At 47.9% G+C, this 63,276-nt stretch overlaps 1 protein-coding gene across 1 annotated transcript; it reads left to right on the top strand.

Moving 5' to 3' along the window:
- Positions 1–3,363: 3,363 nt before the first annotated feature.
- On the top strand, positions 3,364–50,351 carry BLK (BLK proto-oncogene, Src family tyrosine kinase). Its single transcript, XM_054196958.1, has 15 exons — positions 3,364–3,538; positions 3,639–3,842; positions 20,051–20,153; positions 22,233–22,281; positions 28,175–28,268; positions 29,296–29,394; positions 30,677–30,780; positions 39,087–39,236; positions 39,742–39,894; positions 40,793–40,972; positions 41,555–41,631; positions 45,813–45,963; positions 49,096–49,227; positions 49,604–49,808; positions 49,890–50,351. Exons 3-15 carry the CDS (start codon positions 20,052–20,054, stop codon positions 50,101–50,103), a joined length of 1,710 nt encoding a protein of 569 aa, XP_054052933.1. The 5' UTR covers positions 3,364–3,538; positions 3,639–3,842; position 20,051; the 3' UTR covers positions 50,104–50,351.
- Positions 50,352–63,276: the final 12,925 nt, after the last annotated feature.

Genomic DNA, 63,276 nt, shown 5'->3' with positions numbered 1-63,276 from the left:
GTTTCCACTCACTCCCATGGCAAGAGCTGGGTGAAATTTCCTGGATTTGTACCTGACTGTCAGAAAATACAGTTTCACATCAACCCTTCGTGACTTGACAAACTGAATCTCAAGACCTGAAGAACAAAAGGAGAGTCTATGACCTTTGGAAGAGGGGGCAGGTCTCTCATGAAGACTATAAGGATACAGCGAAGCTATGCAGGGAGAAAATTAGGAGAGCCAAAGCGCAGCTAGAGCTCAACCTAGCTACAGCTGTTAAGGGGAACAAAAATTGTTTCTATAAATTCATTAACAACAAAAGGAGGATTAGGGAAAATCTCTCTCCCTTACTGGATGCAGAGGGAAACATAGTCACAAAGGATGAGGAAAAGGCTGAGGTGCTCAATGCCTACTTTGCCTCAGTCTTTAGCAGTGGAACTAGCTGTTCCCTGGGCACCCAGCCTCGTGAGCTAGGATACAGGGAGGGGAAGCTGAAGGAGGTCATCACAATTAAAGAGGAAGTGGTCAGTGACCTGCTGCGCCGCTTGGATGCGCACAAGTCTACGGGACCGGATGGGTTACATCCAAGAGTGCTGAAAGAGTTGGCAGACGTGCTCACCAAGACACTTTCCATGATCTACCTGAAGTCATGGCTAACTGGGGAGGTCCCAGTTAGGACCCAGTTAGGACTGGAGGGTAGCAAATGTAGCGCCCATCTACAAAAAAGGCAGAAAGGAGGATCCGGGAAACTATAGACCTGTCAGTCTGACCTCGGTAGCAGGGAAGGTCATGGAGCAGATCATCTTGAGTGCCATTACAAGTCATATAATGGACAAGCAGGGGATCAGGCCTAGTCAGCATGGGTTTAGGAAAGGCAGATCCTGCCTGACGGACCTGATCTCCTTCTATGACAAGATGACCTGATTATTGGATAAGGGAAAGGCTGTGGACATTGTCTACCTAGACTTTTGAAAAGCATTTGACACTGTCCCCCATAGAATTCTCATGGAAAAACTGGCGGTTCATGGCCTGGATGAGCATACGGTCTGCTGGATCAAGCACTGGCTGGATGGGTGGTCCCAAAGAGTGGTGGTCAATGGAGTTAAATCCAGCTGGCGGCCGGTCACAAGTGGTGTCCCTCAGGGCTTGGTGTTGGGACCATTTCTGTTTAACATCTTTAATGATGACCTTGATAAGGACATAGAGTGTATCATCAGCAAGTTTGCAGATGACATGAAGCTAAGCGGAAGTGTTGATCTGCATGAGGATAGGGAGGCTCTACAGAAGGACTTGGATAGATTGGATCAATGGGCCAATGCTAACGGTATGAGCTTCAACAAGGCCAAGTGCCGGGTCCTGCACTTGGGCCACAACAACCCCATGCATCGCTACAGGCTTGGGGCAGTGTGGCTGGAGAGCTGCCTGGCAGAAAAGGCCCTGGGGGTTCTAATTGACAAGCGGCTGAACATGAGCCAGCAGTGTGCCCAGGTGGCCAAGAAAGCCAATGGCATCCTGGCTTGTATTAGAAATAGTGTGACCAGCAGAAGGAGGGGGGTGATTGTCCCCCTGTACTCAGCACTGGTGAGGCCGCACCTTGAGTATTGTGTCCAGTTCTGGACACCTCAATACGAGAGAGATATCGAGGTGCTGGAGCGAGGGCAGAGGAGGGCAATGAAGCTGGTGAAGGGCCTGGAGAATAAATCTGATGAGGAGCCATTGAAGGAGCTGGGACTGTTTAGTTTGAGGAAGAGGAGGCTGAGGGGAGACCTCATCACTCTCTACAACTACTTGAAAAGCCATTGTAGAGAGGTTGGTGCTGGTCTCTTCTCACAGGTAATTAGCGATAGAACAAGAGGGAATGGGTTCAAGCTGCAGCAGGGTAGGTTTAGGCTGGACATTAGGAAAAATTCTTCCCAGAAAGAGTGGTGAGACACTGGAATAGGCTGCCCAGGGAGGTGGTGGAGTCACCATCCCTGAATGTGTTTAAGACTCGTTTAGATGTGGTGTTAGGGGATATGGTGTAGGGGAGAACTTTGTAGAGTGGGGTTGATGGTTGGACTCGATGATCCCAAGGGTCTTTTCCAACCTAAATGATTCCATGATTCTATGATTCTATGAATCTGGACAATAGCTTCAGCTCAGGGTAAAAAATGAAAGATGAATAATTGGTTTTAACTTTTTTTTTTTTCATCCCAACAGTTTGATTTTTCATGTTCATGAATAAAACTGCCTCCTTTTGGGGGCATTAAAATAAAAGCAACAAGTGAAATGTTGTTACTTGTTAGATTCTTCTGCTTCTTTACATGTTCCTGGACCAAACTGACCCATTTTGGGGGCATTAAAATGAAAGCAAATGAAATGTTGCTTGTTAGGTTCTTCTGCTTTGCTGTTTTTTCAGCCTAGCAAACGAACCATAAAATCAAACATTTGCAACGCTCCCAGTGACCACTATTCCAGAGAGATCCATAGTTGGGAGGTTGTCCCCATCCCCCAGACAGCCATCAGCTGGAGGCTGTTATCTCAGCCGATGATGCTACCTGAAACCGCAGGGCCAAGCCCCAAGGTTCAACCTTCACTTACGTAAAGTTGTCATCCCTCATCTCAAGAGTTGGTAAAATCCCACCACGCAGCCAGGAAGATCCTTCTTGTCCTGTTTGATGGAGCTTTGGCTGACTTGCTTTTCTGCTTGTCTTGACGTGACAAAGGCTCCATCCAAAATCCAGAACGGTGGGTAGGTGACAAACATCAGTTTCCTGGCCTTCAGATGGGTGGGTGGGTCTGAAACCCTGTGGATGAGGGTAAAAATGAGAACGATGGAGCTTCACAGTATTGCATGGTTGGAAAGAAAGCTGTGTCCAAAGACCCTGGAGGACTGCAGGCACCAAAACACCCAAATGTAGTGAGATCTGAGCTGATCCCTGCCCACAACAGCTCCAGGTGGGCGCTGGGTGCTCAGCCCAGGCAAAACTTTTTGCAATACAGCAGGGAGCTAATTGCACAAAATAGAGGGAAGGCAGATCTTACAAGATCTTACATACGAGCGATAAAGAGATATCAGGATGTGCTGTCAGCTGTCTCCTGTACCTCTCTTCCCCCGGTGCCCTAGATGGCATCAGCTGCCTTGTACTCGTTGCCAAAAGGCAGCCACCTCTGTGGGGAAACACGACCACTCTCTTTAGATGAGATTTTAAGCAGAAACAGAACCTCAAATGGAAAGTGAGTAAGATTACAGCACCGTAACCTAGATGATTGCAAAAGGGGAAACTGTTCAGACTAGAACCTGAGTGGAGATAAACTCTCCCAAAGGTTAAGCACACGCAATAAATATCTCCACCCCTGCTATTGGCCCAGACTGCTCTTAGCTGTGAACGGGCCAATCTAGAAAACTCCGGGACCCATATTTCTCCTCCCATCTGCAGACCAGTTTTACACCCTGTGGCTCTAAGGCGATGACTTTCAACTCACACCAGCCTGAATGAGAGAGATTCGGGACATCACTTGTAGCGGGACGGTACTTTTTATAGCCCACCGAGCCTTTGCGGGTAACGGTTCTTCTAAGGTAGACACCGTTCTAACATTAGCGTTAAATGAGCAGTGTGGTTGTACGACCAGCCTTTAATTGCTATAAGTGTAACAAACCAGTTCGATTTGTCATTCAGCTGTTGTCGACAGGAAACCACTAACAGCAGTCAACTGACAGCACCAAGAAGAATTCGGGTTTCTCTTTCTACATGCTCTAAGGATTAAAACTTATCAAGAGGAGCTTATGTTCTTAAGTACGCACCCTGCGAGGGATTTTTTAACTCTGGTGGAAAACTAGGATCGAGCAGGATATGATTTAATCCAAACCTAGGACTTGCCAGGTAAGTGCAAATGATTTTCCATCAGTTTTGCTTCATTCCTGCAGCCTATTTATCACCTAGTTCTCCATTGGGTGCATCCCTTTAGAGGGTTTAAAGATTTGGCCCATCTATGGACCAGTGGTAATTAAGCCTTTAAAGACTGGGAGTGGGATGCTCAATGGGCCACACTGCTGCCGGGGATCGGGGCATGGTGCATCTCTCTCTTTCCTTCTGGCAGGGTCTCATTGCTGAAATCAGGGCACTCTCTGAGGTGGGACTGACGCTTCAAGTTAGACGCTGACCCGGCAGTTTGTCTCTTGGGCACACATCAAATAAAAGTAGCTGAAAGCCCTTTAAATAGCAAGGGGTGAATGAGTTTCTTCCAGCTGAATTCCTTGGAGAGGAGAGAGTGGGGAGAAAGTGAAATCAGGGACCCAGTTCTGAATTCAAGGGGAGAGGGCAGTTTGGATGCTCAGGCTCCAACTAGCAGCCTTTGCTGAGTTGAACCCGTGGGTGCTGTGTACGGTGCAGAGAAGGGCTTTAATTCCTCTTCTGCCGAGAGGCACATCCGGGGCTGAGGATCTTTGCTTTCTTTTGCCACATACATGGGTTGGATGGTCTCCTTGGAGGTAATTTTTTGTTTTCACCAGCTCCTCCATTCAAGCTGGTAAAACCAGTGGCAAGCTAACGCTGGTTGTGGACAAACTATCTGGTGAGTTGGAGATCTCCAACAGAGTTACGGTTAGGATGGATTTATTGCTTCACCTCCTGGCCCGTTGCCATCCCCACACATGCAAAGTCTACCCTAAGTCTGGAACTTTCATTCTTGATTAAAATTTAGGCCAGACTCAAAATTCCACAGCTCTCTTAAGTTGGAGCCTAGATATCTTAGAAGCCTCCTTGTTTGCTGTGCCACGTCTGGGAGGGAAGAGCAGGTGCACTGTTGTGGGGTATTTGCATCTCAAAACTCCTCAGGTGTTTACTCGGGGCTTTGTGGCCAGCGATGCCTGGCAAGGCAACGCTCTTCAAGGTGCTTCAGCTACCCCACTTGGGAAATGGGGGCATTTCTTGCCTTTCTTGCAGGGCTGTTGTGATATTTAATTGATTATGGGTCTTTAAAAGTGCAAAATCAGGACAAAGTGCATACACCGTCAGCAGCAAGGGCTCCTGCTGCACGCAGAGCACGCACACGTGGTCCCTGCTCTGGTACATGCTAGAGAAGAGAAGGCAGATGGAAATAAAGAAGAAAAAAGGACAGCTGCAGGGCAGCAAAGGCACCCTCATTAATATGCCCCATTAGTCATTCTGTCAAGGTTTAAGTCATTTTTATCAGAAGATTTGAGGGCTGCAGAGCTTATGATTTCTTGTCCACATTTTGTTTGTCCTCCCAGACCTCTTGCAGCATTATCGGTACACTGATGCACAAAAATCTGCGAAATAAAACTCCTGGCCCATTCTTCTCTTGTCCTGCCAAAATAGGGCTATCACTGCACCTTGAGGGTTACGGCTAAAAAGCCAAAGGTTGAATTTTCTGATGGAGGAGAAAAAGACTCGAGACATATTTAAGTTAAACTTTTGCAAAGGTGCTACTGATTTTACTTTATCTGCTTTTCTAATGACTTTCTGTGTTCTGCTTCATCAGCGTGGGGTGCTCTGGCATGCATTTGTACCCTGGGCTCTCAGCTGAGATGGTCTCAGCTCCCCAGCCCCTGTTAAATAAGCCCATGATACCCCAGGCTGAGCTTCCCACTTCTGCACAATCTGGGCTGTGCATCCATTTCAGATCAGGATCTCAGCTCTTTTATTTCTACTTTTTTTATTTTCTCCTCTTGACTGACCCGTCAGCCTTTAATCCTCCGTGGCACCTTTACGGGTGCATCAAAATCCAAAAACATCTCGAGGCCGTATTCAGGTGCAGACAAAGCTTTTTGTCGCCTCATTCATGTGTGGAAACAGGTCACCGTGGATTTCACGGGAGTCACAACACTGTGTTGAGCAGAGGAGGAGCACTCGGGCACACTATTACTTCATCATTATTTATCTTCCTTCCCCTCATTCTTTCCATTCTCTCTATGTTAAAAAAAGGAGTTTCCTTGCTGCTTTTCCACGGTTGACAAGACTCTGGAGGCAACCAAGCGTTGACTCCATGTGGGTGAGCTCCCCTCTAGTCAATCATTTCCTCCAGGCCCACGGGGTTCAATCATGGGCAACAATTTTGCAAGATACCGAGGGCTAAATCCTGCTGGAGCCCTCGGCAGCCCCAAAGTTTCCATTCACCACTTCATTTTACGTGGTGCAAGTCAGCTTTCTCGTTAGGTCAGCACCACATTGCAAGATTAGAAGTAGCTGAGGGGATAAAAAAGGATGCAATTGCGCCTTGGCAGTGGTCTTGGCAACAGATTACAGCCTCAGGGTCCTGCCGCTTGTTGTGGAAGAGGTGGCTGCGCCACTGGACATCACTGTGAAGCTCAAAAGAAAGTACATCACCGTACAAAACAGGATATACAGAGTCATGGTTGTTGCTTAAAATAAATGCTAAAGTGCAACATATGCAATACGAACGTAAACCAGACCTCCAGTACGTCATACTGGACAAGCCATGTGCTTCTCACAGGTCATTCTGTTTTCCATATCGGGGTTAAATCCATGTGAATTCATTTCACTGGCCAGCCAAAGAAATCCCTCCCAAAAAAACCCAAAACTCAAAACACAGCAGCTCCTTGTGTTGAAATAAAAAATAGGTTTCTAATTATAATTTTTTCCAAGAAAATGTTGCAACTGAGTGGGAGAACAATGTTTCTGCGGTTTTACGGAGCAATTTTGCCTTTGTCAATGTTGGTCAGTTTTAATTTGGAAAACATTGTGGGCTTGCCTATTCAAACTTCCAAACCCAATTATAAATGCCCGAAGGAGAGGGACACAGTTGAGCAAAGGTGTGGAAAGTGTGATCAATGAGGAATTTTTGCAAGAAGTTATGTTGTTTCATTTGCTGGAGCCACTGCGAAGAAGGAGGGAATAGGCTTCATGTCCACCATGGGCAGGAGAAGCAGTTACAGGTCTTTCGGTGAAGGAAATTAGTGCTGATCGTTAGGAAGTGATTTTAAGGCTACAGGAACTGGAGGACTGGGATAGACTGATGAGTAGCAGTGGGAATTTCCATCATTGAAAAGCTCTGAAGTGCAAGTTAGGTAGTGTCTCAGATGCAATGTAACTCCGCCAGATTAATGACCTTCTAGGGGCCAGTGCTACCTTTCTGCCATCCTGCAAAATATACGTGGCTTCTGAATTGAAATGTGCTTTTCAAAGTCTCTCTCCTGCACTTCCCTCTCTTTATTTATTTATGTATTTATGAAATTATTCTCCGAATTTGATCGAATCTCACTGATCATTTCTGCTCCTCTGGAAACCGTGAAATGCGTTTTTGATCAAAAAGCAGCATGCAGGACCCCTTGGGTACTGAGCGTCGGGCACTTAGGAGACAGAGCAGAAATAGAAAATACATGGGTTACAAAAGAATCCTTTGCTACCTAATGAGGGGAGAAGAGTGAAAAATTATTCAGTTGACCAGGTTGTCTGGTCTGCCTTACGGATGGTTGAATATGCAAGACTATTGGTGGATGAAGTTTGGTTGAGAAAACATTTTGTGCTCCCTATGTAAGGGTACTTATGGCCAAGAGGCAAAAGAGGCGGTCAGGCCTAGTCCCCAGGATCCCATTTTACTACATTATGGTGTACCCTCTTACTAAGAAGGTGACAACCTTCCCTATTCTCAGACCTCTGTGTTTCCCCCGGTTATGGTGGCTAGTGGTGAAGGACTATCAGGTCACACGAGGTGTCCTCATAAGAAGGTACCCCTCTTGTCCATGAAACCCTGGGGTGGGAAAGAAAAACCTTGACAAAATGCCGCGGGCAGAGGAGCTGAAGGACTTCTTTCAGCCCAGCCAGTTGCCTGCCCAACACCCAAGCCATGATGCCATCCACATTTATGTGACTAGCTGCTGACAGTGAATGGCTTGGAACCATGAAAATTTGGGGCAGAACATCTCAAAATAGTTGTATGGGAGGATGATGCTTGAGAAGGGGACTCTGAATAGAGGTTAAATTTGATCTATGGAAAAATCAAGACATCACCTCCAATACGTGAGGGAAGGAGGGAGAATGAAGGTCATACTAGGCAAATGGAGAAAACAATATAAAAGTTTTACGTCTACTTTTATCTCAAGAGTTTTTCCTGGCTGTATCTTACATATTTGGCCTTCACCATTTTAGAAGCACAGGAAGAAGACTGCAGCTGCTTGAGACATTTATATAGCAAACTTGCATGGGAAATTATTCTTTTCCAGTGAAAGATGCCAATATGCATGGTGTTTTAGTGACAGAACGTTTTCAAGGGTGGCAATTTCCCATGGAATACTTTTTTCCCTGGAAATTTCGGTGGAAAAGTAGGAAAAAAGTTCTCTGCAGAAGTGCTGGGTGGGCTGACAATGAAAAACAACAGTGCACAGAAGGGGACTGAGACTGCGGGACTCTTTACAAGAGAGGGAGTAGCCAGGTGGGAAGAAATTCTGGCTGTGTAAACCCAACGCGTGCACAGGCATCAACCTGTCCTGCTGATGCGAGTGAGAGTATAGACACTGAGGAAAAAAAAATAATTGAGGAAATAAGATTTCTTCTGGCTCTGATGCAATAGAATTAGCCCAGATCAAAGATGAGGTAACCTGAGAGCGGATCAGGCCCATCAGTTCTGTGCCGTTAATAACCTCTGCAATAGACTTAGCTGGGAGGTTTGGCTTTGTTCTGCTGCGTCTCTATCTCCTTCAAGCACCATAGAGGAGTTTGAATATCCCTTTAATTGTGAAAGACAAGCTCATCTTCTCATTTTGAATAAGGGATTAAAAAATAGTGTGGTGTTTGTTTTTTTAACTAACATCAAAACAAAAATAATATTGAGGCAGGGTCTTGGCTGCTGCAGGTAGCCAAGAAAAGGGATGGTGTGAGTAGTGTAGAGAAAGCCTGGAAGGGAGGACTGGTGGGGGTAGGAGAGAAGAATCGGCACCGACATGTCCAGCATGGGCAGGCTCTTGGGAGCAAGGACCACACGCTCCTCTGGCAAGGTTTTGTGAGGGCTGATCCTGCCTCGGGGCAGAGGGCTATGCTCGGTGCTTCTCCGGTGACTGTTTTCTGCAAGGGGTTGTACTGATTCTGGAGAGTGGGAATTCACACTTCCATGAGGTCACCAGAAAGTTGTCTGTGTTAAAATGTTTGCATTTCTCCTCGCTAGTTCTCTTATCTGGATGTGAGACGTCGAAAAAGAAAAAAAGTCACTTTCTCCCTCCAAAAAGGCTTTTCCTAAATGCGTCGAGAAAAAAATCTCTTTAGTCACCCCTATTAGTAGAATGTCCCCCAGTTACCATCAGCCAAAGCCACTGCTACATTTTTCATGCCAATCCCTCAAGACAGCCCTGCAATGCCCACGGGACTCGGCAATGAATAACAGCAGTGAAGCAGGAGGGAGCCCGTCACCACCCTGTGCTCAGGGTGGTCTGGTACCTGGGGCTACACAAGGCGCCTGTGTCTGTGTGTCATCCCAAACTCGGTGATGTGTTTAGGACGGTGTATCAGGGGTAAAGGGACAGCCTGTCTCTTTGAAAGCGGAGACACAACAGGCAGGTAGTGCAACCTCGGCAATCAGGCTCGATTTTCCCAAACTCAATCCAGTAGCTAGTACGGGATGGGGACTACGAGGAGTTTGGGTGTAGCCACCTAATTTTAAAGCGTGGGAGAATGAGCCCAGATATTGCCTATTTTACTAGTCAAGATGCTGCCTCAGAGAGCTCCGAAAGTCTAAGTGCTCAAAATGGAGGCTGGTGGGTTGGTTAAATTGCGTCATCATCTTCCAGAAGCATTAAATAAGCTTTTAATCTGCTACAAGAATGGAAACAGGGAGGTTCAGATGGCAAATTATACAACTCATTTTTAACAGGGAAGAGAAAAACATGGCCAGACCATGAAAACATCATCTGGAAGGAATGAGCTGCCCAGCTTTCACAGCAGCAGTACAGGGAAGCAGCCCTGGGGGGCAGTTGGAAGAGGAGAGGTGCCTCCATCCTTCTTGGTGGTTTCAGATCAAAGCCAGAGTCACCTCTGCAGCAGACACCTTAACGGAAAAATTTTTGGTTTGATGTGATCTGGATAAAATGCAGTGGGAGTGGGCACTGCTGCAGAAAGGGTCTATGGAGTGGGCCACCAGTGTAGGTGTCTGGCTGTGGGGTCAATCCAGTGGTCTGTGGGTCATCTGGAGGGAATCCGCCACATTTTCTGGTCCCTCTCCATGTCCTGTGGGGTGGTAGGTCCTAGAGGACTTTCTTAGGGGCAAGCCTAAGAGCCCATGAGCGATTATTGCATGGGCTGGACCTCTGGTCTCCATGCACTTCTTACAGGGGACTGTAAAAGCCGTCCTTGGGATTGCACACTCATGTAGAGGCCTGCAAAGATGCTGGAGAACATCTGGGGGCTGACGTATGAAAACAGGGTGGAAACAATTGCCAGACAGACCCTACTCAGCTGGGTGAGATTATAGCCTGCACTTTCAGGTCGGGGAAGTTGGGGCAGGTGGAACCCATCTGGAGCGACCCGGGAGCTACATAAGAGAGACTTTCTCTCTTTTTATTGCCTTTTTTCACGTGGTTTCTCAGTGGTGTCCCTCCAGCTGCTTTCAAAGGACATCCCTGAGCCGTGGCTTCATGACTTCTGAATAAGTAAATTGCAGAAGGGCACTCCCTGCCTGGCCTTCTTGAATCTGGGGCTCATCTCATGTCCCCGAGATGCCCAGCCTGGAGGAAACGGAGGAGGCACAGGGGTGAAGGCCTGTGCCCCAGGAGACATGCAGGGCCACAGACAGGATATCTTAGACACCAGAAAACCTCCCTGGGATGCAACAAGCAGCCCACACTGTATCTAACCCTTTTTATTTTTACTTCTTGCTTCTGAGCCACTTGAACCGTGGCGGTCGCCGGATGGGTCTTCGCAGAAGCCTGGCTGCAGCTGCTGGGTTTCCCCACGGTCAGCATCAGGAAAAAGTCTCAAATCAGAAGCAGGTTTCTGTCTGGAGCTGCCGTGCTGTCACCCTGTTTCCCAAGATGACTTGGCAGCTACTGGCTTATTTCTAAGGCTTTGCTGCACCTCGTGGCAGCGCCTCCTTCCTACCTCAGCGGTGGGCGACAAGCAGCTTTCTAAAAAAGCAACTTCCCTTTTCATAGGAATAGGAAGTGAAGCTCGCCTAGCAAAGAGCAGTCAGGTACCTCAGACGTGCTCCCCACCAAGGGACGAGCCTCTGCCCTAAAGCTCAAAACTCTCCAGCTAACCCTGAAGCTGTCCTCTCCTTCCCCAGACCCAACCCAACCATCTCCATTCGTCTCCTGTCTTCCCTGCCCTTAGCTGGAGGAGAATTGACATGCCAGCCAGCAAGGGAGAAGTTTGACGAATCTGCAAGGGCTTCCTCATTTCTGTGTCTCCTTGGTATGCAAGCAGCAGACATGATTCTGCAGCACACCTAGGTGAGGGGCGATGGGGTGGGAGTCTGTCCTGGTTGTCTTCAAAGTCCCCCTGTGCTGACGGTCTAGGGTAAGAGGTACGGTGTGACCCCCGAGCACTTGCAGACCCCTGATTATGGCCCAGACAACCTTGCAGCCCTCCACGGGGTTTTCTTCCTTTGTCAGGAGCTCAGAGCCAAGGCTGATTTCTATGCCATGCATTTCAAGGACACTTCACAGCCCCATGAGCAGTGTTGGGCCATCAGGCACATCCATCCTGGAGCAGCTGCTCCCGTCTCACACAGCATCATGTCCTCAAGCCAGCCTCATCTTGTCCTTGGGTCTTCTGGCTGGTCGTCTGCCTTGATCTCAGCTTAGACATGCTCCGCGAAGCCTTTCCTCCTGTAAACAACATCACCAGTGTGTGGGCGACCTTTAGGTTGTGCCTCACGCTCGGCGGACGTCGGCTTGCGTTTGTCCTTCTCAGTGAGAGCAGCTGAAGTGCAAACTACATGAGGTCATTCCAGCCCTGAGGTCGCGGAGACCAAGAGTCCCTTCCCTCCTGCTGCCCCATATCACGTAAAAATGATGCCATGCCATTAGCCACAGAGGTTTACATGGTGGTTTTTATGGGGGTCAACAGCTTAAACAAATACATTCAAAACACCGCAGAGAAGCCAACTCATTATGCACCTTATGGGAAGCCTCAGGAGTCTGTAGAAACAGATCTTGCTTCTTATACAACATTTATCTCCCAGGACAGAGGCGTTTCAGTCTCCCTGTTGAACACGCTGAGGCAGAATGAGAAAGTCACTTCCTCAGAGTCACCCACAAGTCCCTGTCCAGGTCTTCATTCGTTAGACCACGCTGCCTCCCCAGCGCCATGGTTGAGTAGGTTCATAGAGGGTTGGGGCTCATTGGAACAAGATGCATTTCGTCTGAAAAGGTCTTTTTTTTAATCACGGAAAGATCATTGCGATGCCAGTTTGTTCAGCTGTTTCCTAAAATTTGGTGGTTTGCATAGTGGAAACACAACCCACTCGCTGTCATTGTAGCTGTTTTTAATGACAGCTGTTAATAGCCTGTGGGTTTTGCTGGGTTTTTTGTCTGGATTCTCTTTGGGCTTCTCGCCTTCCTCACTGCTATTTTCATTGGCCAGATTGTCTGGGAAGTACAACTCCCACCCCCTCCCAGATGATCATTTTTATGTTCAAAATAGAGCAAGGAATCCTTGGGGGGAAGAAAAGAGCCAGTTTCTGACACAAAGACCTGATTAAAAAAAGAAAGTCCATTAAAAGCATTTGCAAAATCAGGCTGCTCCTGCAACCTGGGGGTGTAACATTCAAAGCAGTCGGTCCCATGGATGGTGTGGATGCGGTGGGAGCCAGAGGTCTCTAACACGGAAATTCTGCACGGGCCTTCAGCCCCATGGAGCATCTGTCATGGGTCGGACCAGCGGTTCGTCCGTCCTCAGATCGCGTCTCCAGGAGCAGCTGCGTAGGAAGCAGGCAAGTAGGGAACATCCCATGCCCGTCCAGATTCCCTCGCGGGTGGGGAGAATCCCAGCAGGTTTTTCTCTATCGTTTTCCTCTCTCCCCTCCCTCCTTCACGTGATGCCCCCCTTGCGCTGCTTCCCTTCCCCAAGATGTGTGGGGTAGAGAGGTGATGGGGACACTACCCAGCGACTGCTAGGATCCATCCCCAAGGGATGGTTTGCAGGGATGCTGTTCCCTGGGTTTACCGCAGAAGGAGAGGGGGAAAACTAAATGTCTTAAGAGGGGACGAGAGGTTTTATGTGTGGGAAAAGCTGTCTGGAGCTAGACACAACTGTGATGAGTAGGGGAGAGGCTCTGCATCCAGTAGCTATCTCTGACACGTCTTTCCAAGCGGTTGGAGGTGTTCAGGTGGGAAACTGGAGATGTACATCTTTCCCTACAGCCCTTTGCTGCATCTGAAGGATGGTGGGAGGGAGCATCATTCCCTCTGAGACCCGACCCAAGGAGGGGGTCTCTGACAGGATGGAGTGCCTGAGCACCAGCCTGCCACCAGCTTCATTGCTCCTGTTGGGACATGACTGACAGTTCCTACAAAATGCTGTCATTCTACTAGGAAAAGGGCCTCCAGAAGGTTCTTTCCCAGGCCAGAAATGTGGGTGGCCACACATAGAGGTGTGGAGGGACACCCTGTCCATCTCCTCATGTCCCCAGGGCTGTGAGGGCCAGGATCTCCCCACATCCCCACAGACCACCCTGATGTACCCACAGAGCACTGTAAAGCAGAGCATCATGGATTTTGGCCGAAGCAAGCATGGACTGTGCCCACCTCCACAGGACTTAGACCTCAGTTAGGGGTGGCCTCTGGACAGGATTTCTCCCTGCTGTGCTCCAGCTTGCCCACAGCCCATTCACAAGCCTGGCCCACACCCGCATTGGGCGGCAGATAGGTTTGAGTTGAAATTTGGTTTGATATTCCAGCCACTGCAGAAATTGCCATCAAGCAATGCAATTTTGTGATAAAACCTCTCATACCCGAAGAACCTCAGAGATGCTCCATGTACCCAAAGGGATATGCCTGCTTATCCTGGCCCCATCCTCCTCCTTCCCTGCTCCAGTGCATCCCACCTCCCTGTGCTGCAGGTCCTGCAGAGCCATCCCCAGCAGACGTCCCACCTGGCTGATGCAAGGCCTGGGGTGAGCTCATGAGGAAAGCATGTTTAAGGGAGGTGGGATAAGCAGTCTGCCCTCTTGCTCTTCCCCTCCCTCCCCCGGGACCCTGAGCCCTGTCTCTGCTCCCTGGCCCACAGCCTCTTCCAGCTCAGCCAAGCTTCTGCCAGGTTCCAGCAGGGCACAAAGCTCAATGTAAGCAGGCATTTTTTCCTCCAGACAGAAGTTTTGATTAGTGAATAACCGCTCTGGCAACAGGCGGCTGTTTTCTACTTGTGGAGAGAGCAAGAAGCTTTTATTATATTTTTTTTTTCCCTTTTCCTGTCAAGAAACTTTTTACATCTGTTTAAACTCAGGATCCTGGAAATCTGTGTGCTCGCACCCACCAGTGTCACACACAGCCTTCTCCCATGGGGTGTGACAGCTCTTCAGAAAGGCCTGAAACAGCCAGATTTTCTGCTTGGTTCGTTTGCTTGGGACAGGTTCACCCACAAAACACGGCCTAAGAAAGACGATAGATTCAGGGCAGTCTTAGGTTGCAATGGAAACAGCAAACTGGTTAGGATTGCAGCAAGGGGTCCCAAAATAAGCCAGTGGGCTCCAGTCTCATTTCTGCAATGTGTACCCCTGATGTTAGCTGGAGACCCAGTGCTGGGTGTACCATAGAATCATAGAATCACAGAATGGTTTAGGTTGGAAGGGACCTTAAAGATCATCCAGTTCCAACCCCCCAGCCCCAGGCAGGGACACCTCCCACCAGACCAGGTTGCTCATCACAGAAGGTCTCTCTGCCCTCTCACGTGCGGTGAGGGGTCTTCAGCAAGACTTTGGCCGCCGTGTCCTAGAGGACGGTGGCTGTTGCCTCCACCTTCTGCCTCTGAGAAAGACCTGCATGGTCAGTGCTGTTTATAGCACAGCACACTTGTTTATAGCGGTCTTCTAACCACCTCCTAGCAACAAAGCCGCCAATAATTTAAAAAAAAAAAGATAAAAAGAACTTGACCAAAACCCAGCAAATGTAGAAAACAGTCACAGTAGAAAACGCTTCAGTAGCAAATCTTCATTCCCATTTAAGTAGCTGAGCTCACCAAGATCTTCAGTAATTCTCCAATTTTGTGTCTTGCAAAGCAATCCAAGGGTGCCAGGTCAGGAAATGTATTGAAGAGGAAAAAGAGAATTTAATGCATCTGGGATGTTCCTAGAACTAGGGGAATTATTTTTTTTCTACTGAACTTTTTAGCTCCTCAATGATGCAAAAATGCAAATCTGGAATACTTAAATTATTGCATCCAAAGAGAGTTGATTTCAGCAATTCTTGCTGGAAGGGGGAGAACTTCCAAAGAGAAATTCAGCATTTAAAACCCTTCATAATTGGCTATATCTGCATTTTCAAAGTATTTTTTTTAGTGTTTTTAATGCCATTTCCATGTGTTTTCTTAAAAAAGACGTTCTGAAGTTTTAAAATTAATTGAAATATCTAATCTTGGTGAACTACGAAAACACTTTGTTGGGTCCGCCCTAGAATCTGAACGGAAAGGGGGCTCATTTTGTGATTTCACTGGGCTTGGAGGGGTTTTTGGAGCTGCCCTCACAGTGAAACACTATTGGCTTGCTTGGGTCTTAACCTATTTTTCCATGGCAGTTTCATGGGGGTGAGGCAAATAATGAGCCGAGACTTCTGCTTTTCTGCTAGATTCTGTCTTTTTTTTTCCCCCGCACCCGCCCCTGCAATCCCAAGGCCGTTTGTCTGTGTCATCCACATCCCTGCTGCAGAAGACGTTGATGCATTCTCATCAGAAACAACTTTTGAGGTCTCTTGCTCTGGTAGCGGAAACCAGCCAACAGCAGTAGATGGTGTGGCCATGGTGCAGGGCTTCTTACCGTAAAGATGAGATGGGCAAATGCTTGCAGTGCCTGGCTTAGTCCAGGTTCCTTCCTTCCCACCCACCCATCTGCTGCAACAAAAGGAAGAAGTGCATCCAGCAGGTCCAATTCGACACTGCCCTGTTTGCTTTAGCCAACCCTGGGCACTTAAAACACGCCCATCGTAGGGGCAAGGCAGGTCTCCAAACCCTGTGGTCAACAAAGACTTATGTCTACCTCTACTGGTCCCCCTTCCAAGTTCAACTTGACAGGTTGCTCCTCTAGGGTATGTTCTCCAACCCTCTTTGAAGACAAGTGAGTGATAGGACATTTAACCACATCCTCTCCTTTCCACCATGAAGATGTTGTCCAAATGCCATCAGAAGCGTTGCTGGAGCAGGAATTTGTGGTGGGATCTTCAGAAGACCTCCCCTTGGCCCACTGCTGCGGGAAGATCTGTACCCGCATCCAGCTCTTGCTAGCAAAAACACCACAACTGCCCCTCTGACAGTTACTAAAATTACTGCCTCTCATCCTGCTATATGGGGCACACTATTCTTGAGGTCCTGTAGAAGCATCCAGCATTCCTGTGACCTGCACATCTGTCCCACATGTGTTCAGAGTTGGATGCTACACAGAGCTCACCGTCCTGGTCTCTATTGACTTCCTTAGCAAAGGCTTGCTTGACTCTCCCAGGAAGAATTATGCATCAAATATTTTTACTCAAAACTTATCAGCAGCTAAGCTAGACTATTTTTTGCTGAAACTTTTCAAGCACATGGAAAAATTTTGCATTGCCTTAATTTTGTTTTTTGTCCCATCTTGATTTCTGGTTGCTTTAAAAAGAACTCGTTTTATAAATCTTCTTTTTTTGAACTTGAGTAAAGTTGAGGAAACGAGTTTCCCCACTCTCAGTTATTAAAAATAAACAAATATTTGTGGATGTGAAAAACTGTACATTCACGAAAGGAAATTTTCATGCTTTTCTCAGTTACTGTTTTCTCCCCAGTGCTCTTTTCCACTGGGAAAAAAATAAATAAAACCAACCACCCAAACCCAATAAAAATGGTTAGGAGTTACTTTTCTCAAGATATTTTTGGGAAACTAATTTTAAAAAACATTAATCAGAAGCAGAAACACTGTGGAACAACGTACATTCAACTCAGCCACCTTTTTTTGGAAAAAAAAAAAAATTTTAAAAAATGAACACTCCACCAGCTGTGGGCTGGGAGTCCACAAGCCGCTCTCCGTATCTGGCAACATTTGTCTGCGGCGCTATTTTGGGATTTTGTATAGCACCTGCTGGGAAGAAGGATGGTTGTCTTGGCTACCGAAGGCTGCAGAGGCGACCTGGAGAGCACAAAGGGTGGATTTCGTAGGGACTGTGAATACCCAGAGCTGTGCTAACGTCTTTTGTGCGTGGGAGGGAGCAAGTGACCTTTGTGGGAGACTTTGCGCCGGTTCCATTTCCCATCCATGCTGGGACATGCTGTTCACTTCTCTGTGCCACTTTGGACGGATGTGTCTCACATGGGTGCGAGGAGAAAGCTCAGCTTGTGCAAGCATGCAGAGAGGTGCCTCCAGTCTCAGGGTGGTGCAGAAAGGGTTGCAATGTGTCCTGGAGACAGGAGCACCGTGGGAAGATGCACAGGTTAGAGCATGGTCCTCACTCCTCTAAAACCCTGTTGGGGGACTTGGGATGACCACAAGGCCCTGATGGGACTTGCCGAGGTTGACCTTCCTTCATGCCTTTTCCCACCCTGCCCCACTAGTGCCCTCACCGAGAACAACTCAAAACCCTGAAATGTGCATCCACCATCTTGCAGATGGTCCATCAATCCTCTCGTAAGATCATCCTGGTGACATAACTGGTGGTTGAAGCATATTGCTGACTCGTGCCATATCTCACGTCCCCTAACGCTGTTGAAAAGAGCAATGGCTACGTCTGTGTCTCCCATTCAGGGGCAAAGCGTGTCAAAGACCCCAAGATGCTCCAGTGAGATAGTAACAAGGACCATAGATAGATGTTCAATGCATAGGTAGACTCTGTGCCTTTCTTGGTTGATAATGAGTGACACCTAAAACTTTTCATCATCCAGCCCTGACTTAAAATGATACCTTGCAGTTCCCTGGGTGAAAAGGGAACTCCAGCTACTCTCACTTACTATCCTGGCAACTAACACTCTCCAGAATCAGAAATTCCAGCCCAAAGTTATCTTCCAGCAATTTGCAAGTGGAAGAGCAGGAAAAGCTGGCTTAGTAAATCATGTGCCATTGCATGACAAGCAGATCTTCTAAGCAAAGCAAACCCTGGTTGCAACCTGGAAGGGAGGCTGCCAAATGAAAATGAACTTGCTGCAGGAAATGCTGTGGCTGATTCAGTGGCTGAAACTTCCCCTCCAACCGTGTTGTCAGTGCCCCGAGCGGTGCTGAGACCTGGTTACAGATGGATGGGTCATCTGTAAAATCAGGTCAGAGAAGAGCTGAGAGAAGTTTGGATGCTGAAAAAGTTTTGATTGGGGGGAAAAATATGTATTGGGCTATCCTGAAATATTTCACCAGTTCCTTCCATTTTGCTCACTTTATTAATGAAAATAAAAATGAGGCAGAAGGGAGAAGATATTTCAAAAAAATAACACCTTAAAATATTGGGATGGCTCTGTTAGAAACCTCATTTCAGAGTCCCAGTTTTTTAAATATTAGAAATGTGCTAGAAAGGAAAATAAAGTTGCTTTTACTGGAATATTTTTTTTCCTGCAAGACTGGTTTACTGGAAGCTTTTTTGAACACACCTGTTGGAGTCTGACTATCACGACCCAGCACCAGACTGACATTTGGGGGGAAGTGACTAACAACATTAGTCCCCAATACTCCAGTCCCTGACTCTCCATGTTCATTGCAGATCTTGAGGTATTTGGGCAAGAGTAGAAGCCAACATATCTTTGCTCAGCTATGAGTATTTAGGGGTTGGGTTTTTCTGGACACCTTTCAATGCCTTTCGTTCAAAGCAGGGGCAGACTTTGGTGCCAGAAGGTGTAGATATCTTACATCCTCATGGCAACAGCACTTCAGTAATGCCGGTTTCAACTTTTTCAGGGCGCTGAGCAGGTTGAGTTTGTCACGGTTTGGCTACCTTGGCTACCCACACCCAGTATTATGCCATAATTATTGAACAGAGCTGAAATTACATTTCTGGGCTGCGAGTTAAACGAACCCTCAAGCACAAGTGTGGAAACCCAAGGGTAGACCAGAGGATAGCCCACGGAAAGGGTTTGATTCATTTATGTCTAGTGATCCTTGAGGTGTTCAGAAGGTCTGAGAAACACACACGGGGCTGGGAAATGTAATCCAGGATGTATGGGAGACCCACAGTTTGTGAGACCCTAGGGCACATCAAAAGGCGCATTGCATATGGACAACAGAGTCAAACCTCAGGCCCACACTTTACAGGTGGGAAGGATGCAAAACCACACCATGTTTGACTCCTCTTGCAGTCCTCCAAAGTGTCCTATCAGGTCCCATGCCTTCGTGGACAAGCTGAGGGTGTGTCTGTGCTCCTTAAGCACAAGGAAAAGCGGGACTGGTATCATGCAGGTAACTACCACGTCTGTGAGCTGCTCTTGCTGCTTGGGAGGGACATGACCTACAGAAGGCACTGAGTAGCATAAGTACGGCTTGGTCTTGGTCTGGGGCCTGTATGACACTCTTGAAGCCCTGGTACATCTGAGCTTCTCATCACAGGGATATTCCCCAGGATCTTTGACCCCCTTTTAGACCCTCCAGTAGTGCCTGCACGCGGCATCACCCAGCTCTGGAGCAAGTCTACTCAATGTTGGCTGGGGATTTCTGCATTGGACAGGGGACATATCCAAACCAATCATCTGTGCTCATTTTTTTCTGGTGGCTTATAGTGTCTGTCTGAGCCCCATCTGCAAAGTGTGAAATACCAGAGTTGTGTGGGAACAGAAACTACGGGGTTCACAAGGTCCAAGGTAGTAGGAGGACTGTAGATGGAATGATTTTAGACTCTTCTCTCCACTGTCCCCTTGTCCTTCATTCTTGTCTTCTCCAACTTGTTCTTCATGAATGAGAAGACTGTTTTGTCCCTCAGTGCCTGCTCCTTTTCCCAAGAGCAGTCTCATTAAAGAGTCGTTTCTGGTCTTCCTTCCAGGATGGGATTGCTCTGGAGCAAAAATCAGCTAGCATCCGACGAGAAACATGCTTCTGGAAGCAACCCAAAAACCAAGAGTAAACCTCCTGCCGCCCCACCCAAGGTAAGCCTGCAGTTTTGTGTCATTTTGGGGTCCTCCACAGCTCAGTCAGTGTCTGGGGTGATGCAGGCAATACTTGTGTGTGCCAGCAGGAACTTGAGTACTTCTGGTTCCTAAAATTGGGTCACCAATTGGGTAATCCTGTTTTAGAGGCAAAAACCAAATGTTTATGCCTGGCTTCCCCCCATGAGATTCTTAATATGGAGTGAACTGTTCAGTCAACACTTTCTTGCTCTAGGGTTTTTCCCTGTCAAAAAGAATGCCATTTTCTCTTTGGGTATAGGTTATGGCCGTGAATTCTCTGAGTGGGCAAGGGATGGTGGTTCTCCTTGTGTTAGTTGCGTGGGCTGGACTGGAGAGTAGGGCAGGAGACAGGGAGAGAAGGTGCAGAGGGCACAAGTCCTCCGAGCTGATCCCCATATTTCTTAGACAGGGCTGCTGCCCTCAGCACTCTGCAGCCCAAGCTGATGTTGCTGACTTGCAAACGGCACAAAGATGGGTCAGATTCAAGCTCAGATTCAAAGCTGCAAACCGCAGTGGAAACTTTACCATCAGGGAGGACAACAGGTTCACTAAAGAGGGTCTACACCTAATCCAAGGCTGAGAATCAGGAACACTGAGCATCTGCTACTCCCTTTGAATTCATACGGCCTTTCCTTACATGGACACAGATCAGTAAGACACCGAGACTGGATTTAGGAGACCTGAAATGACAGACCCGTTGTTTAAACTTGCAGAATCACTTTGTCTATCTGTCTCTTGCTGGAAAGAGGACATGAAGTTATTTTCTCTTTTCCTGCCCTTGTCAGCCCTGCATCCAGCAGCTAGTACAAGAAAAACTCTAGGTGCAACTGTCAATGTGAAAATCATCTTGGGTCTTAAGCTCTCAGAAGCGGGGAGGAATTGCCTATCATTGCTTCTGATGAGAGGTGAAGATGTTTTTCACTCCTTTAGTTTCATTTCTGAGTTCTCCCATGGTTACAAAGTCCAGTTTTCACAACAGCAGATGTCAGATTGACCAAGAGGATGTTCTTTTCTTAAATTTCCTTCTCTCTAGCTCACTGGAGAGGAGCTGTTATCAGTGTAAATATAGTATCATCAATCACCTTCTGACACTCATTTTTTTTTGCCACGGGCACTAAGCTCTCACATATCAGGGGAAGTCTATATTTCCTTCAGCTAAATTAGAAATGGCAGTGGGTGAGCAGCGCTCCCAGCCCACACTGCTGCTAAGTAGAAGTTAAAGGGTGGTGTGGCCAGAAAGCACTAGATGTTTTTAATTTGGGATCTGTTGTTCACTCCTTTTGCAAATGTATAAATAGCCCTGGCAGTGGGTCAAACGCCCACTTTAATCACTAGGCACTGATCCTTGGACTGACAACAGGATTGGCGTTTGAAGTTGGGTAGAGGCCAACAGATCCCACCTGGCCATTTCCGTAGCGTTAAGCTCTCAGTCCACAAAACAAGGCGGTTGCATCCCAGCTGCTGATTAGGAACGGCCTATGGTCAAGTGGCCACTCTCAGGCTCTGGGCCAAACCAAACTAGGGACGACGTCAATGTTTTAAAAGTGTGCCTAGATGAGTTGCAGTGCTTTGCTGCTCTTTAATTTGCTAATATTGTCACTGCCTTCATTATTTGAACATATCCCTGAGCAAAGGATTTTCCGTGAGCCTTGGGACGATTATGGCAAAGAGTATCTTGGGTTTTCTGCTTCAAAATAATATTGCAATTGTCATTTCTCAATGGGACCATTCATGTCTCATCCCCCATTGATCCGAAATCTGGCATCTGTGAACAAGAGTTAGATAGACCGGGGTCTAAATGAGCGGGTAGCAGATTTATGCTTTTATTCAGAGGGGAGCCAAGGATTATTCAAGCTGACTGCCAAGACAGCTATGAACACATCATGGCAAAATGTGCTAAAGCCATGACGACACATACGGAGCCAGATGCAGGGGCTGTTGACTGACTACAGTGGGCTGCAGATCAGACTCCCACTCATGTGTGAATCTGAGACCAGGTCTCTGTGCAAACACAGCAAGTAATGAATGTCTTCGTTTTTCTTTCTATTTCTACCAAAGGGCAGACAATTTATCAACAACCCTCATCTAAACCAAGCCTCTGCACAAGGTAAGATTCTTAGCTCAATTGCTGTTTTCTTTGCCTTCCCGTGGGGGTTTGCATGATGGTGGTCCCCCAACAGCAGGTCTCGAGAACAAGCCGCCATGTCGCAGGCGTGTGGTTTCTGTATCTTTAGCATTGCCAGGCGCGGAGTTTATCAGTGTGTTTCGGAAGATTCAGTTTACATCACTAACTGTTTGTAGCTGCCAGTTTCCCCTGCTCATCAAAGAAATTAAGAGGGAAAAGCACTCCCTCTTCATCGGTTGAGCAAAGTGAGATCTGAGACATCCACTGCACAGGATTTCTCCGTCTGCTGCCTTGTCTGCAGCGTGACAACTTGTGGATGCTCTATCCAGCCAGCTGAAAATTTCAGAGGAAGTAGCAGGCATCAGAGAGCCCAGACACACTACAAAGAGAATGAGAAGAAAGGAAAGAGTATAAAATAAAGACGCACAGAGCCCCTGCTTGGAGACTGTTTGTTGGCTTCATCCACCTCTGCAATTATCCGAGGGTCGCAGATGGCGTTTGGTAGATGACTGCCTTTCAGCAGGAAGCCCTCTGCTACCTCTGCCCAGCCTCTGACAGCAACTTGTGTGTATTTCTGTCAAAGAAGTTTTGCAGATTAAGGACAGAGAGAGAGACAGAGAGAATTAGAAGAGGGCAAAAAACAGAGGAAGCTTGGAAGTAAGCAGTTAGCAACACACAAAAGCTCCTCATGTGGGTGAAAGTGTAGGATTAGGGGACACAGGGCATGAAGAAAGGAAAAAGTGGGATGACAAATAAATAGGATGAGTGGAACAGCAGACCTAGGTCTTCTTAAGTCTTATGGATGACGATGGAGAGTCTCTGCCATGGGGCAGACAAAGGAACACCTGCAACATCAAAATGTTCTTCAAAATTGACATCTTTTATGGAGATCAAATTTGTGGGAGGAGTAGCTCTTCAACCATGTGAATCAGGGTGCATTTCCATGGAAGTACCATTTTCCCAGAAACCATGCTTTCTTTTGCAAAATTTTTTTCATGGCACATTTCCAAGTGGCCGTGCTCTCCTATCTCCACAACCGAGCAGCCACTGCCAGTTTTTCACAGGGTTTTTATCAACATTCTCACTCTGGTAAGAAGCGCAACAGAAGTTACCTTCAGGGAGGCAGCTTTTACTTCTGCTTCATGCCAGAAGGCAGAAGTGGAAAGATGCTAAAAAATGCATTGAGTACCACGTTAGCCATTTTCAGCTCGCAAAAATGTTTTGGTTTGTTAGGTTCAGTTCCAGTTTTGGAGGAATATTCACACTGGCAGTCTGGGGAACTTCTTATTTTTCTCTACCGGTGCCTGAGTTTCCAGAAATGATGCTATGTCTGACTCTGTGGCAAAATCGGCTGACAGGAACCATGCAAGATGTTTGAGATGTCTGAGATATTCTCATGAAAGAAGGCAATTCAAGTGAAATGATAGGGAAAGCACAAAATCCAGGCAATTCAATCATATAAAAAAAATCAAAGAGCTGAACTATATCCTGTGGGAGCACTGCAAGTTCAATCAGGCAAAATTATTGACTGTGCAAGCGTGAAATAATGTAAAATAAAAAACTTTTTTTTTTCCGTTTTTTTGCATTCCTTGCATTTTGAGTTATATTTTTTTTTCTGATCTCAGTGTTGTGCAACTGGTGTCACAGCTTCAAGCTTTCACACCACTGTCTCAGAAATAATTTCTTTATTTATTGTTAACAAAAGCTTAATACCTCCTGACATTTATTTAGCTTAGAAAGTATCACAAAGGCAGGCAAGGAGTATGTACCTCTAGATTCAACTGCGGTGTTGGCAGCATCACCAATCTACTTTTCACTTGGAGCGGGCTCTTCCGCCGTGTGAGTCTCTCATTCATTTTACCCTGGTTCCCTAAGCACTCATGAGGTTTTTAAGGTTGACTCTATGTCTCTGTAGGGTCAAAACTTACCTTTAATTCTGCACCTCTAAAGCTTGGAGCACAGCAAAGTCTTGGCCCATGATGGTGGTTCCCAAGTACAATGGCTCCATTGCTAGAGCTGCTGCTGTTCGCTTGCATGGGATAGAAAAGACACAGCAGATAGGTAGAACAACCCCTGCTCACAGCTGGATTTAAGTACCACTGGTGGAGAGAGCTGGTTGTTTTTGGTGTTTGTCCTCAGGCATTACAACAACCTGCAACTGCACAAAGAATTGGTCTTTCTGAGAGGCCGTTTCCCCTGATTGAGGAACCGCAACTTCTTACAGCTCTTTTCACTCGCTTTTGGCTAACCATGGTATGAATACGACTTGTTTTCAGGGGTGGGAGCTCAGCACGCTCTGGAAATTGAGGTCTTTTGAGGCATCTCAAGATTAGCATCAAAGCCCTTCGTCGTTTTTACTGTTGTTCCCTGAATATGGATTTGAGTTTGAAAGGAACGCTGCCAGAAACATGCTTTTGAGCTTAATTGGAAATAGGAGGGGTTGTTTCTACCAAAAAGGCTGACTTTTCAATGAGAAATTAAAATTTCTCATAAAAAATGGGCATTTCCAATCAAAAGCAAGAGGGGGAAGGAAGGTGAGAAGGAATTGCCCAAAATGTTCAGATTTCCTGATAAAAAAGTTACGAGTTTGGGTCTGATACGATTTTATGAGGAAAGCAGAAATTACCTGCAAACACATCCACTGTGTCAAAACACAAGGCAGGAAGGTATTTGGCAGAAAGCACTCTCGCAGTGCAAGCCTGGATGTCCCAGGAGACATGCCCCGTGCTGTCACGCCTGCGTTTGCTGACCAGCTGGGAGGTGCACCAGTCCCAGCCCGTAGTCTTCTGCATCTCCACCAACGGGATCTAATGGTGTTTCTCCTGCTGACAGCAGCAACGGGGCCGGTGTGCCACCAGCAGCTGTGTGTTTTGAAGCCGGGCTCTTCTAGCACACATTTACCTTTGGTGAACCGGCCCGTGCCATGCTGAAATGGAAAGCTGGACCCATTTTCAGAAGCAGTAACTCACAGCTCAGCGCACCCAGCAGGCCAACGCACGTGCTGCGAGCTGTCATTTACCCCATGACCATCCCAGCACGGCTCTAAACCAGTTGGTGGTCCTCTGGGAGACCCTGGCACAGTCTCAGCCTGGCTCCGTGGCTGTGGGATGGTTGCAAAGACCTTCCATTCACGACAGGGCAGCGGTGGGAAGACTGTTTGCATCATTTCTATTAAGCCATCAAACTGGCACTCAGCCTATGCAAACTGAGCTAGTATCTGACTTCCCTGACAGCAGATCTGAGCCAAGACGTATTTGGCCGGCAATCAAAGTCTCCGGGCTGCTAGCATTATCTGTAACGCAGTCGTTCCTAGCAGCCCCGACGGCTTCTCTGCGCCGGGTGCTGTAGAGTCACTCATGACCTAACTTGATCAAATAGGCCAAGAAAGTATTATCGGCACTGTTTCTCAGTGGCGTGACAGACCCGGCGACGGGAAGAGCCGCTTTCATCATGAGATGGCAGGTCCTGCTGGCTTGAGCAGAGAGAGCTTTTCTTCTGGCTCACTTAAGTGTGCAGCGTTCCTCAACCCGTGTGTTGAGAAGGGGATAAGAGGTGCTCATAATATTTTTTCAGCATATAAAACCTTTTTGTCCTGGCTATATTTGCTCTTTTTCTTTCTCCCTCTCCCTTTTTTTTTTTTTTTTTTCATTTATTTTTACTTATGTCAGTCGCTTCAAGATCAAAACTACATTTTTAATTTTCTTTGCTGGAACATGCAGCCCCTCTGTGCTTGAAGATGTTTACACTTTTGCTTTTCTTTTTCAAAGCGAAAGCCCGACCACTGCATTATTTCACTTCCAAGAGGAGCAGGATGGCACGTGTGGATGAACATATTCATTGCGGACACCTTGCAGTAGGCACATGCCCAGAAGCCTTTCATGACAGTGAAGCTGCGTGTTAACATTATTGTCAAGGAGGCAACACGAGTTTGGGCGCATTGCTAATGCCAAACGCTTTGAGATGCCTCAAGGCGAAGCCCCCAACCGTGCAAGCTATTTTAAGACTTCAAAGCCTTCTCCCTCATTACCGATCATCCTTTTCCCCATACGTAGGAGAGACTGAGGCTCTGCTGAAGCTTCTCGTGGATCTCCAAGTTCCTCCTCGCAAGCCTAAAGGCAACTGCTCTGGGCTTCGGTTTACAAAGCTACATTTTCCACCCACACTGACCCTTTCTCCTCCCTCCTCTCCGATAAATCGCCAGCAGAGCAGCAGCCAGGCCTTGCACAGACACAAAACCCAAGTTGCCCCAGAGACACGTTATCTTGTGATGACAAAGGGCCAGTCTGGCTCTCTTGCTGGTGGCATTCTTTGGAAAGGTCACACAGAGACTGTGGCTTGACAGTCTGTTTTGAAAAATGCTATTTATAGTCTGTCCATCGCTCACAGTGCATTAATTAGGTTTTGTACAAGCTAAAACATTTCTCCAGCAAATGGTCTCCTTTTTTTCTTTTTTCTTTTTCTTTTTTTTCTTTTTTCTTTTCTTTTTTCTTTTTCATTTTTTCTTTCTTTTTCTTTTCTTTTTCTTTTTCTTTTTCTTTTTCTTTTTCTTTTTCTTTTTCTTTTTCTTTTTCTTTTTCTTTTTCTTTTTCTTTTTTTTCTTTTTTTAATTTTAATTTTAATTTTAATTTTAATTTTTATTTTTATTTTTATTTTTATTTTTATTTTTATTTTATTTTAATTATTTTTATTCTTTTTCATTTTTTTCTTTTTCATTTTTTTTCTTTCTCTTTTTTTCACTATTGTGTTTTGGTTTGGTCTTTATGTTTGTGTGCATGTGCTGATCCTCTTTGCAAAGTTTGATCTACCCCAAAATAGCTGCTCATTTCTGCTTCAGTAACTGCGAGCCTGCAGAGCACATGTGAACGGTTGCACAGCCTCTCCGAGAGCAGCAACGGCACAACCCGGCCTTGCAAAGGTAGCGATTCAGCTCCAGCCAGCAGAGATCTGCCCTGGGGAGGGTTAGCAGCCTCGCAGCACATGTACCAGGCGGCAGCTTTGCCACACGCAGCAGGGCTCGCCTGCACCAGAGAAAGTTCACCAAGTGAGAGTTCATTTTGCTGTGACAAATTTCAGGCTTAACCAACATGGCTGGAGTAAAAGCAACGCGGTAGTGCAGGGGATGGGGATGCAGGCTCACTCACAGCCTGGGTCCAGGTGGGTTGCAAGACACAGAGCACCGGGTTTGTGGTCTGGAGCATCTAAAGTGCATCGGGGCCAGGGAGAGGGAAGGGGATCCTGGAGCATCCACCACCCCCTTGGGAATGTCAGCTGAGCGGAGCGGCCAGGCGCTATACAAGTTCTGGGTCAAAAGCAGCAGCGTGACTTAAACGTGCGGTCACATCTGCAAGGAATAGCGCACAAAAGGGATGTCAAGATACAGGCTGAGTCGGGAGCATCCGGAGGGAGAGCTGAATCCTAGCGACGGGCTCAAATAACAGAAACTGCGACAACTTTATACCTTTTTCAATCAAGAAAGCTTCATCTTTTTCAGTCAAATCCCAGGGAAATGTTGCTACAGCAATTTTCATTTACCGCCATGTAAAACTCAGGCCAAACACTGACAGGTTATTTATGACCCTTCTTATTCCACACAAACCCCTTTTTCTTGTTGACACACTGTGTTTTGTGGATAGGGGGGTCTGGAGTGATTTAAAAACACATACACAGGAAACACTTTGGTGAAACAGCGTTAGTCCCCGAGCAGAGGTTGTGGTCGGCAGGAAAACTGCGTTGGTGGAAAGCTTGGCTTTTGGGGGACGGGGGGGTTCACAGCCCCTGTGTGCGTGGGGGTGAAATGCCTCACCATACACCTAGGTACGCATCATCTGCTTGGCAGGGAACCGGCTGGATTCAAAGGTGGTGTTTCTTCTTTCAGATAACTTTATTGTGGTTGCACTGTATGATTTTCCTGCCTCAAGTGACCGTGACCTGCAGCTGGTCAAGGGGGAGAAACTTCAAGTCCTCTCCAAGTAAGTGACCTGCTGCCAGAAGCGATTTGAAGATGAGCATGGTGAGGCTGGGAAAGGGGGGACATTGTGGTCAGGCACCAATTTACAGCTCACCAGAGCTGAGGCTGTGTCGTTTCTTTGCTCCGGAGTGTGACTGTGGGTACCCTCTTCTCTCAGCAAGATGGGGAAGGTGACACTTCCATGGGTTACAGATACTTCTGGGTTAGGTAGTGTCCTTCCCTGGATATACTACTGGGACCTTCTTCACTGCCGGTGTGCGTGGGCGCAGAAGTAGCATAAATAACAACAATCAGCTAGCTCCTCTTTCATATTTTGTGCTGATCGTGCTTTTGCAAAGGATGTGGGTTGGGTGTAGTCAGAGGAAAGGACAGAATCAAGCCAGAGAGGTGCATGGGTTCCTTTCACCTTCTTCTCAAACCCACCAGAGAAGAGGCTGACAGTCCACCTGCCCAGTCCGTTACAGGGCCTGGGTCCCCCGGTCATTTGTCTTTGTAGGGTTCCTCCGTCCTTGACCACTCTGTGAGGTGTCCTCCAGAGGTGACATTTCTCACCCAGATTCTGTGAGCTGTGACCCATGGGGTAAGGGAGACTCCTGGGTGAGGATGGCTTTTGGTCATGGCTGTTGTCCGAGTCCATGGAGGGAGAAAAAAGGGGTGGGGTATCTGATGGACGAAGGAAGGAGCAGAAAGGAGGAGCTCCCATGTTCCTGTGCAAGATGCAAAATAAACCTATGGTGACCCAGATTTCCCTCCTCTCACTTGGTGAGTGTAGCAGAGGTTTGGGTCTGTGGTTACTCTGTGCAACTTCTGCATTCATGGAAAGAGACTGTCACCTCCAGAAGTCCCTGAGAGACAGCCTTCAAACTAGTTGTGGTCCTAGGAAATCGAGAGGGAGCTGTAGAGTAGATTAAGGAGTGCTGGCCTATTTGCAGTGCTCAAAACCCCAGAAACCATGCTGTCCCTGCAGTCTTAGCTTGTAATGAAAGCTCCTCCGAGCACTCATGCTTTCTCTTCTACTTGCTTTGCAGCGAGGGGGACTGGTGGCTGGCAAAATCCCTCAGCAGCGGGAGGAAAGGTTACATCCCTAGTAACTTCGTCGCACAAGTAGACAGTTTGGAAGAGGAAAAGTAAGTGCAAAAGCTTATGAATGGTGAACACTGATGCAGGGCTTTCCTTTCTGAAAGAGCTCAGTCTCTTAACAAGCTACGGGAACCGCTTTACTTGATGGCAGGAAGGTGTCAGTGCTGGGCCGGATGGCAAGAGGTCTTCCATCATCCCCAACAATGCTGCCCAAAAGTTCAGGAGAAGTTTTAAAGACCACGCAGGAGGGGAGAGGGAAGGATGAGATTGCTACAGGGAAAGTAGGCAAAGACTCCTGTCCCACTGATTGCACCCATGGTGGAAAACAAGGATTTGGGCAAAAAGAACATAAACGTTACATTTGCACTGGTAAATTAGCAGTGCCAGGGACCGTCCTCTGGCCCCACTGGGCCAGTCCACCCACACGTATAGCTTCCTCTGCCTCCAAAAGTCCCCAAAGGGGGACTGGGAATCACTTGGGAAGGGTGCATTGATCCAGGTCTCGGGTGTGCCGGGGATCACTCTAACAATTTAATGGCGTAGACAGTGAGTGACAGTGCCCAGACCCACAGCCTGGTGCTGTTTATTTCATTATCCCAGATGCAGCCTTCATGTTTGGGTCCCTGCAAAGAGGATGGTAAGAAAGACTTGAGCCAAAACCGGAAGAAACTGTTTCCATGACTTATTCTCCTCTATGTCGTTCAGCTGTAAATGATCAGCCCGTCTTGCTGCCTCCTCTCGGAGGGACCCGACCATCACTGAATTCACAGAATCACAGAATATTCAGCAAATATTTAATTAATTAAAAAAAAAAAATCAGTAAATATTTAACAGCACACAGAAATATGGTTGAGACATAAATACTCTTTGTATGCGAAGGGTACAATTAAATGGCTATGGGCACCCTACGCTCAGCCTCCAGCCCACGTATCTGCTTTATTCACAGCCTGCCTGGGCACTGCTCAGGGCTCACTCACTCATCAGGTGAGCCGGGGGTCCCTCCGTGCCTCAGGGACTGTGCTCGGGCTAAGCTTTCACTTCTCCCGCGTATGGGGTACAGCACGTACCATCTACTCTGCTCTGGCTGAATTGCTAGGCTGTGAAACAAGCCCAAAGTGACAGGAATCTGGTGTTAATCTACTAAAACCAGTCTATTACCGGCACTTTCCAGTAGATAAAAAACTATTTGCTGATAAAAATAATCTGCGGTTTCAGAGTATAATGGTAAAAAAAAAAATAAAAAATGAACTAACTGGAAAGAATTTGCTTTTTTTTTTTTTAGAGCTTTTGCTTTTCAAACAATGATTTTGCCTTTTCTGTGCCTCCCAGGTGGTATTTTAAAACTCTGAGCAGAAAAGATGCTGAACGGCTGCTATTGTCTTCCGGTAACAAAGTTGGCTCTTTCCTTGTCCGAGAGAGTGAAACCAGCAAAGGTGAGATCCATAGAGCAAGGATACCTCCTCGTTATTGCCTCGGCTTGGAAAACCTTTCAGATATGAGCTTCGAAGTTCAGCTGTGCCAGCGTTTCTTGGATCTGGCTGGGCAAAATAACAGTTGCCAGGCTCAGCAGGGCTGTAGAAGTGAAGTGGGGATTTGGAAGGCAAAGATTCGCTCATGACGTTGCGTAGTTCAGGCTGTGGCAAGGGTGGCTTTTGTGGCAGAGATGCAGGAACACAGATAAGTAGCAAAGACTTTCCAAAACAATGTGTAGGGCATTTCTTTTCCTTTTCTCCCCGAGGAAATATTACTTTTTTGGCAAATGGAGATTCTTCTACACGGTCTTGAAGAAACATTTCTCCTGCTTGCAGCAGAAACTTGGGGAATTTTGGAAAAAGTCTTTTGGTGGAACAGTTTCCCAGAGGAAACCTGTTTTTCCTGATAGTCTGTAGCAAGGGGGGTTGATGCAAACCAGGAATTTTAGAAGGAGACTGGCAAGCAGAAAAGGTGAACTTCATCCAATTTCCTACCCTATGAACAAGCCTGGTTTTTGAAGACATGACCCAATGAGGATGGAAAGGGCAGAGCATTGTGGTCACTTTTCTTGGGCAGCGGATATAGTATTAACTGTGATATTTCACTGTGTAATTGCAATTCCTTTGTTCTGTACTGTTAATTTTTAGACAGTCTGGAAGCTAGTTTAGGTTGTGCAATGGGAATTTCATATAATTTCTTTCCTACTTTTCTGTCCTTGCATCCTCCGGGCCAGCAGATTTGTTTACAGAATGGAGGAAATGATGCTCACAGTGGTCCCATGGTTCTGCTCTGAACCAGCTCTGCATGGTAGTTCATGAAAGTGCTTCAGTCTTGCTGTGCTTTGCTTCCTTTCCTGTGAAATGGGTACAGGAGTCTTTCTTTGCCACATGGGGAAAGGTTGTTTGTGTCTTCCTAATACATCAGTAGAGACTTGGAGCATCCACCTGAAGTAATACAGGGCCTTCTTTTCCTTCACTTGCTTCCCAAATGTTTCTACAAGGCCAGGGCCAAACAGATGGACTGAGAACAAATAAGCTGGATCCTCCATTTTACATCTATTTCTTGCCTACACTAGCTTCCCCTTCTTCCTTTCTCATCTCTGTTTTCCCCATTCACATGGCAGGTCTCCAACAGTCTCTGTCCTTTCCTCCATGGCTACATCATTATCAGTAAATTTAATAGTGACAGAGCCTGGATGTGACAGCTGGGTCATCCACACAATCTCTGTGCAGGTTTTGTCCAGCCGCCAACGAGGCACCATTCCCAACAGTCGATTTGAGAGCAGTCACCCTGTTTCGGAGGCTGAGAGAGCTTCATGGTGTGGATGTGACCCCAGGGCTAGAAAACAGGCTCTGGCATGGTGTAGTTTGCTCACAGATGTATCCCGAGCCCTGGCTGTGTTGCAGACCTGGCCATTTCAGCCACCTCCAACAGCAGGATTTGACAGAGTCAAACTGGAGCGCTGGTCTTGAACTGGTGTGATACTTCATGTGCTAACTGGGGCAGCAAGGTTCTCATCTTCCTGTAGCTCTCTCCCTCAGCCATCAGCAGTGCTGTGTTAGCATTATAGCAGCCTACTGTGACTTTCCCCCCTGGCCCATGCCTGGGCTCACCTCCACGTGTCCCTGCTGAGCTGATGCCAAGCACCGCTTTCCATGCACATTTGCAGTTTTCAGAATTTTTAGGGAACATTCAGGTCAGAAAACATTGAAAAAAAAACCAAACTAACTTGTTTCTAAGCATTTCCCTTTACAAGTAACTTGTTCTGCTTCTGTATTGGTTTCTCTGCTGCCTTTGCGGTGCTTTTGAAATGATCAGGCTTGGACTGGTCACCACATGCCGATCTTAAGTTTATCCCCTTCCCCTGCCATGGATGGGATCAGACCTTTCCCTACACTTGCTCAGGACAATCGCCTCCTACTTCTGCAAACACGGGATAAATTCATTCTTTGCAGTTCTCTGAAGTGTGGGTGGGTCTAGGTCATACAGGGCTTGGACAGAGGCGGCGAAATCCTGAGATTCAAGGAGAAATAACCAGGCTAGGCCTGGTCTTTAATGCCCTGTCTCTGCTGCCTAGAAGCAGCCTTAGCTGGAGGTGTGTGGTATTCTGCATTAGCAGATGTGGTGTGTTCCACTCCATGAAAGTCCCGCCTTAGGCCCAAATGGTCAGAGATGAGCTTCTGCTCTGAGATGTGAGTCTCACCTGTGACTTTTCTGACATTTAGTATTCTGTATTAGAATATGGCTGTTATTCCTTCAGACACCTCATTCTCTGAATCATCCCATGCGATCAGCTTCTACCTGAATACCCTGTGCTTTAGACTGCCTGAATGGCCATGGTGACACCATTTCATATGTCTTAACCACAGCTTCCTCCTCTCTAAAAAGAAGGGGAAAAGAGAAAACCCTGCATCTCCAAATGTGTCGTGAAGCTGACTTCACTAATGTAAAGCACTATGTGACCCACCGCGAGATGTCCAGAGCAATGCTATGGAATTAACCCTGCTCTTCGAACCCTACAGGTTCTTCTTGTTTTCCTCTTCCATGACATATATTTTCATTTACTTTGCACATCATCAGCAACATCACTATGAGGGTGATGAGGCACTGGCCCAGGTTGCCCAGAGAAGCTGTGGCTGCCCCATCCCTGGAGGGGTTCAAGGCCAGGCTGTATGGGGATTGGAGCAACCTGGTCTAGTAGAAGGTGTCCCTGTCTAGGGCAGGGGGGTGGAACTAGATGGTTTTTAAAGGTTCCTTCCAACTCTAACCATTCTATGATTCCATGATTCTATAATTTGACCTTCAGTGCCGAGCACTGAGTCAAGCTAAGGGCAGTATCCCCCTTAGCTGCATGCACTGGAGGGTGGTTGTCTCATATTGGGTTGTCTCAACCACAGCAGGACGCATTCTGCACCCTGCCTAAGAACAGCACCTGTTCACAGCCCACCGTAAGCAGTGTCTCATTTTGCTAATGGTTAAATATACTGAAGATCTGCAAACTGGGGGCTTTGCTTTCACTCAACATCTTGCAGAGGCCATGAAAAGCACGGTCAACATCCCTGGAAGATGGGTCCTTGTCAAGACAGTGTAGGAAGCAGACCAGCAGTGAAATCATCGGTGGAGAGCTAGCCTTGCCGAAGCTGCTGGAAATAAACAAATCTTCCCCCAAAGTAATAACCATTCTGAAACCTGCAGGAATACAGTCACATGGCTGTTCTGAGTCACGAACTCCTGGCTCACAGCAAGACTGCTGTGTCTATGCTCCTGGCAGGAGGGACCTCAGAAGAGCTCAGCTGCCGTATCCAGCTGAGCTCCTGGGCTTCTCATCAGGAAGGAGTTAAGAGCCTGATGAGACCTATAGGAACAGGACATGCCACGTGTGGTGGGGCTCACTGTGAGATGCAGACATCAAAATGTAGACATCACACGTGGCAGTTGCCTGAGCTCCCAATGTAACCAGTGGGGCTTGATTTGGTCACCAAACCCTGGACATCATATAGTCATCTCCATGTGCTCCACCAGAAGGTGTGGTTTTGCACCGTATCTACCAGGCCCATGCAGATGTCCCAGGGCATCTTGAGTGGTACCAGACACTCATGTTTATGCAGCTGAATCAGCCCTAAGTGTAATGTGAAGTTGAATCCCACCCTTTGCACCTTCTATTGCTCTTTCCTATACAAAACTTGTCACCCTTTGAACAGAAAGGACCCTTTTAGGATGGTTTGGGGATCCCAGACCCAGCACAGGAGGGTCTGACACCCATCACTGCCCAGGGCAAGATCTGGTTGTGCTCACACTGCTCTGAGCCAGTGTCGAGGGCAGGCGTGGACCTCTGTGTGTCAGGCCAGGTCTGTGCTGGGATGAGATGCAAGGTTGTAGGACGGGTGAATGTCCCTGTGGTTGAGGAGCAAGAACTCCTTTTGGCCATCCTGGCTATTAGTGGGGGAGATTAAGAGCCCTGACATCTTCCTGGCTCCACTTAATAATTTTCATTTGCTGCTGTCACTGGGAGAAGAGAGAATTGAAGCTTTTCTGCCCTAGTGCTTTGCCTTTACACTGCAGGTCCCAAGGGAACAGTAACCGGCCATGGTGAATGAAGAGGAGAGCTCTCTGACACTCCAGCAAACTAGACTCTGACTTGGAGTGAAATCCAGTCATTAGCTCTAATGACAGGATAAGTTCTGGGCACCTCAATATGAGAGAGATATCGAGGTGCTGGAGCGAGGGCAGAGGAGGGCAACGAAGCTGGTGAAGGGCCTGGAGAATAAATCTGATGAGGAGCCATTGAAGGAGCTGGGACTGTTTAGTTTGAGGAAGAGGAGGCTGAGGGGAGACCTCATCACTCTCTACAACTACTTGAAAGGCCATTGCAGAGAGGTTGGTGCTGGTCTCTTCTCACAGGTAATTAGAGATAGAACAAGAGGGAACGGGTTCAAGCTGCAGCAGGGTAGGTTTAGGCTGGACGTTAGGAAAAAATTCTTCCCAGAAAGAGTGGTGAGACACTGGAATAGGCTGCCCAGGCAGGTGGTGGAGTCACCATCCCTGAATGTGTTTAAGACTCATTTAGATGTGGTGTTGGGGGATATGGTGTAGGGGAGAACTTTGTAGAGTGGGGTTGATGGTTGGACTCGATGATCCCAAGGGTCTTTTCCAACCTAAATGATTCTATGATTCTGATTCTAAGTATTAACGCTGGTACTAGACAGATGATAGATTGGCCTGGAGGGTGCCTGGAGCCTCTGTCACCGCTGCATGCTGCACATCATAGAATCACAGAATGGTTTGGGTTGGAAGGGACCTTAAAGGTCATCTGGTTCCAACCCCCTGCCCTGGGCAGGGACACCTCCCACCACACCAGGCTGCTCCAAGCCCCGTCCAACCTGGCCTTGAACCCCTCCAGGGATGGGGCAGCCACAGCTTCTCTGGGCAACCTGTTCCAGTGCCTCATCATCCTCACAATGAAAAATTTCTTCCTAATCCCTAATCTAAATCGACCTTCTTCCAATTTGAAGCCATTACCCCTTGTCCTATCACCACATGCCCTTGTAAAAAGTCCCTCTCCAGCTTTAATGTAGTCCCCCTTCAGATACTGGAAAGCTACTGTAACGTTTGAAAGATGCAAGAGGGTTTAAAGGGTCAGTGGAGTCTGGAGAAGGGGTCCTGCAGGAGATCAGGCATTCTGGGTGCCATCGGGTCTTCTCTTCTCCACTGACTCTCGGCCCCCAAGCACCCTCTTGCACACGTGTTAGTCATAAATTCCTCCACTCCCTGCCACAATGCCGTCTGTCGTCAGTGCAGCTGGGTTCACACCAGGTTTGGCTCCTTCCTCTGGCAGGCCTTGCGTTGTAAAACATCCCACGCAAACCCTGAGCCACGTCCCAGGCATGCAAAGCACCCTCTTGGGTTTGGGCCATACACTCATGGGCTGCAGCTTGGTCTGCACATTATTTCAATCACTTTGAAATTAAAATAACATAATCATCACCCTCAACAACAATAATAATAACAACAACAAATATTAACACGTGTATATGAATTATGGGGGGTGTTGTTGTTGTTATTATTATTATTATTATTATTATTATTATTATTATTTGCAACTTAGAGCCACATAGGTACGACAGAGGAGCCAGAGGAGGTCTGGTTCCGAGCACTAAGGAATGTGGCTGATCAGCTCTAGTAGGACTTGTGCTGAGCACTGTAGACACAAGCCCTAGCAGCACCTCTCTGCAACCACCAGGGACCAAAGACCACTCCCTGGGAAAGACATCCTCAGCTGCGTAGTCACTTTTGGTCACTGAGACATGGACTACAAAAATGAGCAATTGCTTTGCCCTTACCTTGATTCTTTTGTTACCCCATTGAAGATGCTTCACGGCTGTTTCTCAGATGTTCAGCGGCAGGAGTGATAGAGCCAAAAAGGGCTTCTCTGTCTCTCTTCTGCCTGACACTCATGATGAAGGAAAGAGTATCAGAAGAGCATCCTCTGTTGAGAAGGAGCCCACCATGCCGATGCTGTGTGCTTCCAAACTTGAGGTTCCATGGCTCTGCATTTAAACCAGCAGGTCTTCCATGAACATTATAGAATCATAGAATCATTTAGGTTGGAAAAGACCTTGAAGAGTCCGACCGTTAACCTAGCACTGCCAAGTCCACCACCATGTCCCTATTTAACTGTGCCCTAACTGGGCACTGTCTGGAACAAATAATAATTTCACCTGGGACTTGCTTTTTAGGAAACGTGCTGATCACTGTCCCACAAAGTGCATCCACATAGGAGATGCTACCTCTGGTCACGTTTGCGATGTGGACACCTCCTTAGTATTGCAACCAGGCTGCTTAGCTCCGACTTTGTTGTATGGAAAACAAAGCTCTGGGGTATTTTGTCCCTTTAGGCTATAATTAAAGTTTTACTTTCTGATAATTTTATTTTTTTTCTCCTGTTTCCCACCTCACATTGCTGAGGAGCAGAGCTGGGAGCACTGATCAAACCCCAGGGGATTTCAGCAGTCCCCCAAAGTGTATTGTGAGAGCGTTCAACCATCCTGCTGTTTTATTATGTTTTCTGATTGACTATTTCATACATTCTTAGGTGTCTATGCAGGAAATAAAATGCTGAGGTAGTTGTTAACAAATATTCTTGAACATGCCCGAGGTACTCTGGTGTAACACGGCTCTTGTATCTGACTCCCAAGCTCACCGTAGAAGGAGAAATCTTAAACGTACAGAGGTACCAGTTGCATCAGGCATCAGGAAACAACTCAGAAAGCTTTGTGGTTCCCAAATGAGGAGTTCACAGCCCCATTGGTGGCTGGCTTTGGTGACAGCACCTTGACACAGGCTTAAGAAGCTGCTATCCATCCAACTTTTGCTTCTCTTACTCTCTTGCTCCTATCTTGCTTGATAGGAGATATGCCACCATATCTCATAGTCTGGTCTCTGCAGAAAGCGAGTCCCCCCCAAAACAACTACTAGCACTTAGAAAAATTTTAGACTCTCCTAAATTCTGCTTGTAAAGACTTATAATCACTGCAACAGAGCAGATATGCACAGAGGTGGTTTTCTTTTATTACTTTTTAAAAATGCAAATGGCTTCCAGCCCCAGTGTAGGGAACTGCTGGTGCTGCCATGGAGAAACACCAGCCAGCAAGTGCTACATGTTAGTAGATTCCCCTCGCGTGCAGGATTAGGTTTTCAGAGTCACAGTGGAAGGCCCCACTTCTGCTTATGATCCTACATGCCAGATTCCTACTTTTTAACATACTTAGCTCTGCCTTTTCAAACCCGGGTGACATGTTAGACTTTTCACAGCCCAGCAGGCTTGTAACGACTTACTCCGGAAATATGATCCAGACAAAGGCAAAAAAAACAAAAAAAAAAAACAAAAAAAAAATATTTCTAAGCTGTACTGAGATTTACGCTGACATAGGCTGGAAGTTACTGCTCTGTAGCAACATCTAGTGATGCTTTTGTGTGCAAAAAAACAGCCGCATGGTACAGATTACAAAACCATTATAAGGAGAGAATCGCAGGTCGGAGCAGAAGATCGTTGAGTAGCTCCCTTGAGGTCAAAAGGCACCTGAATCTGGATGTGAATCTAGATGTGGTTTAGCCACAGTCGCAGGTTTATGGCTGAACAAGACAATTCTCCTGAACCCCTCTTCTGTACTCCCAGCTGAACCACTGACTTTGGCACAAGGGTTACAGGGGATAACAGGGGCATGGAGACCTTGGATAATGCTGAGAAGGGGCACGTAACTCTTGACCTTAAGTCTCCTACTAAGTGAAATTCTGGTTGCACTGGCGGGGTGATTTAGCTCCTGGTCAGTCCTGTGTTTGTACAAACTGGTGAGGCTGCGGTTGATCATTTGTTTTGTCCAGATGAGATGTGGGGTTGACAGAGCTCAGATGGGAGACATGAAGCTGTTAGACCATCATGACCTACGTAGTGTCTGATTGCTCTGGCTGGAGATGTGCTATTGGTTGCCATATTGCTTCCTTAGGCTGTTGGCCATGGCATAGGCAGGTCTTACTCAACCAAGCCTTGACAGGACCGGTTAAGCTCTCATGAACCATTATCCTCTCCACTTGCCTTGGAGAGCTGGAAATTTGTAGCTTTGCAGCCTGGTGGACTTGCGTTGAGAAGGCATTAGCATGGGCTGGGAGAGGTGTCTGCAGCTGCATGCAGGCAAGGGAAGGGGACGTAGCTGGTCCCTGAGTCAGGTCCTACTTGTCCTCACAGTTCCCTCTTCTGCTCATTCTCCAGGTGCCTATTCCTTGTCCGTGAGGGACAGCAACTCTGCTCATGGGGACATCATCAAACACTACAGGATCCGCTCCTTAGATGGCGGGGGGTATTACATCTCCCCCAGGATGACTTTCTCCAGCCTGCCAGAGCTAATCCATCATTATAGCCGTAAGTTGTTTGCCTTCCCTAATGTGTTTGTTTCCTGGCAGAAGGTGGGCATGTGGACAGAGGGAGGACAGGGTTACTAACCTCCACCAACACTCCATCCACTCTCATGGGCAAGGTGTGCTTCTCCAAGCAGAACCTGGGCACCCATGGGCTATCTTTCATTGTAGGACACCATGAGGGTGAGCTCTGCCCACAGCTCTATAACCAGGGAGTGTTTCCCATCAGGAAAGGAAAGAGATGAATGTTGAAGGAATATGTGGGAGGGATGCTTGAGAAGCAGGGTTTGGACTTGCTGAGCAGGAGAGCTTTCTCCTCTGTGTCTCCTTTTGAGCTTTTTCCTTGCATTGAGTCCCTTCTGGGTGCTTTGATCCCTGTGGCTGAAACACTTGTGTGGTTGTGGAGGTTTCCCATAGGCTGATGGCTTTTTCCTGGCCTGTGTAGATGGAGGAGGAGGAGGTTAGCTCTGCCATCCCATTGAACTGTCCTGTGCTTTGTCCTCATACAGAGAAAGGGGATGGCCTGTGCCAGCGGCTCACAGTTCCCTGCATATCCCTGGTTCCCCAGAGACCCTGGGCACAGGACGAATGGGAGATCCCACGGGAGTCTCTGAAGCTTGTGAAGAAACTTGGCAGTGGGCAGTTTGGGGAAGTGTGGATGGGTAAGTAAATATATAAACAGAGGAGATGGAAAGCCCTCTTTCTTTGAGACAGGAGAAGTCCAGCTGGGGGGATCCTAAAGTATAAACACATTATTTATGGATACTCATGCAGCAGTAGATGCCATACTCCTGGGAAGGACCAGCCAGGTTGTGTTTGCACAGATCAGTGGTTAAGCATGGATTTCATAGGCTAGATGCATGCGAGAGGTGTTGAAGTAACTGCATACTCATGTCCTGAGACATGCTCTTGCTCTTTCTAGGAATCCTGGGCATGGTTGTAGGATCCTAAGTTACAGACAGCAGGGGACCTGGGTGACACTATCCCACTTTTTCTGCTTCCCTGTTCCACTTTATAACCCAGATCTGAATCCCTTACACCTTCCTGCCCACTGCTAGTCAGTGGGAGAAGAAATAGGGTGAACTCAGCTTCCTTTGCTGTCCTCTTTGTGGTTCCTTGTTGCCTTGGAAATTGAGATTGTAGGCAGGACCAGACTGAGTCAACATCCTGGCTGTAGTGTCCTGGCTTTTTCAATGTCGTTTGGATTATTTGAGAACCTATCTGGTGGGAGGTCCCAGGGGTTTCACCCAGAAAGAATCTTGCAGGGCTGGGACGACTGTGTGAGGATGGGCTCAGCACATGGGTGTCCACCACCCAGATCAGGAATGATCCCTGATGAAGCCACAGGGATTGACAGTTGTGCCATGTCTCTCCCTTCTCTACAGGTTGCTCAGAGCCCACTGGTACTGAGACTTTCCATTTGTTTCTTCTTGGGACATTGATAGCTGTTGCTGTGGTTTTCTGCTCCCAGATCCACAAGCTCTTCTGCTCTTTATTGCATGGCCTGATAGAGCCTGTAGAGAGGCCATAATTCCTCAACACACCATTATCTCTCTGCAGGCTACTACAAGAACAACATCAAGGTGGCTGTGAAGACCATGAAGGAGGGCAGCATGGATCCTGATGCTTTCTTGGCAGAGGCAAACCTGATGAAGAGGCTCCAACATAACAAACTGGTCCGGCTATATGCAGTAGTCACAAAGCAGCCTATCTACATTGTGACAGAGTACATGGCCAATGGTAAAAAGCCTCTTTGAGTGTTTTGTTGGGTTCCTGCAAAATCAGGTCAATGAGATGGCTGGTATTCCCATCATAAAGGGGGTGGAGAGGAAAGCATTGTACCAAATCTGTAAGCAGAAGGACTAAGTGATCCACAGGTTTGTTTCTAGTACTGGAAGGGACTCTCTGAGCGATGAAATCCTGCCTCTTGTGCTGTTGCATTTTGTAAGTTACTTCACAAGATGGTGATGCTTCATTAGAAGAGTATTTAAAGGTCGCATCACCACCCTTCCTACTGGATTTTTTTTTCAAATTTTTACTCCCCTCATGGTGAAATTGTCCTTAATTTTGCCTCTCTTGTCTATAAGGCTTTGAGTGATGAATGCCCAGCAGTTTGCAAAAGGTCTGTGTGAAATAGAGGAGGGAAACAGGCTGTATTTGGGATCTTTCCTAATGGAAGATGCTGCAGCAAACACCCATTGTAGTTCCTCGGATTTTCTCAAGGATGCAGGCAGATTTGTCACATATGTTCCGAGAAGCACCAGGGAAAGCAAATGTATAGGCTTATTCAGAAGGGTTACAGCAGTCTCTCCTCTTTTGCAGGGTGTTTGCTGGATTACTTGAAGACAGAAGAAGGAAGCCAACTGAATCTCCCCAAACTCATTGATATGTCTGCTCAGGTTGGTGAACATCCTCTGGGAAACAGACTCAAGACCATGATTTGTTATTGCCTCAGTGAAATTCTTGCAAGTCTGAAGTCTGTCAGAGCGTTGATTTCATGGAGAAAAACAGCACCTCCTGGTGTGCTCTCTTAGGGTTTCTCTCTCAACCCTCTCATGTTGATGTGGATGTCGGCTCAGCAATGCTCTGCTGGCCTTAGGACAGCCTCTGGGGAACTTAGTGCAGTGCTAGAGAACTGGGGTTTGGGGTTTGGGTTTTGGGTTTGTTCTGTTTTGTTTTGTTTTGTGTTGTTTTTCTGGCTTACTGAGCAGGAAATAAGTTTGTTTCTCTTTTTACCAAAAGGAAGAAAAAGCTCAACAAAGGGACTCTCAATGTAGAGTCACGCTGGCTTTCAGCAGTTCTTCCCTTCTCTTGCTTAGGCATAAAGGATGTTCTGACCCTCAAATCTGGGAATATTGCTCCTTATGAGAATAAGCTTTTGCCTCTGTAGGGTCATTTCCTTTTAAGCATCCCCAGGCTGTAAACATTAGTAGTTGCAGCTGCACCATAACATTTTAATCCAGAAGTGAATCTAAATTCAAACGGGTCAAAGTTAGGTAAACAGAGACCCGGAGTGGCAGCATCTTAGCAACAAGTTGTACATGAAGGATGAGACTGGCAAAATCCCTCCACTTTGGTCCTAGCCAGCTGTTGACAGAGTTTGGCTCACTCACAGCAGAACTAGGCTAACTTTGGAAATATTGGAAAAAAGTCATGAAGCGTCGGTGTCATAGCTGAATACAGTTGGTTTGACGCGCAGGTCTGGGATTTACTCATAAGATTACTCATCTTCTCTGGGTCAAAGTGAGCCTGAGCAAACAACACATAAAGGCTGGCCACTTGGTTCTGGCCATCATACAGAGTTATTTTATAATGTATTAAAAACTAGAGAATCTTAATATTTGAGCAAACTTTATAGGGTAGTGAAAGATTTTCCATTTTGCTTTAACCAGGATGAAAATATCTAAATACTTTGAAGCAGTGACCCCATTTTTGCTTTCCTCTGCGCTCCTATGAAGGGTGCAGAGGAACATGTTTCAGTGCCTTCTCTCTTCACTACTGATAAATTTTCCATAGCTGCAGCTTTACCTTTGCTGTCTGTGAAAGGTTATGGGGCCAACAGCATCTTCCCTGTTTAATATCTTTCCCTTATTTTCTTCCTTCCTTCCCCTCCTCTCTCTTTACCTCCCCACTTCCCTCCCTTCCTTTTTCATTCTTTCATTCCTTCTTTTGAAAGCTATACAGCCTGCGCTTGTTTTTAAATTCCTGATGATAAGCAGAATGGTCCAAATTTGTCCGTACACAGAGCCCTTGGGTTTGGTGCGAGTGTTACCCCTGAAATTATCTCCTTGCATTTCCATGCAAGAGGAAAGCACCTTGGCCAGAGCAATCTGCGCTCAGCTACAGTCACGGGGGTGACCTGGAGCAAAGCTTTTGGCCAACACTATACCCAGCTTTGAGCCAGGGACAGCAGAAGCTACGAGTACTAATGCATTTATTTACCACAACATTATGACTTACATTGAGCATGTGCAATAGTGAAGCATCTCCAGGCAGGTGTGTAGGCTTCTGGGGGGAGGTCAGTGATCTTGTCTGTCCCAGGCACGAGGGTGGTATAGGTTGGACAACACACTGGCTGCAGGAACCCCTGGGAGAAACCCATCCCAGGGCAACCTCACGCGACCAAACCTCCTCTCTGAGTTCAGGGTTGAAGTCTTGAATATGATCGCATAACATAGCCCGAGCTGGCCAGAAGCCCGTCCACTACAATGGTCAAATAGAGCCCACAGTAAGAACCATCACTGGGGTTGAGCAATCACACATGGACGTCACCTCTCCATGGGCACCTAGAAGCACTCACCTGCCCTGCACACCCTTCTCGCATCCCTCCATGCTCTTTGCAGCATCCTGCACCGAGCGCCGCTTCCAGGACCAGGATAGTCAAACGCAGACCAGAGCCCAGCAATGTAATAACCCACACAAGCCACCTGCAGCACCTTGAATAAGAAGGATTTTGCCCACCCCTCAAGACATGGGCGCCAATTGGAAGGACGGCTTTCATTGCTCCCACCCCACCCCACCTTCTCAGGGCAGGGATTCAAACACAGTAGCTCCCGGAGGAGGAGGAAAAGGGCAGTCTCTTGAGCTCTTTTGCTATCTGTTCATCTGCGGTGTCAGGATGACACCACAGCCCAGCAGGCACCCAACCCTTTCGATCGCAATTTTGGATCCAATAGCATCCGTCGGAGTTAAAATTAGAAAACTCTGGGTTGACGCGCTCAATCCTGTGGTCAGTCTCGAGGGTACATGCTCGAAAGCACGCTGGGCTGGAACGGGCCCATCGCCGGGTACTATCTCATTAACATCAGGACAGGAAATTACATCAATTCTTCCATTTTCCACTGCAGCAAACAGCACTTGCGCTGAAGGGGTGTTGACACAGGTTAGAAATGTAGCATTGGAAAGTATGTGTTAGTATCCTGTTTAAAACCACATGTAAGCTGAGATGCTGATGCGAATCTGTATGGAGTGGAAAATTGCTCTGCCCTCACCCACAGGCACAGAAAAGCTTTAATATGCACTAACCATTATTAGCAGGGGTTGCATGCATCCACTCACCCTCCTGATAAATGCCTAACCCCAATCTGAGACTTGACAGATGGAGCAATTTTGAAATCTCTTTTTTCTGTATCTCTCAGCACCCGGCGCTAACAGATTGCTGCTGTCATTTATGGGGGCTCGTCACACACCAGGCACCTCCCCAGGGCTGCTCCCTGCTCCAAGGAGCTAAACAGCGAAAGATGATAATGGGAGCAAGTACCTCCCAAAGTAAAGTTTGGAGGTGGTTGAAGAAGGCAGCACATGCCCAGGACAAGGGATTTGTCCAGGGACATCCTCTCTATCCCATCATATTTCTATGCATATCTGGGTCTTCTGCTTTATTGTGTCCTGTAGGTATCAGAGGGGAACTGTATTATGTCCTGGGTCCTTGTCTGGATCCATCAGAGGGAAAGAAAACACCAATATCAGTTTTATTGTGGAGGGATCTCCAGGGGTCTCCTCCCCATCCCAAAGCAGACCAGTGAGGGAGAACAGAGGAGGTTACTGAAGAACATCGAGTTGCCCTAAATCTGGACTTTGCTATTGTGGCTGAGGGACAGATGAGCTCTTTGGGTGTTTTTTTTTCTTTTTTTAATTCACATATTTGATCTGGTGTGTTTGTGATTAAAATCCCAACTAGAGGGGAGAGCCTTGTGGCAGAAACTGGGAATCCAATGATGTGGCTCCAGGTTTTGCTTCAACTTTTTGCATCTCGCTACAGGCACGACCCACAGCTGTAACTTCTGAGCGAAACAGAGAGTGATGCGTCTGTTCTGCTTGACTTGGCCACTTAAAGCTTTTGGAGGCCGAGTGCATGATGGTAGAGCTGCACATATGCACACGTACATGGGCAATATCTATTTATGTATGTGTGCATCTGTCTACCTGTTTATCTCTCTGTCTGTTGATCTGTGTGTCCATCCATCCATGGAGCATGTATGCATGTCCATGCACATGGAGGCATGTGAGCAACCCTATATGCATGCTGTGCTTTCGTAAAGGTGGGTAAGAAAAAGGGCTACAAAGATGATGAGGGGACTAGAACATGTCTCTTCTGAAGAAAGGCTGAGGGATTTGGGTCTCTTCAGTCTGGAAAAAAGGCGACTGAGGGGGGATCTTATCAATGGTTATAAATACTTAAAGGGTGGGTGTCAGGAGGATGGGGCCAGGCTCTTCTCAGTGGTGCCCAGGGACAGGACAAGGGGCAACGGGCACAAACTTGACCATAGGAAGTTCCACCTAAACATGAGGAGGAACTTCTTTCCCTTGAGGGTGTCAGAGCCCTGGCACAGGCTGCCCAGAGAGGTGGTGGAGTCTCCATCTCTGGAGACATTCCAACCCCACCTGGACGCGCTCCTGTGCCACCTGCTCTGAGTGACCCTGCTCTGGCCGGGGGTTGGATGGGATGATCTCCAGAGGTCCCTTCCAACCCCTATCATTCTGTGATTTGGTGGTTCTGTGATTCTGTGAAGATGAAGGCAAGCGAGCTTGTTGTCATGGGCAGGTGACTGATGAAGACGAGTTCTTCCTCCTCTCGTAGGTGGCAGAGGGAATGGCGTACATTGAGCGCATGAACTCCATCCACCGTGACTTGAGAGCTGCCAACATCCTCGTCTCAGAGACACTCTGCTGCAAAATTGCTGATTTTGGCTTGGCCAGGATCATTGAGAATGAATACTTGGCACAAGAAGGTGGGTGTCATTCCCAGCATTGCCTCACCAACACATTTCCCTTATCTCCAGTCCTCCTGCCATGTAGACGAGCCAAGATATGGGGTGTCCAAGGGTTGGGCTGGGACCAGGAATGGGGCACCACTGCTGATGGCATGAGACCAGATCCCCCAATGCTGCCCCACACCAACACCCAGAACAAGCAAGAGAGACAAAAATGGGGTCCTAGGAGAGGGAGTAACGCTTGGGGACAATAAAGAGTAAGTGAGGTTTGCAGAGGGAAAGGGGAAAAAAGTATTTTGGCACTGTTTGGGGAGTCCTGCTGAATCTCAGGTTGTGCTACTGGAGAAATTTGACCTCTACTAATGAAACCTGCTGCCTGTGCCTACGTGTTCACAGTGAGTCAGTCCAAAGGGAAGGAAATAGCTGTGTAACTCAGTCACTGCACACTGTGGGATGGCAGAGGGGAGCTGGAGCCACAAATCTGGACCAAAAGTCAGTTTCCAGATGTTCCAGGCAAACGAAGCCCAGACCAGATCAGGTCCCCACATGGGAATGGGCTTGCAGCTTGGCAGGTGTTTTTTATAGGAACAGAGTACCTTGAGCATCTAAAATAAAACAAAAATACATGCCAAAAAAACCCAAAAAAGGCATACAAGCCCCAATATCCCCCATCCCCCCAGCCCGCATCCTGGGCTGCATCAAAAGGAGCGTGGCCAGCAGGGTGAGGGAGGTGATTCTGCCCCTCTGCTCTGTTCTGGTGAGACCCCACCTGGAGTCCTGCATCCAGCTCTGGAGTCCTCAGCACAAGAAGAACATGGAGCCATTGGAGCGGGTCCAGAGGAGGACTACGAAGATGCTGGGAGGGCTGGAGCCCCTCTGCTGGGAGGACAGGCTGAGAGAGTTGGGGTTGTTCAGCCTGGAGAAGAGAAGGCTCCGGGGAGACCTTATAGCAGCCTTCCCGTCCCTAAAGGGGGCCTACAGGAAAGCTGGGGAGGGACTCTGGATCAGGGAGGGGAGCCATAGGATGAAGGGGAATGATTTTAAACTGAAAGAGGGGAGATTTAGATTAGATATTAGGAAGAAATTCTTTGCTGTGGGGGTGGTGAGGCCCTGGCACAGGTTGCCCAGAGAAGCTGTGGCTGCCCCATCCCTGGAGGGGTTCAAGGCCAGGTTGGCCGGGGCTTGGAGCAACCTGGTCTTGTGGGAGGTGTCCCTGCCCAGGGCAGGGGGTTGGAGCTAGATGATCTTTAAGGTCCCTTCCAACCAAACTATTCTGTGATCCTATAGTTCTATGTTAATGTGCAATCTCCTTGTGACTCCACCTGAGAAGCCAAGCCCCTTGCTGGGGGCTGAGTATCTGAACTGGTGGTGGACTGGAGAACTTGGCCATGAGAAGTGGCAACTGGTTTGGTTGGTGTAGAGGTGGGTCTACAGCCATTTGACAACAGGGTTAAGTGAAATTCCTCTGGTGGCAGCTTTTTCTCTGCACTTCAAGGTCAATTATGAGATTGTGTCATTCAGATTGCAAAGAGACTTTACAGAGCATCAGGGAAACAAGCAGAAATGATTGAACTAAAACAACTAAGTCTGGTATAAGTGTCACTTGCCGGAAGATTTTCAAATTATGAAAATCTGTGTGCCTCTAGAATTGGGATGAATCTAAAATTCCCCATAAAAATACTCTGGGGAAAGGAAATTGAATAGAATATTTTTTTTTTTGTAAGATAGGAAGCTTTTCTTTCAATTAGCTGTCCCAACATACTTTATGTACAAATTATACCCATGTCAACATGTAAAACTAGTTCAAAGTAGTAAAAGCTCGCAAATGTAATTTGTGCAATGTCATGAAGCGGTACTGCGAGATTGCTGCAATTTTTGAAGGCACTTTTTATCCTTACGAGAAGTTTTGGTGCAATGAGTATAATTCTGTTAACATACCCAAAGGAGCTACATATCCAGTGGAAAACAGTTCCTATCAGCATTTTTCCAGCTAGCTTGAATCTGAAATAGCAACTGCCCCTCTATCTACTTTGAACAATTTTCACTTCATAGATTTAATTTCTGAGCCTCGTCAATCTACTTGTCAGAGTATGATGTGCAAGAACAAAGGCACTTATTTCACACACCGCATTTGGGCTTTCAGTCCTGAAAGGATCTATACAAATAAAAGTGTGGCTTCCTCTGCAGTCTTTAATACACTCAGTTCCTACATATCAAGCTGTTTTGGGGTTTTGTTCTCTTTTTGGCCTTAGCTAAACTGAAATTGCAATCTTATGGTCATTGCTGTCGGCAGCGTGCAAAACACAACAAAATAAAATAGGACTTTTTTTTTGTTTTTAATATATATATGCAGCCTTAAGAACCAGAGAATTTATATTAGCTGTGTTGTTTATGCACTTTTGCTAAAAACAGCCCCTTTCTGTTGAGTGATTTTATACAGAATAAAATCCTACTACTGTTGTCCTCTAATAAAGCTACTCGAGGCATTGGCTTTGAATAGCACAGACACATGGTTTGGGCTACAGAAACCCATTGGTTCTGCGTGGCAAGCTGCCACCTGAAGGGCGATGGGTGTCTCCTGGGAGATGCTTGATCCCAGCATCATGGCCTCAGCGTGCACGGCACTGGTCATCCATCCGTGCTACCTTTCCTGGCTCCGTTCCCGAGATCCCCATCACTAAACACACAAGAGATGCAAAGGTGTTGTAAGACTTCATGAGTAAAATAGCTTACCTAGATTTTTTTTTTTTCTAATATGTGTGCTATCAGTTACCTAATGCGTTAAGTTTTTCCATTATTTGGCCTCTGTGTATCATTATCTATGGATATTTATAAGCATACACATGTGAAAAAGTCTTTTAAGGTGAAATAGCCTTTTCTGCCCTGGAAAAAGAATCAAGAAAGCCAAAGAGATGCCAGGTAGAAATGACCTTTTAATAAAAACAGGAGACAGGCAGCAATTTTCTTCCTCTGGCCTTATTTCTGGCCTTCCACAGTTCCTTCGATAAGTCCCATGGCAACCCCCTGCTGCAGTCAAGAGCCCGTGGCACCCAGGGCTCAGTTTTTTGGGGAACTGCTCAGCCGTGCCTGTGGGAGCGGAGGGAGATGCTTCGCCTCCACCTGCTATTTCCCTTTGCTTCCTCTGGACAGGTGCCAAATTCCCGATCAAATGGACGGCGCCAGAGGCCATTAACTTTGGAGTTTTCACCATCAAATCTGACGTGTGGTCTTTCGGGATCCTCCTGACAGAGATCATAACCTACGGCAGGATCCCTTACCCAGGTATGAGGCAAATACGGGATGAGTGAGCATCAGCTTCAAAGCATCTAGAGCTGCTTTATGCTTGGAGACACGTATCCGAGTATGTACGCGTGTGCCCAGACACACACCCCTGTTTCTTCATGCTGGGTTTTCTCTCCTAAGCTCCCCCGAGCCTCAGTTATACCTATTCTAGGAAAAAACCTATAGAGGAAAGTCAGGGAAGGGGCAGAGGGATGGAGGGAGGAGCACAACCCTGAGGAAGGGATGGTGCCCAGATATGGCTCAGCATCGCGGTCCCTTGTGTCCCTCCAGCCCTGCCTAGATGTGAGCTATGGGGAGCACTGACCTTCACCCCCAGGATGCTGAATAACTCCTGTTGGTCTGCATTTCCCTCCAGGGATGACCAACCCCGAGGTGATTCGCAACCTGGAGCGGGGCTACCGCATGCCCTGCCCAGACATGTGCCCTGGTGAACTCTACAACATCATCCTGAAATGCTGGCGAAACAAGCCTGAGGAGCGCCCGACCTTCGAGTACCTGCAGTCGGTCCTTGAGGACTTTTACACTGCCACAGAGAAGCAATATGAGCCAGAACCTCAGCAGTAAGCCACCATCCCACCAGCACCTGGGGACAGACTGGAAGAAAGCCCCTTCCCACACAGCCCTGCGATGGTTTCTTTCAGGCCTTTCCCTTTCTCCTGTGTGCCACCACAATGCATTTGGAGATGGGGAACGAGGAGGGACATGAAGGAGGTGGATGCTGCCAGCTCTGTGGTTATGATGAAGACCAAAGAGGTGGCTAAGAGCTGTCATGGCTCCTTCCCCATCCGCCTTGGAGGTCTGTACTCACTTTGCAGACATCACCTCTGCCACGAAGGACAGCAGACTCCTTCGTGACCCCCCTGGAGAAAGAAAAGCCCCTCAGTCCTGCAACTGTAGCCCCAAGAAGAGGGGACCATGGCTGGGATGGTGGTATAGGGGGGGATACACACTCTCTACCCCCCCTTCTGATGCCACTGCCTGCAATACTACAACCCCCTTCATGCCAAGGGCTTGGGTGGGAATGTGTCTTCTCTGCACCTCCTTGGGCCACAGCAGGCCCCCAAGCTCTGGAGCAATGTCTCCAGGTGGTGCCACACCTCCCCTCCCACCCTAAGTCAATAATAAAGAACTGAATATGACCATTTTCCATTTATTTATTGTTGCGCCAGGGCGAGAACAGGCCCCTGTGCTTTCCATGCCCATGGAGGAGAAGGGGAGAGGCTCTGGGGCTCCCAGGGCAGCTCGGGGTGATGCTGGGCTGGTACCTGGGGCGGGCAGGTGGGGATGCCCGGGGTGCACCCACCGACCGCCGGCACTGGCGGCCCTGGAGCCCGGAGGCAGGAGAGATGTTCGTGGTGTGGCCACGAGATGTCCCTCCTCCCCCGCAAATCTGAATTTGGCGGGGGGAATTAAAAATATATATAATAAAATATCGCCAAAATAATTATATATATATATATATATACACACCTTCCCTGCTTTGCTGAGCCCTTCACGGCACAAGCTCTTGATGCAGCATCGTAGAATCATAGAATGATTTGGGTTGGAAGGGACATTAAAGATCACCTAGTCCCACACCCTGCCCTGGGCAGGGACGCCTCCCACTGGACCAGGTTGCTCCAAGCCCCATCCAACCTCCAGGGATGGGGCAGCCCCACAACGGGTCCCGCTCTGTGCCCAGCAACAGGAGGGTTCAGATGCTCTTTCCCTGCTCTCTGGTGCATCTCTGACCCATGGCTCCATTGGGAATGTCCACATCAGGCTGCAGGGTGGTCTCTGATCAGCACTTGCAATGGGTTGGGGAGAGGAGGATGAAGAAATAAGGCACAGATGGCACACTGAAGGGGTATTAGGACCGCAGGAGAGAACACCAGTCTGGGACCCAGGTTGACTGCCCTTCAGGTTATTGCACGGAGCAGCATCTCTCTGGGGTGTTTGGTCTGATGTTTTCTATCCCATCAACCAGATTTTGAGTCCTGTTGTAGAGGGTGCTTCTCATAACATAACAAGGATGCTACGAGAAAGAAACAGCAGAGATGACGCCTGTATGCAAGAAAAAATACCTGACCATCAACAACACATGACACAGAGTTACCTGTGTACACCACTGCTGCAAGAGATCCTAGAAAGAAAAAGGAGTGGGAAGATTCATAGCAAATTTGTAGGGACAACTGGGCTATCAGCAGCTACATTCGGTCCAAGGTCTTGGTCTTCAGTGCCATGAGTCCGTCACTTGTGATGAGACAAAATCCCCCACTGTGATGCCAGCATCACTTCCCAGGTGTTCCTGACGGGCAACATTGCTTGTGTCAATGTGACCAGAACTTTACCTGACTTCAAATGCTGTTTATCCCTCCTTTTCAGAGCCGTAACTGAGGGAAAGAGCACATAGGGACTGGTTTAGCATTCACTGGAGGCCAAAGTATCTGGAGATGGCTGGTTTGCTTACATGGATGACATCTTAGAAAGATGGCATCCTTACAAGGGTGACAGCTTAGAAATGTCATTCTGTGCATCCTCAGGAGGGAAAGGAGCTTTAATAGCAGAAAACAGGTGTCCCAGACCAGAAGGAAGGAAAATGGTTGAGATGATAGAGCCTCAGAAATCCTAGATCTCGTGGAGACAACCTAGGATGTCCAGGATGTTTTCACCTGCACCCCTCTAGGACTTCAGCTGGAGCTGGATGGGAAACCTCAGGGTGTGGAAAAGAGCATTAGACACCTGTGTTCGGGAGGTGAGATTCCCCCACCCCCAAAATGTCCAAACCAAGAGGTGAATCAACCTCTAGTGTCTCAGAGCTCTTTTTTTTTATCCCACCCATAACACATCTGATTCCCACAGCTTCACTCCTTGTACAGGAAAGTGAAGTGTCCTCCCAAGCATTTCTGAGAGCCATCAGAAGTCATCTTCCAACTCAGTGTGAACAACTGGGGAGTAGCCGTGTGGCCAGGGCCTGCCCACGGTTAGACAGATCTCTTCATCAGATCATCAGCAAACCTCATCCACCCCTTTCCATCTTTACAACCTGGTTCCTGGCTCCTGAATGCTGTGCCAGTAGGTCCTCGTGCTAATTTAAGATGAATCAAGCTTGTTTCACGGCTCCAAGCGACAAGGTGTATGTGCTACAACTATACAAAGCCCGTTTTAAACAAGAAGCAATTATTAGTCATTTATTCAATAATTTCACCAGAGTTGAAGAAACAGTCTTTATCCCTGCTTGAACTCCAGCTTGGTCATTCACTTTTACCAGGAACTCCACGCAGGACTAGCAGATTTCTATTAATGACATGACACCCTGCAAATAAATAAAAAAGAAAGACACATGATGCCTTGGCTGCAAATATTTTATTGAATTGAAAACTGTGGATCATTTGTGCTAGAGCAAACCAGGAAGAAGAGTTACAGGGTGTCTGCTAAGCACTTCTACATTGCGTTATCACCCAAGGCCAAAGAGTCAAGTATTGTAGCTCAATTTAGAAAGGAAATGGATATTTTTATGGCTAATAGCAACACATGGCCGAGGCCAGGGTGAACACAACAAAGAGACTGTAAGCTGTGCTTCCTCTGCACTGGCCACCATAGCCTTTTTTGTTCACGCTGCACAAACAATTGTTGAATTTTGTTCCCTGCCATGCCTGTGATAAATGCATGGGGTGTGGACACTCGCCTGGCTGCATAGTCATGTGTGCTTCCACCACAAAGCCATTGCAGAAGCCACTGGCAGCTCTTCATTTGCATAGGGGAGTGGGGCTGGGAGTTGTGCCACCAACTGGAGTCTCTCCAGGGGATGAAAGGGAGACCATGAGCCCCATGAGCAGCCATGGTTTTACACAACAGCCATCAAAACCAGCGTAAAATGGATCAGTCAGTTGGAGAGAAAAGGACCTGCATCCTAGTCTGCATCCTGGACATGTACATCAGGGACCTCAATCAAAAACCCAGGTGAGAAGTGGGATGATGTCTCTTGTGACCTCCAGCCCAGGAGGCAACTGGGCTACTCCAGGGGGCCAGGATGTCTCCAATGGCTCCAGCAAGCTCTGCGAGACCCCCTTCAGCCCCCATACCTACCTGGCAGCCTAAGAGGTGTCTCTTCACCATGGGTGAGCTCCAGCCAGAGGCTCACAGGTGAGTCTCAGAGCAGGAGAAAGGCGTTAAAAGTGACCTAGGCTCTCACATCCAGTTTGTGATTCTTGAGTGATCTGCAACAGGGACTCTATCACTTGCATGAACAGCTCGGTTACACAGGTCCTGTGAAACTACCCAGGAAAAGCATGTTGCTTCTTGTCTGCAAGCATCGGGCTGTGCAAGGTGTTTTACAAGATAAAAGGCAATTTCTGCCATAGATAGGATATGAACTCTCAGAATGGCCTAGACAAAGATTCGGTGCCAGGTGGTCTTTCCAAAGGCCACTGGAATGGTCTTTCCAATTCTCAGACAGAAAGACCCAGACCTCCATATTTCCCATGCAGCCTTGGTCTTGTTACTTCATCCACATCTTCTGTCTGAAAATTCGTCTGTGCAGGTAATGTCTGGTCTTCTGCTGGCGTTGAGTTCATCTGCATTACCACCCTGTTTGAAAGTGGTTTGAAGGGCTGGAGGGAAGGTTTCTGTGGTAATTCTCAATTCTCCACCTAGCAGAAGTGGAAATATCCCCGTGGCTGCGGTGTAAAACCTTCTCCAGGCAGCAGCTGGGGTATCTTAGCAGAAAGTGCTAAGGAAACTTGGAGCCAGGGTCAGGGGGTGAGACAAGCATGGAAAACCAGTCAGAGGGCAGGGCTGCTGGGAGCAGCAGCACTGAGGAAATCAGGTGGCTTCTCTGATGTCTAGTAAGGTGAGATCTCCAACTGAAGCTTTTCCCGTCACCCGGGCATTCATCGCAATGTGGATTTTCTCGTGTGTAATGAAAGGTTAAGCATAGCATGCACGATAGGCTTTCCTGCATGTCTTTAAGAAGCTGGGTTAAAATCAGAGAAGGACAAGAAGATCAGCTGAGATGGAAGAACAGAGCAGGGACAAGGAAAAGGAGGGAGCGCATGGCCCTACCCAGGGGATAAAACCCTAGGGCTTCTCAAGTTAGGGTCTTTTACCCTCTTCTTTCTCCCCATGCTATATTAACACCCCGATCTGCCTGACTGGCTCATCTTGCAACCCTGTGTGTGCAGGGCTTGTCCAGGGCAGGGGTAAAGAAGAAAAGCCCATTACACTTCCAGATCTCTGGCTAATGGGGGAGCTGGTACCCTTTTGGGAAGGAGGTTGCCCAGCAGGTAGAGGTCTGCGTCTACTTTTAACACGCTGCAAATGGACCCTAGAGCTGCAGCTTGGTCGGCTGGCGTAAAGCAAAAGCAAAGCAGTGATGCATTGAAGTCACATCCTCGGAAATGGGCTTTTTTCAAAGCCATCCCATGATTGGCTCTTGTTTGGTCCTGAGTGAAACAGCGTTGGCAGGCACAGCCTCAACAACAGTGCACGCTGGAATGTGCCAGCAGCTTAGGACCTCTCCCAGGGTGATAAAGAGCCTGGCACCCTGAGGATCCAAGCGTCCCCCACCCGCTGCGTGCAGGACAGGGCGCCTGGAGCTTGCCACGCTGCCACTAAAAAGTGAGGCAGGGCCACCAGGGAAGGGAGGTGGTGAGGAGCCCTCACCTTGCTCTGGTTTTCCTCCACCCACACACAGCAGAGCAAATATCCCCTAGCAAATACTGTAGAGCAAACAAGGGCATCGATGTCCTGCCAGGCTGAGCTCTGGTCTCCAAGCTGCTCCACCAAAGAGAACAATTACTTTTTTGCCAGGAGGGTCCCCTCCCTGGCTAAGCAGCTAGCCAAGTGCTTGCAGCCAAGGGGGACTTCATCTGGCTTGCTTCTCCAAGAAGAACTCTTGGTTCAGAGCATCCCCAAGGGCTGGTGAAGCTCCAGGCTGGGTCTGAAAATTGTGGGCAGACATCCCCCAGCATCCACTGACTGTAGAAGAGGTTGAGGCCATGTGTCACAGCCAGGCTGTGTGGGTGGCAGAGAGAAGAAATGCATCACTGATGTGAAGCAGAGACAGAGTCCCCAGCAAATCTGCCCAGGGAAATGTCCCTCCATCCTCAACATCCACTCAGGGAAACATCCCATCCCTGCCAGCAGCCAGAAAAACCCTCCACGGATAATGAAGCTCAAGGGGAGCATTTTCTTTATGCACTCAGTGCCCACGGCTGCTCCAGAGAGTTTTGTGTGATGTGTCAAAGACACTCCCTTCAGTCCTGCTGGCTTGCAGGCAGGAGGGCTGGAGCTGTTTCTGGACGATTGCCCATCCCTCAGAAATTTGAGTCAGGTGTTACGACACCATCTCTGGCTCAGAAAGTCTCTAAATTGCTGATTTCCTTGTTCTGCTCTCCCAGGGCTCTTGCTGCACCCTTCCACTGTTCTGCCCATGGCATCTGCAGTTGCCCACTACTGGACACAGACCTGCTATGGGTGTTCCTTTTCTAGCCCGCTTCCAGACCTCCTTTCTCAAGAGTTTCCTTCCACACCAATCTGTTCAAGGTCACTCCCAGTTAAAATTAGCAGCTTATTCAGCGTTGGAGAGAAGGGACAGCCAAATTCCCTGGCCTGCTCGCAATCCTGGAAGCTGGCTTCAAGGGATCCAGCTCTGTCTCCCCTTGGAGGTGAGGGAGCTTGTGCAGCCAGCTCGCCCTCTTTACCTTAAATCTGAGCTCTGGAACTGCGTCAGCAAAGCAGGAGGAAGGAACATCTCTCTGGAGCCTCTGATTCCCACCACCATCCTCTGAATGCCAGACGTCACCCCCATTGTACCCAAGCCAGATATTTAACTGGTCATAATTGTCCCTGCGATAGCAAGAGAGTTCCCCCAGCCTTTCAAATCTATATTTAACTCGTCCTCACCTCATCCCTCTTCCTGGCCTTCTTATCTTTCTTTCCTTTTTATCCCGGGCAGGCTGAAGCCACAGGGTGGAGACAGCAGAAAGGCAGCCATGGCAGGGCGATGGGAGTTTTGCTGTGGTTGGTCCCTGCCCTGGGTTGGGGATGCTTGGGGGTGTGATGTCTGGTCCACCAGGCAAGGACACAGCTGGTAAGGGGAATCAGGACCTTCATCCCAGCTTGGTGCACAGCCCAGGGAAACATCCCTGGCATGGTGCAGCAGTAACACAAAATTTGGTCCCAAGGAGGAAAAGCATCCTTGTCTCCCTGATGTACCAGCCAGGGCATCTCCTCCAGGCTGAAATCCAACATCAGTGCATGAGCCATGGGTAGCCAATGTGGGCAACAGAGTGATGGCAGAAAAAAAGGAAATTGTGTGCACCTCGCCAGGAGGAATGAATGAACATGGCAGCCTTAGCTTTGCACTGGGCAGCTGCGAATGAAAATCCCCGTGGTGGCACTGCTTGAGAGAGGTTATTCTTCAAAATAGAGGTGTTTCCAATACTAGAAAGAAACCAAAAGAAAGTGCTGTAGCAACCAAGACTTTCTTTATCATTACATGCCGCCTGAAAATATCTGGACAATCCCAAGTTTTTCACAGAGAAAATGTGCTCACTTGAATTGAAGCTGTCAGCCAGACTCTTGGGATCGACAAACAGTTAACCACAGAAGAGGGTTAGGAAAGGTTCATACAGAAAGTAGGGGTTTGGTGGACTGCTTGGGGCAAAACCAGGGTGTCTGGGACACTAAGTACCCAGCTTAGTGATTAGTGCCTTGGAGAAAGTCCAAATTTCACCCCAAAGCTATTAGGGTGAAAGTCCAAATCTCCTGCACAAAGAAGAGCTGGAAGGAATGAGTTTAAGAGAAGCTAAGACTAGCAGAGCATCATCATCTGGGTCTAGAGAGCATCTGGGGACATCGTTCCTCCAAACCCTTGTCCTTCTGGCAGCCCTGCTGAATCCCTTAGCACATGGCTTCTGGCCAACCAGGTGAGGGTCGAAAGTGTCTCTTGCTGAGCCCTGATTCCTTGACCAGAAGGGTGAAGATCGCAGAGCTATTATGTTCCTGTGAGCTTCAAGGAAATGGGGAACTGAGGAGAAGACAGAGCCCATGGATGTCCTTTCTGAGGGAAAGTCTGTAGCATGAACACAGTTCTTATTAGAGAAGCTGAAAGAGATGTTATGAATGCCCCGAATGCAGAAAAAGCTTCAGATTAGAGGACACATCTTATTAGAAAACAACTAATCCAACTGCAAGGACACCCCACATTGAGAATACAGCTCATTCACCCACATTTCCCAAAACACTTAATTTGGATGGAAAACTTATTGGATCTCAGGCGGATCATGAAAACATTTTCAAAATCTCAAAAATACTGAGACAGCGGGAAAAAAAAACACTTTTCTAGGTCTTCTCTCTATACCTTGAACCAGCATGTGCCTCTGCAAAAGATCCCTTACAAAGCTTTGGAGAGCAACCGTTTTATTTCAGCCTCTGATCCTGTCTTGCAGCTTTCATAATGGCTTTTCCTTCCCAAAGATGCCACTCTTTTGAGAAAATGCTTCATGGTGAGGTACAAAACGGAGGTTGCTAGAAGCAAGTCAAGGTGCTGAGTCCTTTTGGCAGCCAAGCCTGGACAATATGGACCTCAGGACAGGGTATCTTGCTTAGCTCTTATTTTGATACCCAACTCAGGTATTAACAATATGCCTTTCTTTTTGCCTCACGAGGTCCTGAAACATTATTGCTTTTGGATTTAGACATTGTGGTGGTCATCACTTCTCCATCAAGGGCCAGCAGGCAGTGACAGGAAGGTGAGGTGCAATTACCAGCTCGTAGTGAAGTCTTTGAAGGATAAAAGTGATAAATATGATAAGGACGGTGACGCTCTGCAGAAGGTTCAGTGCACATAGGTGTGGGGCCGTTCACGTGGACCTACTTGGCCAGAAATCGGAGCTATAGCTGTTTCGGTGTCTGGGAATGAGGACACCTAGTTTGGACCTATCTGCTTACTCTGGCATTTGATGCTCACATATCTGCATGCCTCTGTGCATGACATTAACGAGACTGCAGTCAGTTTTCGGAGTTTTCCTGGAATCTAAGTGTCTGCTGGAGAGCTCTGAGGAAACAGCAGAGGAACAACTCCAGAACAGGAATTTCAATGTATTTCCAAGTGGAGAGCAGCATGTAGGAACCCAGCCCAGAGCTGAGCTCACCTATTTTATTTGGGAAGAAACCCTTGCAAGAAAGATCTGGCCTGACCTCCAGATTCCCCTCTGCTAAGCACTAGCAACATGATGTGAGCAACCACAGGCCTTCCCAGTGAGCCCTACATACATGGCTTGCTGCTCTCCCCCGCCCCACAAGCTAGGGGTCCCAACCGGGCCCCCAGCTTACTGATAGGGGTATATTAGGAAGGGTCAGGACTGGAGCTATATGGGACAGTGCCCATTTCTATGAGGATGTCCCCCTTGCAAAGAAGAAAGGCTGAACATAGAGCACCTTCAAGCCATAGGGATAAGCCTTGACTGGGGCATGTGTTCTTGCAAGCAGAGGGATGTTCTTGCAGGCAGAGCAGATGTCCCTGTTCGGGCACCAAACATTAGGATGAAGTACTTTACGCTGAGGGTGGTGAGACACTGGCCCAGGTTGCCCAGAGAGGTGGTGGAGGCCCCATCCCTGGAGACAATCAAGGCCAGGCTGGATGAGGCTCTGAGCAACCTGGTCTAGTTGAAGATGTCCCTGCTTACTGCAGGGGGGTTGGACTAGATGGCCTTTAAAGGTCCCTTCCAACCGAACACATTCTATGATTCTACGATTCTACGATTCTACGATTCTACGATTCTATGATTCCATGTTCAGCTGCTCTGAACAAGTAAATGCAAGAGCTTTTGCCCCACATTTTCTTATCCAGATCAAACCTTCAGGACAACTGGCCTGTCCCATCCAGGAGGTCAGAAATTAATATCACAACAAGCCCTTCTGCACTTGAAATTGGACCCTGCCCTAGGGCGAGTGTGTGCTCTGACCTTCCTTCTCTACCAGCACCTTGCCTTTGCTGTCGTCATCTAACAACCTTTGCCTTTGCCATCTTCAAACAAGGACCTCAAGGGCCTTCCTTCTGCAGAACAAACACTGCTACAGCTGTTCTAGTTGGTGTTGACTCTGTAGTACCTTAAACTTTTGAGCCTACTCATTACACCTGTGCTGGTAAACAAAAAAAGTACCTGGCCTGTCCTCTGACCCTGAGACCGGCTGGCCTGGGATGGCCACGTCCACACTATTAAATTCTCTAAGCCTCCAGAACAGGGTGGACATATCCAAAATACATTTTGGGAATGGTGCCTGTTGTGTGCTGTCTCCAGCCTAAGGATTGTTTGTGTCTGTGCTAGTCAAGCTGGGCCAAGCTGATGCTGGACGCATGTTAACAATTTAGCACTGCAGATGATCGAATTTTTGGCTGTGTTGAATTTACCAGTACAGATATATCCACTAAGCTAAATTTTGCCTGAAATCACCAGCATTGGTTTTCATCTGATAGACAGGAGACACCTCATGCCATGGGCCAACACCACAGAGAAGGTTAATCAGCCCAACTGGATAGATGGGGTAAAAGCACCTCTGCCATCTATGAACTGGTAATTATTTGTGCCGGGTGTTTAGATGCTCATATAGGTTCCCCGCCCTGGATCTATATGGGCCAGGAGCCCCCTGTGTAGACTGTATCTCAAGATCTTCTCTCCTTGAGCTGTGCAACATCGCCACACAGCTCACGTCACACCGTAGGTGGTCCTCCAGCCCCACCGCATGGTCGCTTCCCTCTGATAACTCTGAGGTCTTAAAGGTCAACCCAAGGGCAGCGGGTGGACATGTATCAACCAGCTTCGACATGCTGCACTCCAGGAGTAGCTGTGTTTAGACCCAGTGACTCTCTGATCTTCAATAACCTGGCAGCAGCTTGTAAACAGTGGGCTTGACATGATAGCATCCTCAGTGAGCAATGTACACCCTTCCCCCTGATCCCCCTACCCTCTTTGCACTCCTGTGGCTTTGGGAGCCTGAGGGAGAGGCATGCTCAGAGCCAAAATTGCTGAGAGGCTCAGCTTGTGGTTAAGCGTCAGCTACGGTGGGTTGGGGAATTAGGGAAGGCTGAGGGGGTGGGAGCACCAATGTGTGTGTGTGCTCTACACGCACAGCTTTGTGTGCATGGAGCTAGAGAAGCGCTTATAGGTGCTTCTAAACCCTTGCCTTAGTTTCTCTCTTATGTATTTGGTTTCAAAAGAGTGGGACAGTGGAAAACTGTAAAGCCTTCAGCACGTACCTGTAACGTGCTGGCCCCAAGATGTGACCTGCAAATCTAAAGCTATTTGTTGGGATAAAAGTTGCACCCACCAGGCTGGTGGTCTGATCATGCCTCCTGTTTCACAGCCTCAGCTCCTTGTACATGAATAAGGAAGGTCTGAGCCCTGGGGATGGTCTGTAGTTTACTCAGGGGGTTTCCCACGGCCCTGTTCCCCTTGGATGCAAAAGGACGGGATATCAGGATGGTTCACTTTGGGACAAATGCCTGACCCATGTCCCCTCTGAAGCAGAAGGAGCACACAAGTATGGGTGGAGGGAAAGGTGACCACCACATTGCTCAGTCTCACACTGAAACGTGGAAAAACCCCTTTGAACCTCCATCTCCAAATTGTCCATCCTACTTAGTCTGGCACAGGTCTAGCACTGACCCAGATGAGTCCCAGACATGGTTTGGGCATTATCATGGTCCAGGGACCACTCCCAATAGCCATTTTGAATGTGACCGTCATTTTCTGAAGGTGAAGAGAGCTTAATAGGATGGATCCCATCCGTGCTGGTCTGCTTACCTGCAGGACCAGAGAGTGAACGTACCCTCTGTGCTCCCGTTTGCCTCCACCTGGGAAGAAACTGAAGTATGAAGGCAGAAGAAATCAAAGGGCTCCCCAGCCAAGTCCCCCCTTTTCCTTTTTCCCCTAGCAAAGCAGCGAGGTGAAGGCTGCGGGACAGAGCCCAGCTGTGCTGGGTATTTCCAACTCAGTCTCCCATGCAATCTCTGCTGGCGGCCTCGCTCCTCCTCCTCCTCCTCCTCCTCCTCTTGCTTGGAGTAGGACTGCAAAACAAGCTGACCGTATTCCCGCTCACTCCCGAGCCGCTTCCCAGCGCTCAAGGTAACAGTGGGCGCCCATCTGCGCCCTGGCCCCCCCTGCCCACCGCTCGCCTCCCCACAGGAATGTTCTGTACCCGGGCACAGGAGCGTCACGGGGGAGAGCTGTCTGCGTCAGGCTCTCCTGCCGCGGAGACCTTGACTTCTGCCTGGGAACAGGAAGGACAGGCAGGGGCTGCGCTTGCAGACAAGCGGGCTATAACGGGGCTCGGGTGCAGGATGCTGTGGTCCCGAGTCACCTCTCCGAGCTGCTGGCTCCAAGGTGATGCTTCACTAGGGAGAGGAGCAATTGTATCGAAGGAAGGTGCCGGATACCCTCAGCAACAGGATGAGCAGCTCCTATGGGATATTTCTTCTAGACCCCATTTACCTCATCCCCTCAGACATAAGAGTTTGTATCCCTTAAAAAGCTCCGGTGTATTATTTAAGGTCTTGCTGTTATGAAATTGGATTTTCTTTCTATCCACATAAACATCCGCTCTGTTTTCACATAGGTTGTAAACCCACCATGACCTGGGCCCCTGTGACATCTTGTGGAAAGGATTTCTCCTGGTCCACCGGCCCAATCATCTGTTAGTGCTGATGGCCTGGACCCGAGTGAGGGCAAGGAAACATTAAGGGCCCGCAATGCCTGGAGATCAGATGCAGAAGTGCACTTGAACCTGCACACACCATGCACAGGACAACGTCAGCCTTTGCCGCAGTTCAGAAAGCCCACCCTTCACCAGTACTGATTGGGTGGGGGGGAAATAAAAAAGGATTTTTCCATCCTGAAGAGAAAGCTGGTTCTTAGCCAGACAAAGGCTTCTCCTTCCCTGGTCATTCACTCACCACAGCCAGCCCAGAGGAAGTCAGGTCACCTCCTCATGCCTGTTATTCTCCTTCAGCCTTTTCTCTGGGATGTAACATCTGCAAGGTCTTCAAGGCAGTCACCTCCTTCCTTCTCCCTCCATGAACAGGAGCCTCAGATCTTCTGGGAGCTCAGCCAGGTGTGAGCAGGGCAGCCACTTTGACCCATGTCCTTGAGAAGAAAACTCAGGGCACCAGGAAGAATTACAACACCTCAGAGACAAGGTAGGACCTTGGTGGATCACCAAGACACATCTGAGCCCCTAAAAACACCTTACTGCCCTGTGGCTTTCCAGACAGCGTTGATTCCACCTAAGCCCTGTGCCCTGTGCTCCTCACCATCAGTCTTGAGGTAGCTCCCACATAATCGAGTCTCCCTCTGCCTTTCCTTAGGAGACACCATGGAGAAGGCTAGATTTTAAGGTCTCCTATAACAGCCCCAGCACAGCAAAGCTCCAAACTCACCCACAGCCCCCAGGTACACTGCAACTAAGCAGTCGTTCCTCTAAGGTTCTTAACAACACACACAGCAAGGAAACAACAACGTTTTGGTGAAATGCAAGGTCCAATCTGCCCAGCAATGCTTCTTTCTGTTTGCTCGCACCTTCTCCTGTTGTTTCAGGGGATGTCTACGTATCTGTCTGGCTTGTGAGCCACCTTTTCTCAGCACAAGTCAGGAGCAAGAGAGGCTGGCCGCCACGCTGCTCAACGGATACGGGTAGGCAAGAAACTGCTTGGCAAGGAGAGCTGACATTAACTACTCGGGCTATTTAAAAAGGGTGATTTAATCAGCCAAGGTATTTCTGCCCAGCTCCGTGCATGGTACATTTGGCAGTTTGCTGGAATCAGACCAGGGTCTTTTATCAAGAGAAGTGAGGAAGGGAAGGAAAGGGCAAAGCAGATGCGGGTGCAGATTTTTAAAAAAAAAAAAAAAGAGGGCTTCCAAGGCTTTTCCATAAAGAAAAGCAAGGAAGAGAAAACAGAGTTAAAAATAATATTGTGGCATGTTCTGGGCAGAGATACCAGCGTCCTAGGAAAAATATACGGGTTTATTTTTTGCCAAGAGGGAAATA

The sequence above is a fragment of the Rissa tridactyla genome, chromosome 3 (assembly GCF_028500815.1).
Source record: "Rissa tridactyla isolate bRisTri1 chromosome 3, bRisTri1.patW.cur.20221130, whole genome shotgun sequence".
Taxonomy (NCBI): domain Eukaryota; kingdom Metazoa; phylum Chordata; class Aves; order Charadriiformes; family Laridae; genus Rissa; species Rissa tridactyla.
This window is presented reverse-complemented; position numbering and strand designations above follow the sequence as displayed.

What these genes read in the sequence shown, in the direction of transcription:
- BLK (XM_054196958.1), top strand. Translation starts at nt 20,052, where the DNA reads ATGGGATTGCTCTGGAGCAAAAATCAGCTAGCATCCGACGAGAAACAT. An exon ending in GACAGTTTGGAAGAGGAAAA is followed by an intron (nt 29,395 to 30,676) that starts GTAAGTGCAAAA and finishes TGTGCCTCCCAG; the next exon opens with GTGGTATTTTAAAACTCTGA. An exon ending in GCTAATCCATCATTATAGCC is followed by an intron (nt 39,237 to 39,741) that starts GTAAGTTGTTTG and finishes GTCCTCATACAG; the next exon opens with AGAAAGGGGATGGCCTGTGC.